General features: G+C 43.6%; 11 protein-coding genes and 1 non-coding gene across 14 annotated transcripts in view; 8 read left to right on the top strand and 4 right to left on the bottom strand.

Moving 5' to 3' along the window:
* Window positions 1-7,063, top strand: part of LOC102721892 (glutamate synthase 1 [NADH], chloroplastic) — an 11,364-nt gene extending 4,301 nt beyond the window's left edge. For both annotated transcript variants that reach the window (XM_006646144.3, XM_015842324.2), the window contains 11 exons: window positions 1-208; window positions 523-1,392; window positions 1,903-2,057; window positions 2,160-2,321; window positions 2,553-4,082; window positions 4,314-4,532; window positions 4,888-5,162; window positions 5,262-5,567; window positions 5,724-5,991; window positions 6,177-6,431; window positions 6,529-7,063. The exon at window positions 1-208 is cut by the window's left edge and continues 262 nt beyond it. In XM_006646144.3, coding sequence (XP_006646207.1) covers window positions 1-208; window positions 523-1,392; window positions 1,903-2,057; window positions 2,160-2,321; window positions 2,553-4,082; window positions 4,314-4,532; window positions 4,888-5,162; window positions 5,262-5,567; window positions 5,724-5,991; window positions 6,177-6,431; window positions 6,529-6,786 — 4,506 coding nt within the window. In that variant the 3' untranslated portion in view covers window positions 6,787-7,063. The remainder of the gene's footprint in view (window positions 209-522; window positions 1,393-1,902; window positions 2,058-2,159; window positions 2,322-2,552; window positions 4,083-4,313; window positions 4,533-4,887; window positions 5,163-5,261; window positions 5,568-5,723; window positions 5,992-6,176; window positions 6,432-6,528) is intronic.
* Window positions 7,064-9,280: 2,217 nt separating this feature from the next.
* LOC102721609 lies at window positions 9,281-10,155 on the top strand. Its single transcript, XM_040519970.1, has one exon. The coding sequence runs from the start codon at window positions 9,428-9,430 to the stop codon at window positions 9,833-9,835; it is 408 nt and encodes a 135-aa protein (XP_040375904.1). The 5' UTR covers window positions 9,281-9,427; the 3' UTR covers window positions 9,836-10,155.
* Window positions 10,156-12,617: 2,462 nt separating this feature from the next.
* On the top strand, window positions 12,618-13,677 carry LOC121055762. Its single transcript, XM_040528886.1, has one exon. The coding sequence runs from the start codon at window positions 12,793-12,795 to the stop codon at window positions 13,177-13,179; it is 387 nt and encodes a 128-aa protein (XP_040384820.1). The 5' UTR covers window positions 12,618-12,792; the 3' UTR covers window positions 13,180-13,677.
* Window positions 13,678-15,353: 1,676 nt separating this feature from the next.
* On the bottom strand, window positions 15,354-18,605 carry LOC102721329 (replication stress response regulator SDE2). The gene is made up of 3 exons (XM_006646142.3): window positions 17,872-18,605; window positions 16,568-17,102; window positions 15,354-15,757 (listed from the first exon to the last, which is right to left on the bottom strand). The coding sequence occupies exons 1-3, from the start codon at window positions 18,498-18,500 to the stop codon at window positions 15,596-15,598; spliced, it is 1,326 nt and encodes a 441-aa protein (XP_006646205.3). The 5' UTR covers window positions 18,501-18,605; the 3' UTR covers window positions 15,354-15,595.
* An 89-nt stretch (window positions 18,606-18,694) lies between these two features.
* Window positions 18,695-24,587, top strand: LOC102709689 (beclin-1-like protein). Of its 2 annotated transcripts, none has more exons than XM_006644464.3 (10): window positions 18,695-19,025; window positions 19,860-20,212; window positions 20,437-20,607; window positions 20,933-21,057; window positions 21,453-21,501; window positions 21,887-22,045; window positions 22,193-22,278; window positions 22,799-22,870; window positions 23,475-23,624; window positions 24,152-24,587. In XM_006644464.3, exons 1-10 carry the CDS (start codon window positions 18,881-18,883, stop codon window positions 24,333-24,335), a joined length of 1,494 nt encoding a protein of 497 aa, XP_006644527.1. In that variant the 5' UTR covers window positions 18,695-18,880; the 3' UTR covers window positions 24,336-24,587. The 2 variants fall into 2 exon arrangements, with proteins under 2 accessions (XP_006644527.1, XP_040379563.1); XM_040523629.1 differs by having other exon boundaries at window positions 18,933-19,364.
* Window positions 24,588-28,076: 3,489 nt separating this feature from the next.
* LOC102709410 (long chain acyl-CoA synthetase 4-like) lies at window positions 28,077-33,916 on the top strand. The gene is made up of 19 exons (XM_006644463.3): window positions 28,077-28,354; window positions 28,542-28,605; window positions 28,745-28,834; window positions 28,924-28,980; window positions 30,095-30,143; window positions 30,305-30,381; window positions 30,698-30,737; window positions 30,823-30,917; window positions 31,179-31,346; window positions 31,424-31,534; window positions 31,662-31,749; window positions 31,863-31,929; window positions 32,019-32,094; window positions 32,193-32,310; window positions 32,416-32,664; window positions 32,826-32,965; window positions 33,077-33,259; window positions 33,347-33,466; window positions 33,573-33,916. The coding sequence occupies exons 1-19, from the start codon at window positions 28,188-28,190 to the stop codon at window positions 33,606-33,608; spliced, it is 1,995 nt and encodes a 664-aa protein (XP_006644526.2). The 5' UTR covers window positions 28,077-28,187; the 3' UTR covers window positions 33,609-33,916.
* Window positions 33,917-38,687: 4,771 nt separating this feature from the next.
* LOC121053341 lies at window positions 38,688-38,826 on the bottom strand. The gene has a single exon (XR_005811024.1). It is a non-coding gene; the product is annotated as a small nucleolar RNA Z247 (small nucleolar RNA).
* A 1,410-nt stretch (window positions 38,827-40,236) lies between these two features.
* LOC102721041 (O-acyltransferase WSD1-like) lies at window positions 40,237-44,867 on the top strand. The gene is made up of 7 exons (XM_040525630.1): window positions 40,237-40,722; window positions 42,912-43,535; window positions 43,651-43,717; window positions 43,843-43,916; window positions 44,003-44,218; window positions 44,337-44,474; window positions 44,564-44,867. Exons 1-7 carry the CDS (start codon window positions 40,450-40,452, stop codon window positions 44,732-44,734), a joined length of 1,563 nt encoding a protein of 520 aa, XP_040381564.1. The 5' UTR covers window positions 40,237-40,449; the 3' UTR covers window positions 44,735-44,867.
* Window positions 44,868-49,746: 4,879 nt separating this feature from the next.
* On the top strand, window positions 49,747-52,545 carry LOC102709121 (cytochrome b561 and DOMON domain-containing protein At3g61750-like). The gene is made up of 4 exons (XM_006644462.3): window positions 49,747-50,301; window positions 50,437-50,833; window positions 51,629-51,912; window positions 52,100-52,545. Exons 1-4 carry the CDS (start codon window positions 50,131-50,133, stop codon window positions 52,355-52,357), a joined length of 1,110 nt encoding a protein of 369 aa, XP_006644525.1. The 5' UTR covers window positions 49,747-50,130; the 3' UTR covers window positions 52,358-52,545.
* A 4,070-nt stretch (window positions 52,546-56,615) lies between these two features.
* LOC102708845 (putative lysozyme-like protein) lies at window positions 56,616-61,857 on the top strand. Its single transcript, XM_015832643.2, has 5 exons — window positions 56,616-56,936; window positions 57,706-58,311; window positions 59,401-59,722; window positions 59,851-59,928; window positions 61,359-61,857. Exons 1-5 carry the CDS (start codon window positions 56,842-56,844, stop codon window positions 61,407-61,409), a joined length of 1,152 nt encoding a protein of 383 aa, XP_015688129.2. The 5' UTR covers window positions 56,616-56,841; the 3' UTR covers window positions 61,410-61,857.
* Window positions 61,858-63,380: 1,523 nt separating this feature from the next.
* On the bottom strand, window positions 63,381-64,886 carry LOC102708567. Its single transcript, XM_006644461.3, has one exon. The coding sequence runs from the start codon at window positions 64,646-64,648 to the stop codon at window positions 63,773-63,775; it is 876 nt and encodes a 291-aa protein (XP_006644524.2). The 5' UTR covers window positions 64,649-64,886; the 3' UTR covers window positions 63,381-63,772.
* Window positions 64,887-66,171: 1,285 nt separating this feature from the next.
* Window positions 66,172-67,688, bottom strand: part of LOC102708287 (transcription initiation factor TFIID subunit 11) — a 2,640-nt gene continuing 1,123 nt past the window's right edge. Inside the window, exons 2-4 of the mRNA XM_006644460.3 lie at window positions 67,548-67,635; window positions 66,816-66,915; window positions 66,172-66,559 (exon numbers count right to left, since the gene is read on the bottom strand). Coding sequence (XP_006644523.3) covers window positions 66,432-66,559; window positions 66,816-66,915; window positions 67,548-67,635 — 316 coding nt within the window. The 3' untranslated portion in view covers window positions 66,172-66,431. The remainder of the gene's footprint in view (window positions 66,560-66,815; window positions 66,916-67,547; window positions 67,636-67,688) is intronic.

Here is a 67,688-nt window from a genome sequence, read left to right as displayed (position 1 = left end):
CTTGCACTTGAGGGTCCGTTGGTGTCTGTTGATGAAATGGAGGCTATCAAGAAGATGAACTACCGTGGTTGGCGAAGCAAGGTGCTCGACATAACTTATCCAAAGAAGTCTGGAAGGAAGGGTTTGGAAGAAACTTTGGAAAGAATTTGCACAGAAGCTCGGGAAGCTATAAAGAAGGGCTACACTATTTTAGTTCTCTCAGATAGAGGTCAGTGATATATTCAATATATAGTACTTGTCACTTCTGCCATGCTGATGTTTCCATGTACTAATTACTCATAATTTTGTAAACTTGCTGGCTTGAGTCAAACACAATATTATTATCATTTAGATTCTGCTGCAAACATATAATTTTGCAATATAATGTATTCAAAATTATCAAAATTAAGTTAGTAGGCACAGTCCTTAACACAGTTATAACTTATAACATGCGATTACCTTATGCATTTCCATGTCTATGTCACGTCAACATTAGGCCTTCTTGACATGAAACTTACTGTTTTGTTTAAATTCTTGATGCAGGATTCTCCTCAGACCGTGTTGCTGTCAGCTCACTCTTAGCTGTTGGTGCGGTACATCATCATCTTGTTGACAATCTTGAGAGGACACGTGTAGGTTTGTTGGTGGAGTCCGCTGAACCTCGTGAAGTGCATCACTTCTGCACCCTTGTTGGGTTTGGTGCTGATGCTGTGTGCCCTTATTTGGCTATCGAAGCAATTTGGTGCTTGCAGAATGATGGAAAGATTCCTCCTAACAGTGATGGGAAACCCTACTCAAAGGAAGAACTTGTCAAGAAATATTTCTATGCTTCCAACTATGGAATGATGAAAGTTCTTGCAAAGATGGGAATATCCACCCTTGCATCTTATAAAGGTGCACAGATTTTTGAAGCTCTTGGCCTGTCTTCTGAAGTCATCCGTAAGTGTTTTAATGGTACACCTAGCCGAATTGAAGGTGCCACTTTTGAAATGCTCGCACGTGATGCTCTACGTCTCCATGAGTTAGCATTTCCATCAAGAACACCTCCACCAGGAAGTGCAGATGCAAAGGCCCTTCCTAATCCAGGGGACTACCACTGGAGGAAAAATGGTGAAGTTCACCTCAATGATCCCCTCGCAATGGCAAAACTACAAGAAGCTGCTAGAGTGAACAGCCGGGCAGCATACAAAGAATATTCTAGGCGAATTCAGGAACTCAACAAAACCTGCAATTTGCGTGGTATGCTTAAATTTAAAGATACTACCGACACGATTTCTTTGGACGAGGTTGAACCTGCAAGTGAGATTGTTAAACGCTTTTGTACTGGTGCAATGAGTTATGGATCTATTTCGTTGGAAGCACATACTGCCCTTGCTATGGCCATGAACAAACTTGGAGGAAAATCTAATACAGGTATATTAGAACACTTTGTTTCATTTCCCCCATAGTTGCTACCATTTGCATATCAGCTCTAAGAACTTTTTATGTAATTACATTTGAAAATATTAAGCATTCTATTTTCAGCCCTTATTTTAGACACAATCATGCCTACAAATGAACTTATTTTGATGCAATGAGACAAAAATGTATTTATAGCATTTCACTCAAGAAACTTATACTGTTCTTTGCTAATCCTTTTTTAATTAATCTATTGATGGTGCTGAGTGTTAGCTTTTGAAAACAAAACATGCCAATCTTTGGTGGGATTGAGTGTTTTTCTTGCTATACAGAAAATTATTTCCTGCAAACCGCATAATTCATAATTTATCTGTCTGCATTTTTTGTATTTTATTCTATATTTAACTGTTCTTTCTTGATTAACATATCTCTAGAACTCAATATTACTTATTCCTTTTACACTTTTGCTATTTTGAATAGAATCTATAATCTTCCATATGCACTAACTCTAATGCATCTCTGAAGGTGAGGGAGGTGAACAGCCTTCTCGTATGGAACCGCTTGCTGATGGTTCAATGAATCCAAAAAGAAGTGCAATCAAGCAAGTTGCCAGTGGAAGATTTGGCGTTTCTAGCTATTATCTGACTAACGCAGATGAATTGCAGATAAAAATGGCTCAGGTGTCAACATTGTGCACGACTTAATTTCAGCAGTCTATTGAAAGCACCTGCGATGTTGCGGATATTTACCTTTTGTTATAATTTCTTTATTTATGTATGTAGGGTGCTAAGCCTGGTGAAGGTGGTGAGCTTCCAGGACACAAGGTTATCGGTGACATTGCAGTTACAAGACATTCTACTGCTGGTGTTGGACTGATTAGCCCACCGCCTCACCACGATATATATTCTATTGAGGATCTTGCACAACTCATCCATGACCTTAAGGTAACTTAATGTGATACTGCATTCCTGTTTCCTGAAGCCAAGCAATTTGTTCCTTTTTTTTTGAATAGTTGTTTGTTCTAGATTGAGTTCTGAGATATGGTACCAACCTCATGAGTTAATGAATCGCTCAATTGCCATGAATCATTTTACAATTGAACTTGGACACATGCATGCAATTGGAAATATTGCTTTCTGGTACATAGTCACGTTCTTGTTTCTTGTACTCTGCAGAATTCAAATCCTAGAGCTCGCATAAGCGTAAAGCTAGTTTCTGAGGCTGGTGTTGGAGTTGTTGCTAGTGGTGTTGTAAAGGGACATGCAGACCATGTTCTTATTTCTGGCCATGATGGAGGCACGGGAGCTTCAAGGTGGACAGGTATTAAAAATGCTGGCCTCCCATGGGAACTTGGGTTGGCTGAGACACATCAAACTCTAGTGGCAAATGGGCTTCGTGGCCGAGCTATTTTGCAAACTGATGGGCAGTTAAAAACTGGAAAAGATGTAGCTGTTGCTTGCCTACTTGGTGCAGAAGAATTTGGTTTCAGTACTGCTCCATTGATCACACTTGGTTGCATCATGATGCGTAAGTGCCATACCAACACTTGCCCTGTTGGTATAGCTACTCAAGACCCAGTGCTACGAGAAAAGTTTGCTGGAGAACCAGAGCATGTTATCAACTTCTTCTTCATGCTTGCTGAGGAGCTAAGAGAAATCATGTCTCAGCTTGGCTTCCGCACGATTAATGAAATGGTTGGGCGCTCTGACATGCTTGAGGTTGATCCAGAAGTGGTGAAGAGCAACGAGAAACTTGAGAACATTGATCTCTCATTAATTTTGAAACCAGCTTCAGAGATTCGTCCTGGGGCTGCTCAGTACTGTGTTGAAAAGCAAGATCATGGTCTTGACATGGCACTAGATAACAAACTCATAGCTTTATCAAAAGCTGCACTAGAGAAGGAGGTCCGTGTTTTCATTGAGACTCCAATTCAGAACACTAATCGAGCAGTAGGCACTATGCTTAGTCATGAGGTCACAAAGCGTTATCACATGAAGGGATTACCCACAGGTACAATTCATGTGAAGCTCGCGGGAAGTGCTGGTCAAAGTCTTGGCGCTTTTCTTTGCCCTGGAATAACCCTTGAGCTTGAAGGAGACAGCAATGATTATGTCGGTAAAGGATTGTCTGGAGGAAAAGTTGTTGTCTACCCACCAAGAGATAGTACATTTATTCCAGAGGACAATATTGTCATTGGTAATGTGGCTCTATATGGTGCTACAAAAGGAGAGGCATATTTCAATGGAATGGCTGCAGAAAGGTTTTGTGTACGCAATTCAGGTGCTCAGGCTGTGGTTGAAGGAATTGGTGACCATGGCTGTGAGTACATGACAGGAGGTACTGTGGTTATCCTTGGTAAAACAGGAAGAAACTTTGCTGCTGGGATGAGTGGAGGCATTGCTTATGTCTATGATATTGATGGGAAATTCAGTGTCCGCTGCAACTGTGAGTTAGTTGACCTCTATCATGTGGAGGAAGATGAAGACATTACCACATTGAAAATGATGATAGAACAGCATCGTCTTAACACCGGGAGTGTTGTGGCCAGAGATATACTCTCTAATTTTGATACTCTTCTTTCAAAATTTGTCAAGGTATTCCCAAGAGACTATAAGAGGGTTTTGGAAAGTATGGAGGCTGAAAAGGCTGCTGCTAAGCTTGCAAAGGAACCAAAGATTTCAAATGGTGTCTCTGTAACAACTAAGGTAAGAGATATTCTGAGGCTATTTCAGTTTTCAACTTATTATTACAAATTTACATTTAACAATGGACCATATCTTCAAGTTGATGAAAATGAAAAACAAAACTTTTGGATTTTACATTGACTATATGAATGCACATATTCCATCTTCAAAATATTATTCTAAAAGTAGCAATGGTTTGTGTTACCATTGTTCTGGAATTTTATTGGCTTAATTAGACACTTCAATTTACAGAAAGTGCAACCTGAGCAATCAACAAACCGACCAACACGTGTTTCCAATGCCAAAAAGTACCGAGGTTTCATATCATATGAGCGAGAGAGTATTTCTTATCGGGATCCAAATGAACGTGTAAAAGATTGGAAGGAAGTTGCAATTGAATCAGTGCCAGGGCCTCTACTGAACACACAGTCTGCTCGCTGCATGGATTGTGGCACTCCTTTCTGTCATCAGGTAATATTCAGCTTTATCCCCATTCATTATTATTGTTTTGTTCTTGGGTTAAGGTTTATTATTTTCAGTTTCTCTTCTGTTGAATTCATTGAAAGAAGTTGCCGAGGCATTGATAATACTTTATGATAACTTGTATGTAGATATTATCTGTCTTAACTTGCTCAAACTGCTGGCTTGTTGCCTTCATATTTATTTCAAAATTTGTTAATGTTAGTAGACTAGCCAAACCTTTTTAATCAAAACTTGTGTTAGTATCTCTACGCAGTGTGTACATATTGAAATTATTGTTTTATACATCGAACATTATTATTATTTTCATGACATTTAGTTATAATTTTCTTCAATATTTTTGCAGGAAAGCTCTGGTGCTGGTTGCCCTCTTGGGAATAAGATCCCAGAGTTCAATGAGCTAGTTCACCAGAACAGATGGCGTGAAGCACTGGATCGTCTACTAGAGACGAACAACTTCCCTGAATTTACTGGAAGAGTATGTCCTGCTCCCTGTGAGGGATCATGTGTTCTTGGCATTATCGAAAATCCAGTATCTATCAAAAGCATAGAATGTGCGATTATAGACAAAGGTTTTGAAGAGGGCTGGATGGTACCACGGCCTCCACTCCAAAGAACAGGGTATTCTTTTTGAGATGGCAACTTCTTTGTCTAATTTCCACTGACCTTTTAGTTGTATTTGCATTAGAAGTAAAATCTGAGACACTCTTTGTTTTGCAGAAAAAAGGTTGCCATCATTGGAAGTGGTCCAGCCGGTTTGGCTGCTGCAGATCAGCTAAACAAAATGGGCCATTTTGTTACTGTGTTTGAACGTGCTGATCGTATTGGTGGTCTGATGATGTATGGAGTGCCAAACATGAAGACAGACAAGATTGAAATTGTGCAACGCCGTGTCAATTTAATGGCTGAAGAGGGCATCACATTTGTCGTGAATGCTCATGTAGGTAGTGATCCTTTGTATTCAATTGAGCGCCTCCGTTCTGAGAATGATGCGGTCATTTTGGCTTGTGGAGCTACTAAACCAAGGTAACAGATCCAAAATGTAGAACCAATTGTTTCTATGTATCTTAGCTTGCTCTACTGGTGATTGTAGACCACCAAGTTCACAGAGCTTACACATTATACCAGCAAGAGTAAATATTATTATGAATTATGACAATTAAGTGGAATTTTGTTCATCAGGGACCTAGGTATTCCTGGGCGTGAGTTATCAGGAGTTCATTTTGCCATGGAGTTCCTCCATGCAAATACGAAAAGTTTACTTGACAGCAACTTGGAGGATGGTAGATACATATCTGCAAAGGGGAAGAAGGTTGTGGTTATCGGTGGTGGTGACACAGGCACAGATTGCATCGGTACATCTATTCGTCATGGTTGCACTAGCATTGTAAATCTTGAACTTCTTACCAAGCCACCAAGCAAGAGAGCAGCTGATAACCCATGGCCACAGGTAAATATATGTCCATAAATGCGATAGTTTAGCTGGCTTGGCTACTACCTTGCAGGAAGCTGTCATACCAAACAAGTCACATTTGTATATAGTTGCTTATCACGTCTTAACCTATATTTGATATTTTTGATTTGCTTCTGTCATTTTGGGAATATGTTCTTATGTTTTCTGTTTTCTACTTGTAGTGGCCTAGAATCTTCCGTGTTGACTATGGGCACCAGGAAGCATCTAGCAAGTTTGGAAACGATCCAAGAACTTACGAAGTCCTGACCAAGCGTTTTATTGGTGATGAAAATGGAAACGTGAAGGCCCTTGAGGTAGTCCGGGTCAAGTGGGAGAAAGTCGATGGGAGATTCCAGTTCAAAGAAATCGAAGGCTCAGCAGAGATCATTGATGCTGATCTTGTCCTCCTAGCTATGGGATTCCTTGGCCCCGAAGCGGTTAGTTTCCCCCAAACAAAGCTAATATTGAGTTATACTGTTGAGTAGTGTTTGTGAGAAATGTTCATTAAACAACTAGCTGTTTCGCTTTCTGCAGACTATCGCTGAGAAACTGGGTTTGGAGAAAGACGACCGGTCTAACTTCAAAGCTCAATTTGGAAACTTTGCAACCAGCGTGGATGGCATTTTTGCTGCTGGGGACTGCAGACGTGGGCAATCACTTGTTGTTTGGGCCATCACCGAGGGGCGGCAAGCTGCTGCAGCTGTAGACAAGTACTTGTCAAGGAATGAACAAGATGCCGCAGAAGACATAACTCCCTCGGGTGCAGGTTTTGTGCAGCCTGTTGCTGCATAAGCGAAACAAACTTTTCAGGACCAGAGCAATCTAAATTAGATCAGAATTTTTATCTTTGATCACACCAAGTTGTCTTTAAAAGTTATAACGGCGGGCTCAATAGGGGAAAGAGGAGAGCCCTCTCTATATATTTTGATAGCTAAACATTTGGAAATTTTGGTGTCTGCTGTTTGTTCGCTTTCAAGTTAAAATGTTTTGCAAGGCGAAATGCCATTTTGTAATCTGAATAATGTACAGTTGTTTTGTTTTAATTAATAGATGTAAATTTCTCAATTAATCTTGCCATATACTCCGATCACAGCGTAAGATTTGCTAACATGATCTGAATTCATATAGCTGTTAATAAATTCATATAGATGCTAATAAATCTGATATACAACTAATATTTGATCAATAGATGAATTAGTTATAGCTAAAAAAATTCTTATTATATGAAATGGAGAGAGAGTAGTTTCTTTTTTTTTAAAACCGGGTTAGCTGAACAATTTAGCTTGTAGAGTAAAAATAGCATCCTGCCAGTACCAAAAAGTAAGAAGGCTAACGGCGTATTCTTTTCTAGTGTGTTTTGGCTAATTAGTACTACCTCTGTTTCACTTTCTAAAATGCATATAATTTATATATATGTTTAGATTTATTAGCATCAATATAAACCTAGACAAGGTTAGAAAGTCTTATATTGTGAAACGGAGAGAGTAGCACACAAAATAAGAATTAATTAACATACGATAAGTTGAGTATCAATTATCAAAACTTAAAATTAGGTCTATTTGATTTTTAAAATATGACAACAGACCAACAAGCCTAAAGACTTAAGTTATTAGGACATTCATAGTGCGAAGACATGCGAGGGGTCTCACCATGCCATGTCCACTAATTCGTCGTGGAGGAGAGAGCGAGGATGGGGCAAGTAGCCTCACTAGGCTACTCGCCTCTTCTATAGGACGTGGGGGTTTTGATAGAGGGTGGTGTAGGGGTATGACGAGAGTTCGCGCTATGAACGTCCTTCGCCTCCTCATGCCCCAGCATGGGTCCCCTGTAACTGAGAATGTAGATAAAGCACCAACTTCTGAGACTGAAGATGGGAGAAAGCAGCAACGACAACAACCAAGAAGGGAGAAGGGCTTGATTTACCTCGTCGAGCTCCCCGCCTCGATGCATCGAGCTCGTTGTCAGCCTAGATCTCGCAGTAGCAACACCTCCGCCATTGTCACTTTCCTCCACTAGGTCGCTCGTTGAGCTCCTTCCACGTCGCCGCCTCGAGCTTGCTGTCGCCTATATTGATCGCTAAACATGGGACGAGAAGTGTTGGTGGGAAGAGAAGGATAATGAGAGAGAAAAGAAGGGTAGTTGGGATATTAGTTTCTGATTCCTATGGTGTTTATTGTAAAGTTTTGAACTGATATATAAATAGAAAAACATGTAAAAATTAAAATAAAAAGTAAGAGCTGAAATATTAAGTAACAACACCAACTAGAGGCATTAGCACAGTGGAAGATATTCTTATTAGATGATTGACTTCTTCATAGTTGGAGCTCGGAGATCCCATGCATGTTGTGAATGTGCTTATGCATCCTTTTCCAACAACGACTTTCAACTTCTATTCACCTCTATGTATTTCGGGTAACTTTAGTTGTATTGAAAACCAAACAAATAGCTTAACTCCGTATTGTGAAATGCGGTAGTCAACTACACCGTACAAACGACGTCCGAAGCACTGGCCAATGCTACAGACTACTCTGCAGTAACATATGTAACATGCGTGTTGGCCGTCAAATCCGAGCAGAACCATAGGAACAAAGCCACGAAACCCCAAGAGGTGCGCCGTTGACAATCAGCTTTGATCGGCAAATGACAACGTGCACTTATCAGGGCAGTCTTAATGGTACATTAATGGTGGTTTTTATTCTTATTAAATAGTTTACCACGTAATCAAAATGATAACATGATAACGTAATTAATGAAGAAAGAGAGGAAAACGCTTAGAAACGATTTCCTCGCGAAGAAACTAAGTCTTCTCTTCACCCAATACACCAAGAAATCATAAATTCACTATTAGAAAAAACCACTAGTTTCTTGGGGGCATGTGTCATGCTCTCCGTTGATAGAATATATAGAGTTAGAAGAGAGAAAAAGATAACCATTATTACTCAAAAGATATCTCTATAGTAAAAAATAGTTTTTATATATAATTTTTTATACTATACCAACCATGTTGGTTTCTTCCATTGAGATTATACTGCGCAACCCGCCAAAACCCAATGAGAATTGAGCCAAAGCCATCGAGTCAGTGTCAGTCACACGTACCAACGAGACCAGCACGCCACGTCTGGCGTCCCTCGCTCCGTCGACCGCGAGAGTGTTGCCCCTGCCCTGGTCTAGACGCTCGGGTGATCTCCGGCTCCACCGCGCGGGCGTTTCCTTTTTGCCCCTTTGAGCCGGTCATCCCCTTCGCCGCGCACGCTACCTATAAAGCGCGGGAAATTAGCCAGGCAGGCAGGGTGGCCGCAGACCGCGAGCAACGCATCGGCATCAGTGCAGTAACCACTGGGCTACACACGGGCTGGTCTCGGCTCAGCTGAAGCTTCACCGCGCGCCGCTGAGCTTGCTACGATTGAGATCGACGCACAGGTGCCGCCACGCCATGGGCAACGCCGCGCCGCGCATGCGCCACATCGAGGCCACGGCGGCCGCGACGATGGGCGGGAGGAGAGGAGCGATGTGCTGCAAGAAAGCGGAGGCCACGAACGCGCCAGCAGCGTCGTCCGCTGTAGCGCGCAAGCGGCCGGACGAGAAGTCGGCGGGGCGGGGCGGCGCCGGCGCGGAGCACTCGGCGGCAGCCGCTACGGGCGTGACGGTGAAGGTGGTGCTGAGGAGGAAGGACGCGGAGAGGCTGATCGCGAGGCTGAACGAGCAGAACGCGATGGGGCGGAAGGCCAGGATGGCGGAGATCAAGAACGAACTCAAGGCGGGGGTCGGCGGCGCTGCCGCGAGCCCCGCTCGGCGCCGGGACGCACGGACACGTAGGCTGGCGCCGATTCAGGAGAACTAGCTAAAGCAGCAGTATGTCCACTAGTTAGCAAACAACCTAAAAGATTCGATTTTGCTAGGTCACCCAGCGGACGCGTAGGAGTGGTATGTGTGTAGCGCCGTAGAGGAAAGAGGAGGCAGCATACGCAGTATTTGTTGCAACCGGTGTAGTATCCGTGAATCGTTAATTGCCAAATCGTTTGCACTGTTGCTTGAAAATTTTCTGGTTACACTGAAAAATGAAAATACGATCATCGCCGTTCCCCAGTTCTCCTTCGTGGCATAGAAAAAAAAGGAGCAGGGTACTGCCCCTACAAACCGGGAAAAAATAACGGAGAAAATGGCAATAGATGTGCACACCCACTGATCCACAGGTGTTTGACTGAGCAGACCAAAACAGAGAGAGAGAGAGAGAGAAAGCAGGGCAAATCAACTACGGTCCTACGGAAACGAAAACCGCACATAATACTTCCCTGAGCAATAAAAAATTTGAGGATTTGCCATCTTTATAATAGTTATACGATTTATCGCTCTATATGAGAAATCTCAACTATTAGTAAGAAATGGATTCTAATCTCTTAAAAGGATGTTTCTAGCTTTTTTTTTTCACGTCATCTTATAAAATATCTGACAAGATATATTAATTTATGATATATTATTTTAGAAACAGGCATATCTAAACAGACATATCTATATTTGAAATCGTATTTATTTATTTTAACTTGTAGAATTCAAATTTATTCTTTCATTTACATCACGTACCTGAAACGAAAGATATCCACTCGCGGTTTAACGGAGTTCATCGTTGGTGAGTGACAAATCCTCCGGTCCCCATCATAGATTTCACATCAGTAGCGGAACCGTATGTATTCGCTCCGGTCGAGCTATCGCGCATCCTTCAGCCGCATACGAGCAGAAAACAAACTCAGCCGCGCGCAGGGCAATGCTGGGGGGTCCTGCCCGTGCCCGGCGCGGCGCCGTTACGCTTTGCCCCGGCCGCTAGCTGAATGAAAACAACGCGACGACGACGGGCACCCACAGGCCACAGTGCCTAGAGGTAACGCGCTCAGCTTCGCGCAGGTCGTGTGGTCACCGGCTCACCGCGCGCACGCACCACGTACGGCGGCACGGCGCCAGCGTCTAACGTGCCATGCTGCAGTCCACTCCTCCCTTTTGCCCACGGCGGCACGGCCGCGGCTTTGGTTGCCTCACGCCTTCCTGCCGTCGTCCGATGAGGTGAGTCCACTCGTCCGAGATGCAGGCGACGACTTTTCATGGGGAGAACTCCTGCGTGCCTCCTTTTAACATAAGTGGTTGTTTTAGCTGAGGAAATGATTTTTTTTTGGTTACATTAGACGTTTTGCTAAATATCAGAAGAGATTTTGGACACGAATAAAAAAACGAATTTCACGGCTCGCCTAGAAACCGCGAGGCAAATCTTTTGAGCCTAATTAATCCTCATTAGGGCATATAGGTTACTGTAGCACTTATGGCTAATCATTGATTAATTATGCTCAAAAGATTCGTCTCGTGATTTCTCACATAAGTGTGCAATTAGTTTTTCGTTTTATCTATGTTTAATGCTCTATTTAGATGTCTAAACATTCAATGTGATGTTTTTGGAAAAAAATTTGGCCTTACAGAAAAACCAATCCAGAGGACCCCTTTTGACGTACCACTTCCGATGGGTGGAACAGACTTTAGTTCCTTTGGGTCGTGGTTCACACCGGTTGTTTCGCTTTTGTTTATGTTTATAAGCTAAAATTTAAAATTTTAATTATAAATTTTGAATAGATTTTAAGTTTTTCATCTTATTTTTAGTGTTAACTTTTAGATGGCTAAAAATATTTATATAAAATTTTTATTTATAATTTTTTATTTGAAAATATGTTGTTTGATTTTTTTTCTTAAAAATCCAACAATCACCTCGTGTTAACTTGACCTGACAAGACATCAGGAGTCAAAGGCCTGTTTAGTTCCAAAAACTTTTCCCAAAAACATCACATCGAATCTTTGGACATCTAAATGAAGTATTAAATATACATGAACACTAAAACTAATTATATAGTTATGGGGGAAATCGTGAGACGAATCTTTTGAGCCTAATTAGGACATGATTAGCCAAAAGTGCTAATAGTAACCAACATGTGCTAATGACGGATTAATTAAACTTAAAAGATTCGTCTCGCGGTTTTCAGGCGGACTCTGAAATTTGTTTTATAATTAGAGTACATTTAATATTTTAAATATGTATCCAAAGATTTGATGTGATGTTTTTGCAAAAAAAATTTGTAAACTAAACGAGGCCAAAGACGAACAGGGAGCACCGTGTGACCGATGAACCCGTCAGAGCGAAAGTACCAGCAAAGCCAAATTTTCCATTTCTTCTAAAATTGGAACGATGCAAACATGAACGATGAGGACTGCAAATTGAAAACAAAACTGGAACACCTGTAGTTTCTTGTGTAATCTTGACGCCTAAGGCGTCCGTGTGGTCAGCTCTTATTAAATCACCAGTTCAACCACATGACGCAACAGCACGCCGAGACGATCGATCGACGATCTGACGGTCGAAACAAACGCATACCACCACCCCATACGTACTGCACCGTTCAAGTTTCCGCCAAGAACCAAAAAGGCCAGCAAAATCGAACCAAAAATATCGTGCTGATCACCAGGCGCACACGACACCACCATGCCCGCCACATCCATCCCCCGTGCTCCGCTCGCGCGCGCGCCTCGTTTGCGCTTTTGAATCGGTCACCCTCCGCTTAACCGCGCACGGTATAAAGCAAGCGAGCGAGCGCGCACGCGCACGCCAAGCAGTCGACGAGCACCATCACACCACCACCAGTTCACTGGTTGATCGCACCAGCGTCACCACAAGTCCGACAATAAACCACACCACTGGGTGGCCGCTGGTCTCAGCTCCACTCCGTCTGCGCGCGCAGCCGCTAGCTACCAACGGCGGTGCCAGGCATGGGGAACGCCGCGCCGCGCGTGCGACTCCGCCACGACGAGCCCGCGCCGCCGGGTGCGGCGAGGAGGTCGTCATCCAGGAGAGCGGAGGCTGCCGGCGCGGCCGCGGGAGCGCTCAAGCCTCGGCAGGACCAGGAAGAGAAGGCCGCCGACGAGCGCGCGGTCGTGACGGTGAAGGTGGTGATGACGAGGAAGGAAGCGGAGAGGCTGGTCGCGCGGCTGAAGGAGCAGAAGGCTAGGGGGCGGAAGGCCAGGATGGCGGAGCTGAAGAACGAGCTCAGGGCGGGGGTTGGCGGCGACGGTGGCGCCGCCGCCGCCGCCATGGCGAGGCCGGTGTGCAGCCGCGGCGAGTGGACGCTGAGCTTGGCGCCGATCCCGGAGAGGTAGCTAGCTCCTGCCATGTGTTTAGCACGCACCTGCTGCAAGCTTGGATCATGGAGGAGATTGGTTAGTACCGTGACGTCGTAATTGTTGTTTTTTGTTTGAAGGCAATCGAAAATACGGTTTTGTCTGGTCACCCGGCCATTATCTGCTGTACATACGTACGTAGTGGAGAAGTGGTGGCGACGTATGTTCGTGACTTCGTGTTACGATCGATGTAATCCTGCTTTCTTAATTCGCAAAAGTTTGCATCACTACTATGGATCGAAGCAAGCTGATTGAATATCTTAATTCCAGTCAGAATGATCGGACATCATCAAGGCCCCACTTCTCCCTTTCTTACAAAAAAAAAAAACAATACGACGCAAGTATCTCACGCTCGAACCGGACTAGAAACAGAAAAATATAACTGTCACATGCATGTATACACCCCCAGAGGCCCAGAGGCTAAACACCAAGGCACACCAAGACAAAAACGGAGCTCATCATCAGAGCCACAGCAGCTACAAGCAACGGAACGTGGCACACAGCGACGCATCGAGCCCGCATCGAGGCTTCACCGCAACGCTAGAAATCGCGACGACATCACGAAATCGCCCCCACGCTTAGCCGTGCAGGGGGCGCGCCCGCCGTTTCCCCCCCGATCCGGGGAGCGGTAAACCGAACCCCGATCGACCACGGGCGCGGCGCCCGGCGTTTCGGCGCGGTCACTCTCGCCCCCTCCAATCCAATCCGTGCCCGGCGAATCGCAGGACGACGACGCGTCGTCATCGGCATCGGCCGGCCGCGGCTCGCGTTGGCCGCAGCCGTGCCACGCCCGCCTTTCACCGGTCGCCTGGCCAGATGAGTCCACCGGCCACGTCGGATTTTCCAACCGGTGTAAAGCGCACGCGGGCACGCACGATCAAACGAAAGCGGCCAAAAGATCATGCGACGGGGTGGCTTGGTCGATTGGATTGGATCGCGCCGTTCTAGGCCTTGGAGACATCCGTTTGCCGTGGAAAAAGAGAGAAAGCTGGGGACAACGAGAGCGACGGCGACTAGTATGTGTGTGTGGTGCTTCGCCCACTTCAAAACGGCAGTTAAACTTTGGCATCCGTAGTTCTTATCTCCCTGAGGAGCGAGGCCGCTATCAGAGCGTCACAATTACAGACCTCTTCAAAGTTATCGTGAGCTAATTAGGAAGGCTACGTGACACTTATCCAGGCTCCAGGACCGTTTCTTCGAGCGTGGTAAAGAGAAAAAAAAAAGTACAACGAGAGAGTGAGACACGGCCACACGACCGGGGAACGTCTCGTTGATGTAATATCCACGTCGCAGCAGGCCAGCAGTGACTCAAGTGTTCAACCAGTTCTACTGCAGGATTCCATTCCATTTGTTTTGTCATTGTAGAAAGTTACTGTTGGTCTTGCAAAGCGGTCTCGTGCAAGTCACTGGAAAGTGAAAACTGAACGACAAATCGGAAGACAAAGTGCAGTGTTGTTTTTCTTTTATTTCGAGAAGTCGACGGTTGATGAGGTCTTCTCGAGTGTTAGCGTGACAGAGCAGGCACGGAGAAGCTGCAACGCATTAGAAGGTAAGATCAACTACAAGCTGAATCTGGAGATGCCACACTACACACCACACAAAAGCTAATGGTGAATGCACTGGAGGTGGAGACAGATGCGATGAACTGATAAAACTCAAATCACCATTGACGAAGTAGTGTTTCGGTCCTTGAGGTTCATCGAATCTGTTTCCACCTCCGATACATTTTCCGTGGCAATGTGTGGGTATCGTGGATCGTCCAGCTCGTTTGCTCGTAATGGACAGAGAAAATGATCCAAAGCAAGGTGTGTGGGTATCGTGGATCGACTAGTTCGTTTGCACACAATGGGCAGTGAAAACGACCAAGATAAAGAGAGTAGATTCCTGCCATGAATCGCCAAATTAGAACTTTCAAAAACGCATGAAACTTTGTTTTTATTGTTTAAACCATAATGAAATACTATATGCCACTATTGTAAAAAGACTATAACTAGAAAATTATAAAGTACGTCAACAAGAACAGACATCTGTATCAACGACTTGCCAGCAAGGTCTCGAGCCTTGCAAGTTGGAAGCCGCAGACTGCTTCAACAGCGCGCTCTCTTTCAATTGAGGTATAACATTGAGGAAGTTATAGTTTCTATAAATCAGCAGGAACACGAATGACAAGAAACCCTTGATCCAAGATAGGTGAAATTACAAGCTAACTGCTGTAAGTGGATGTAATGTCCAGTAACAGCAGGTTACAATAGCCATTAGAACATGCACATGCAGATAAGTCATAGCTCATTTTCAGCTTCATGACAAAAGCTTATCACTGCAACATTTCAAATTATACAAAAAGACAACATTTAGATTTGCATTTAGTCATAGTAGCTCTTATATTCACTAATTCTCACTTCCCCCCACCACTGGGCTTTGCGAAAAGTTTCTTTGGTAGCTTCTCCAGAGGTGTTGTTTTCAGAAGGAAAAGTCTGGCCGAACGCTCTTGTAAGGTTCCACCACATTTTAGTCCACGAGTCTGCAGCTCGAGCTTGAGCTTCTCCATGCCAACCACCTAAGAGACAGCAAAAATGTTATACATGCAGCAGAACTAACAAATTGGCAAAAGTTCATAGAGCAAGATACCAATAAACCAAATTTAAAACCATCATAGGCATACCATTGGCACATGTAAATGTATCGAACAAAAACCTAGAAGGATAGAACCATCTCTCTTGTTATGTATGGCAAGTATGATATGAATAGTTCATACAGAAAAAATGGATTCGCCATCAGCATATCAGGATTAAGGCAAATGAGTTACATAGCAGAATATGTTAAATCTAGTCATACACTATGTGCATGGAAATTAAAATGTAGCAATATGACAATTATAGCGAGGAAATGTGGTTATTCTATACCACAGCAAATTACCGTGCCTAATGTACCTTTACACCTAGTAGTAATTCATTAATGCTTTCATGTGATCACATATGAGGCTTCGTGTCAAAACAAGATGACATTATATAATCTGAGCTATATAGAACTTGTGAACTCAAGAATGATATTTAGACAGGCTGAAGAGTAATTTGTTGTCTGATTCCCTTTCTAATTGCACTTGTATTGTCAGCACGATAGTGTGGGTCATTCATTCTGCACACTAAGTGGGTAAAAACTCTGCTATTACCACCAGCAAGTTCCCAAACTTCTTGACCAAGCACAGGGAAGCTCATAATCTCCAAACCAAATTTGTTATTTGTTTTGGGACAAAACAACAATTCAACCAGCGACATGTTTGGTGCACAATAATTATCTACTATGACGACGACACATGTACTCAAGCAGATACAATGTTTGGTGCACAGTTATAACACATTAAGCTTACCTCCAATTCTGCAGCTGAACTGTAATTTGTCAGGTCCAGCGGTTCCTCTGAAAGAGGTCTACTTCCATTGGAAGGTTCTTCCACTGGAGGAGACTCTAGGCCATTGAGATGCGATGTGGTTGAAGCAGTGTTATCCTCAGCTTCTATATCTGGTTTCAACACTTCTTCTGAAAGAGCAGTAATAACATTCTCAGGTGTGTGCTGATCCATCAATCCAACCTCACGCTCCACTGCACAATCTGATACAAAATCACCACATGCACCTTCTGATCTAATTGTCGGTTCCATCGACTCCTGAACACAGTTTCCATTCTCATCTGAATCAGAGCATGCAGACTTCTCGCCTGAGGTCTCTCTTTCTGAATGTAGCTCAATAACTGAACCCAGATCAACCTTCTCGTCCTCACTTTTGGATCCATGTGAGGAATTCTCATCATCAAGAATTATGGACTTTGTATCTGCGCCCTCATCATCACCCATTTCACTGTCACTATCACTATCACTCTCATCCTCTTCTACTTTCTTCTTGCCCAACCTACAAAAATAAAATGAATCAGGGAGTTTGCAAATCACAATACAAATGGAACAATAGACAGCTGGCCACTCTTCAGTGTAATATGCTTGATAACTTTAGGTCTTAAAAAAAGGTTGAAATCATGCTCGATTAATTTAAGTGCAAGAGTGCAAGAAGGCAGCATAACACAGAAAAAAAAAATCCTTCTAACAAATCACACAACTTACATAAACTAGCTGGAGATCATTATAACTGTGAAGAGCTGCTTTTGGATTACTACCAATTATTTTGTAGGGTTTGGTTTGATGAAATTATTAGCCAAATTTTTGGTATGTTAAGATAGCTTTGGATTGCTACCAACTTGGGTATGGGCACTGCCAAAAGTTTATCCAATCCAAATGCATAACTATTCAAGTGGCGAAATATTGGTAGGGCATGTTTTGTATCAAACCAAAGCTGCCCTAAGTTTCAGCAAAATCAAGCATAAAACACCTCAAGTGAGCATGTATATTTATCCCCAGCATCTGGTGTCCTAGACAAAACTAACTAAATCGACTAAGCCCAGCATCTGGTGCCCTAGACAAAACTAAATCGACTAAGCTACCTGATCAGATCATTGAAGACGATGTAAGGCCCTTATTTGTTCCAACGGACTACTCGAAGTTTCGAACCTAATTTATGTCAATGGATTGCAATTGAAATGACTTGCAACAAATTAACCAAATTTTCACAAAACATACAACAAAACAGAGTAAAGTCGACAACAGATAATTCGTCTTCAGATACTCACCAAATCTTAAGCTTCTTGGCATCTTCCCCACTCCGTGGTTTGGTCACGGTCTTCCTCTTACCAAGAGAGGCACGCACAGACTCCTCGACCGCATTAACGCAACTCTCGGCATCCTTGCGGTACTTCTCAAGGTATTTGTCCACCTCGGCCGCCCGCACACCAGCGCGACCCGTTTCCTTGGCCTTCTTCTTGATGAAGTCCTCTGCAAGCTTCTCTAGCTGGCGATCCGCGGCCTCGGCCTTCCACTCCTCGAGGCGGCGCTCGGCGTTAACATGGCGCAACCGGCGGCCATTGATATCACGGCAGGCGTCAAAGTTGCTGGTCTTCTTCTGGCCGGCCTTGGAGGCGGCGCCACGAAGGAGAGAGCCAAACCCGCCCTTGCCTCCGCGGAGGCGAAGGAGCGCGAAGGCGGAGGGGAATTGGCCGTCGCTGGAGGCGGCGAGGACGGAGGACGGTGAGACGTCGAGGCGGCCGGTGACGAGGCGGAGGGACGCGGCGGGGATGCGGGAGAGCGCGGAGACGGCGTCGAGGATGGCGGCGCCGGAGACGGTGGGCGTCGAGAAGCGGAGGCAGCGGGTGCGGCCGTCGAGGAGCCGCACCAGGATCTGGTACTGGTTGGCCTCGGCCATGGCGGGCGACGCGGTGGCGCTGCAGCCGGTGCTCGAAACCCTAGCCTGCCTCCAACGGGAGAGGAGGGGGATTGGGGAAATACCGGAGAGAGAGAGAGAGAGAGAGAGGTCCCAATCTTTACTAATGACAAAAACTTTATACTACACTATTCCTGACAGGTGGGCCCCACATGTCAGTGACGGTTGCTCTCGCGGTCGCGGCGTGGAGTCCTTGCCGACCGCAGCGCCGCCTCCGCCTCCGCCTCCGCCTCCGGCTCTGCCTCCGATTCGACCTCGTCGCCATGAAATTGAAGCCTGCGAGAGGAGGAAACGTCGAAAAGTAGAGAGAGAGGGAGAGAAGCCAGCGTGCTTGAGCGTAGGCGTCCCTTGATTCTGGCGACATGAAGCCCCCTGTCGCGGCCGGCAACAAGGCTGGTGGGCTGGATCCATCGATTCCGAGGTTCAAATGCCAGGAGTGCCACCGCGCGCTCGTCGTCGTTGGCGTGGATGCCTTCGCCGATAAGCTCCCAACGCAGGCCGCCTCTGGTACCCTTACGCCTCCGCCCGATTCGCTTACCGTCCCTTTTCTGCCTTCCGGGAAAATTGGGCATGATTGAGATGTTAGGAAGTACTGTAGTTCTCTCAAGTAATAAAAACCTAGGTTGTATTAGATTACGTGGGTTCTGAATTTCTGATGAAATGAGTCGTTTATTGTTGGTTCTAGACAACTGTAATGCAATACTGACATCGAAATCTAAGGAATGTTGAGTTGAATGCGTAGTGCAATTTTGTTCGATTTGATACTGCAACAGTGAGAACTTTACAATGCTCAGTGAAATCACGCTGGAACTGTGGATTCCTGTAAAGCTGAAGTTCCTGTTTCTGGTGCGCAATACTTTTCTCCTTTATGGTTTTTCCTGCCATTACTGATTTAAATCGAAACTTGAAACTAATGTAGTGATAGTGACGGCAGCATGCAGCATTTAGTTTATGCGGTATATGCTTGTCAGCACTCTTATCTTCCTCTGGACTAGAGATATTCAAACAATAGAGCTCAAATGGTGCCATTCAGGATAAATTGAACTAGCAAATTCTTGCTAATTTGTAGTAGTCTACTGTTTATATCTACAAGTTTCCATCCTAGATAAATCACAGACCATTTTCATCATATACTCAGGTCACCATATCAAATTTAGGGCTCCATCACTGCTTGCTTCTCTTTCGTATATCCTATATTCCTATTATATGTAAACCAAAAGAAATGCATCATTTGTGTCAGGAATTTGTCTTAAAAGAATTTGCTAGCTTTCCTTTCCTTCAAACTCAAGTTATTTTCTTGAAAATGCAAGTTTCTGGCAGTCATTGTTACTATCTATGCAGGTATGCATGTATCATCTATTCAGGGCAGTATTATGGGGGCTAGCAGGATGGATAATTCTTATGTCGTGCTATCCAAGCAAAACAGATCTCATGGCCATGGAATTCCCCCACGCCCACCAAGTGCAGCAGCCCCACATGTTGAACCTAACCAGCCAACAAGAGCGATAGAGGGGTCATATATAGTGCTTCCACCTGCTGCTGCTTCCATATACAAGACATCTACTTCTGAAGGAGGTGGTGTGCAGTTGCCACCACCAAGTATGAATTCCAATAGCCCTTTACCAGGAAATAGTTTTCACTCTAACGTGACTGTATTAACACGGGCATTTGAGATTGCTACATCCCAAACTCAGGTACACGACTTGCTTAAGATGTCCCTAAATATAATGTCTGGGTGTGCAAATTGTTTGCAATTGCTGCAATCACTGTGTTGGATTTCTTCATTTTCTTCTTTTTTTTTTTGGCTGTTGTGTCATGTGTGTGGGAAGCATTACAGACTACATTTCTTAGCATGGCTTGATGGCTTATTGTTAGTGTTATATGCTGATAATGGTGTAAATCTGGAATATATTTGCAGGTTGAGCAGCCAATGTGTCTGGACTGTATGAGGTTGCTCTCTGATAAGATGGATAAGGAGATTGAAGATGTTAATACTGACATTAAAGCTTATGAAGCTTGTCTTCAACAATTGGAGCAGAAATCCTACAACATCCTCAGCGATGCTAGTTTTCAGAAGGAGAAACAGAAGGTAACAATCTCTTTTACACATATGGCCAGCTGGTGATTAATGAGATTAAAATACAGGACATAATGCTGCTTGAGAAAATATAATAGAAGACAAGATTAGTTTCTTCTGATATACCAATCACGAACACTGTACTTTAAATGAAAATTAATTTCATTTCATCTTCAGTCTAAGATAATTCATGCCCATTCCAAAGAAGTTGTCCAGTGGTTCTGTAAAAGGCATTTCTTATGTGATAAAAGATTAGACTCAGCAACAGGCTCTTTTGAATTGGATGATGATCATTATTTTCTTGGAACTAAACAACTTTATGAGTGTGCCATTTCAGATTGAAGATGAAGAAGAGAAGCTTAAGGCTGCCATTGAAGAAGCTGAAAAACAATATTCAGAAATCAGTTCCGAGATGAAGAATCTTGAGATAAAATCCAAAGAATTTGAAGAATTGGAAGAAAGGTTAGTTTATGTTTCCATTATGTTCTTGTTAATAACCTTTGGAGTTCGTCTACTGGCATCAGGATGCAGAGTCACATAATATTATTAATTCAGTCTTGTGTGTGAGTCCTGATCATGATTTTCCTTTTACTTTCTGATGAGTTGTGGCATCGTTATATACTCATATTGTATGAATACAGCAATGTTATGTTAAAAAACATTAGCATATGTTTCTCTTGAAACTAAACAGCTTGTTTCTATTCAAAAGATATCTCTGCCACAAACACAGTATTGTCATATAGCTCCTACAACAATTATTGCCACAATGCAGTATTGTACAATCTGGAACTACTATGTTAGCTATTTGAAAGTTACAATTACTTATCATAAAAAGCTGATGTTAATTTTTGAAACAGGTATTGGCATGAATTCAATAGCTTTCAGTTTCAGCTGACATCTCACCAGGTATATGCCTTCTGCAAGCTCTAGTTATCAGAATAGCAATTTATTATTTTGTCGATATTTTGATATCTGTTATACTCAAGAGTGTACAAACAACCAGGACGTGCATTCTGTCCCAGATCTTTCATATAGCTCAAGCTATATAAACCCAAGTATATGCCTCTATGGTTAATTTTATGTTCCCATATTTCGTTGGCAAAAGATAAATCGCTTTTACAAAGTTATATTGTTTGTGCCTTGCACATACTGTCTGCATTATCATGCTTTGTACTGTATTTTTTTTGGTTCCTTATCTATCTGTATGTGTTCTTGTTTCTCAACTTTATGCCAACATATATCACTGATACTTTAAAAGTCATTGACTAAATTTTTTTGTTTCACTATTCAGGAAGAAAGAGACACAGTTTTGGCCAAGATAGAAGTTTCAAATGTTCACCTGGAATTGCTAAAGCGAACAAATGTTCTCAATGACGCATTCTATATTTCACATGATGGAGTAATCGGAACAATAAACAACTTCCGCCTCGGTCGCCTTCCTAATGTACAGGTAATTTTGCAAAATGTGCAGATACCACATCGATTCACTATCCTAAGAGCTTCGGTTGAGTTATATTTCACAAAGTGTGCAGATACTGCATGTCATGTTTGATCCTTTGTTAATAATTCCACAATTTCTCTGATACTCATTTCTTAGGTTGAATGGGATGAGATAAATGCTGCTTGGGGTCAGGCTGCTCTTCTTTTGCATACCATGGCTCAGTACTTCGCCCCAAAGTTTCAGTATCCTTGATACATAATGACCATTTATTTTACTACAGTTTATCCACTGGTCATTTGAGAAGAAATTCACAAACACATCCCTTCATTAACCTGCATATTTCAGTGCACTTTAGTAGTTACTCCATGTAGTTAGCATATCCTTTGCCCTTTTTATATGTCTCTCTGTATTCAAAATATGTCAATGCTCATGGAAACTACCCGTATACTTATTCTCTGTTACTAGGAAGTGTGTTTGGAGACTTTGGTTTATGAGGCTGGGCTTGGAAAGATCTAGCACATATGTATAGGACCAAACTAGGAGGAACACAAAATGTTGCATCAATTTGGAAGGACAATGGATGCATACCATAATGCCTCTTTTATTTGGTTGCATGATAGATAGTGCTTAAGTTTTTAGAAGCTCTCATTAGTAGTGTTGAAATTGTTTTATGCATGCATAATGACCATGGAAAATTTAACTTAATTGAAGGTGTGCATAATGATGATGACTTTGCTTTGGAGTTCCTCAACTTTGTACTAGGTACCAGATCAAGATTCACCCTATGGGTAGCTATCCAAGAGTCACAGACATTAACAACAATACATATGAACTGTAAGTTTCCTCCTGGCTAATATACTCTTGTCTTTCTCTCTCCCTTTTTCTCTGAAGAAAACTTCCAGAAGAGTTATGTCATAAAAAAACCTCGCTTTTCTAAGGATCTATATATTTTTCTGAACAGCTATCCTTTCTGCTAACAAGACCATATATCTCTCATTAAATAGGTGAATTATGCTTACTTTGTCGAGTGTTATTACATTTTTGTGGTAAATAAATTTGTTTGAGCATGGTTCGCAGATTTACTGACTTTAAAATCATTATTGATCATCTTTTACAGAGCATGTCCTGTTTGGATAGTGAAACTTTTGGGGATTATAAACACAAAAATTTAGGATATTTCACCCCTTGATAGTGCTGTTATGATTCGGCACCCATGTCTCACTAACATGTGGAACTGGTCCACATTCATAGACACACAAGTGCCAAATCCTAAATTGCAATTTTTGGGGGAGTGGCTCTGGCACTGGGTGTGCATTTTCCATATTTGCTCAGTTTTCTGACTGTTTGCCCTGGGTGTGCATTTTTCATATTTGGTCTCCCTTTGTTGAGCACAGTTATATATCATGCTAACTTAATAGGTTTTACTGTTAATGTTCAGGTTTGGCCCTGTGAATTTATTCTGGAGCACACGATTTGACAAAGCTATGACATGGTTTCTGACCTGCCTGCAAGATTTTGCTGAGTTTGCTATAAGCCTGGATAAAGAGAACAATGTACCACCCGATAAGTCACTGAAGCTCCCATACAAGTAAGATTTTATTTTTAACTTTCACACTCTTTTCAGCTTATTCACTGGATGTATTTGCTCTATGCTTATAAAAATACATCTTCTCAAAAAAAAAAACTTTCTTCTATTGCATTGATTAGACCACCTTTTATAAGCTACGTAGTATTTGTTAAGTTTATTCTCAAAATGTTTAATTGATCCCAATAATCAAGTAATAATCTGCGGCGATATAATCCTATGAATAATCTGCTTCAACTTCAAACACTAGCTTAGAAATTGAGTACATAAATTATACGATGAATTGAACGTTTCATGCTTAGAGCACTTCTTTTATGACACTGTTTTTAAATAAATGTGATCCTCAGTCATCACTAAAGAGAAGGGGAAGAGACTTATGCGATTGCTTTTTTCCTTTTTCCATTTTCCGCTTCATATGATAATCTAACGTTCAAGATGGAGCCTTCCTACGTAGTAATAGACTAACGCAATCTGTATATGTAAGCAATGTCGCATGTGCTACTGCTAATTTGAATTACTCTATTTCGCAGGATTGATGGTGACAAGGTAGGGAGCCACACAATCTTCTTAAGTTTTAATAAACTCGAGAACTGGACGAAGGCATTAAAATACACGTTGTGCAACTTGAAGTGGGTTCTCTTCTGGTTTATCGGCAATACAAGTTTTGCACCACCTTCAGGATCTTTATGTGCAGCGACATCATCCAAGAGATGACGCCACTGACCTTTGAAACTGACCCCAGCCGCGTATATTGGCAGATGGCATTAACGTGACGCGTTCTATGTGCAACAGTGGATACAACTACTCTTGTTTCTTTCAAGTGGTCGACTGGTCGTGTATACTTTATGTAACCATGTCTGCAATCAAATTGTAGTGACCATAGAATAGTAGCGTGGCCTTCTCTTTTCCAGCAAGAAAAGAAAAGAAAAGTGCTTCTGACTTCCTCAGAGCTCTCCAGTTCACAAACTTCTTTGCTGACCATACTTGATACTATTTCTTTATACACTTGAGTGCGTACACTCATACCTAATGGTGCGACATGCTTGCGTCTTATCGAATTTCATGTGCCAACACATGTGCAGTACTGGTTACATCAAGACCATGTATGTGTATTGGTACCCGAACCTCCCGTGCTGCCGGGCGGACCCAAAAAAACAGTGAAGCATAGGACTGAGCTAGTATGATCATATTTATTTTAAAATTTATAAGATAATTTCATATATAATTTAAAGATATTTTGGACGAGGCTCGGGGCTCTAGCCCTAATTGCCTCGGGCCTGGTTCCGCCATGTGCTGCCAATCAGCCAATGCTACAACCAATTCTTTCCCAACCTACTTGGCTATCCCCCCATAATTCGTACTACGACGCACAACGCATCGAACTATTGGAGAATAAATTTGTTCGAAAAAAAATGCATGAACTGGGTTACTTTTGAGATTCGCATAGAGCACCAATCATTCCGCTTATGCTAATACTGGAAAGATTACGCTAATACTTATAAGGTAAATTTAAATTTTAAATCATAATTTAGAGTTGATTTTAAGACCTTTTATCGTAGTTTATTTTTCAATCCTTTTTTAATTGCTAAGAATATGTATATAAAAGTTTTACTTACAAATACTTAATCATTAATATGTTGTTTTGCTTATGCTTGTAAAAAGGAAAAAGTTAAGGCCATAAAAAAGACATCCAAGGGAAATGAACCACCGATGTCACAATAAAAAAGTGAATTCATGCCTTGTTGTCACGCAACCAGAAAATTACTATTGTTCCATTATCAAAAAGCAGGCTTCGCCCAAATACGATATCTAAAATTAGCTCAGATAAAAATGTCATTCTCAAGTGATAGGTAAACGTTAGAATACCATATAACCTCTTAATAGATGAAATTATATATATATATCTCTCTACTTCTCTCAAGTATGCTTTATTCATATTTGGGCGAAGCATACTGTTGAGGGTGACATAATAGCAATTTTCTCAGCACTTATATCAAAATTTAAATTATGGAACTTAATTGTGTTCTTTTACAGTTTTAGATGAAGGATAAAATATTTTTTTTATTTTTTAATAGCTATTAAATAGTGCAAATGATGGAATTAGGTACTCTAAGGTTAAAAATCTATTTTAGAAAGTAAGACGATATATACAAATTATTTTAAAAATACACCATTTAATAGTTCGGAAAACGCGCAAAAACCGAGAAAAAAAATCTGAGAATAATCTAACTCAATGAACCCAATGGTTGCGTTCGTTTGAAGTGGATTTTTCAAATTTTTCCTCGACTTTTGTGCGCACGTTTTCTGATTTATTCAACGGTGTATTTTTTAAAAAAAATCATCATACCATATTTTTAAAATAGATTTTTAACTTTATAGTAATAAAATTTTATCATTTATATCATTAAATAGTTATCAAATGATCTTTCATCTCTTCGTCCCCATATAAAATGAACACAGATAATACAGATACTGAGATACGTAAGTTTTACCTACAATTTTTTATTTGTTCGTTTTTCTATGGCATGTTAACTGTAGCTAAACAAGTGTTACAGCAGCTAGTATAAAGAAAATGTGCTCAAAGTGGAATCTATCTGAATCAGCTACAGAGAAAACGAGCGATGCCTGCACGCCCACACCCTAGGGACTTGGACATCACGCTTGGAGCTGAACTGAACAGATGACCTCTGAAGAACACGTTCGCTTTCATGTGTAGAAACCCCGCAGTTCTTCTTTGCACACCATTCACGATTCAGTTAATCGTCAAATCGTCAATGAATGAACTACCAAAGCGACAAGCTGTACTCTGGTAGGTCAATTTCGGCTCACTCGAATTAAGGGGGTGTTTAGATTGAGAAAAATTTTAGGAGAAATGTCACGTCAAATGTTTAATCAGATGTCGATTTGGGTTTTCGGACATAAATGAAAAAACGAATTTCACGGTTAGTCTAAAAACCGCGAGACGAATCTTTTAAGCCTATTTAATCCATCATTAACATATGTTGGTTACTGTAGCACTTATGGCTAATCATGGACTAATTAGGTTCAAAAGATTCGTCTCAAGATTTCTTTCGTAAATGTGCAATTAGTTTTTTAGTTCATCTATATTTAATCCTTTATTTAGGTGTTTAAAAATTTAATGTGATGTTTTTAGAAAAAAAATTTAGGAACAAGACCTAAAGCCAACTATACGCAATAAATCCGCATTCCTGTGGGCCGTTAATTTCAGAGGAGGAGGAGGAGTTCATGCCCCGGTCTGGTCCCGTCTGGTTGGCTCCTGCTCTCTCGACCGGTCCAGCATTTGCTGCTTTGATCGCTACCCACACCCGCTCGCAGTCGCAGCCCACGACCGTTGAAAATTGAACCCTTCCTTCCTTCTTGCGAGAGGGGAAAAGTTAAACCAGAAAAGGTGACCGTTCTCGGCGAGGCTGCCGGTCCACGTGCCCTGCCTAATATCCACACATTCGGACCCCTCCTCCTAATTAAGAATCATGTTAGGAAAAGATACACCGTATAATTGAATGTATACGCTGCCAGAATATAATCTAATTAAGCACTCCACGTTAGCTCGAAATGCCTCGTATAATCCTACTGGTAATTGAATAGATACGCCGAGATTTTTTTTATCAATGCACCTTTCAATATTTAATTTTTTAAAAACAAATTCTTCCCAAAACTTAATCTCAATATACGTAGTCTAAATACACAACATATTATAATATTCCACCGTTATATTATTAGTCCGGGTTCGTAATTAAATAACACAGTTTTTGATTTTTTTAAAGATTTATATTGAAAAATAAATTTAATACAAATATAAAAGCATGCTGCATATAATAATAAGAGTGAAGTACAACAGCGGTACATAAACTTGTGTGTATGTGTCATCTAGGTCTATGAACTTTCAAAATACATTTTTGGATTCCCGAACTTGTCTGAAGGTGTCATATAGGTCCAATCAGGCTCCAACCCGCTCCATCCGCTGATGTGGCATGCCATGGTAGCGCATACGAGAAGGAAGAGAAAAGAATAAGGAGGAGAGAGATACTGACATGTGGGATCTAAATAGCCCCAACAACACATAGGCGCCACTATGATATGCCACATTAGCGGATGAAATGGGTCAGAGCCTGATTGGATCTATATGACACCCTCGGACAAGTTCGAAAACCCAAAAATATATTTTAAATTTAGGGATACACATATACATAAGTTTAGATTAGAGACCGCTGATGCACTTCGCTCTAATGATAATCAAATGGGTGGTAACCACCCACAGCCAGAAGCGGTGGGCTTTAAAACGCGAGGCCCGTGGGGCAGCGCGAGCGCGCATGCACCGTAGTACTGCGGGACGAGGCCTGGGCATTCCATTCCTCCCATCGTGTCGTGCTGCACCCGTGCCGTGCCGTTGCGTCGCTCGCGCGTGTATAAATTTCCTTCTCTTCTCCTACCGCTCTCGCATCTGCTATCTGCCGCCGCTGCTGCCGCGTTGCGTACGGTCGTGGAGCGGTGGGAGAGAGAGAGAGAGAGAGAGAGAGAGAGAGAGAGAGAGAGAGAGAGAGAGAGATGGTGGGATCGATGAAGCACCTCGTGCAGGTCGGGGAGGCGCGGGAGGCGGCGGCGGAGGACGGAGGGGCGCCCTCGGCCGGGCCGGCGTACCGCTGCGCCGCCGGAGGGGGCGCGGCCTCGCCGCCCGCAGTGCCGGGGCTCGAGTGCTGCTGGGACATATTCCGGTACGTCGTACGTCGTCGTGCTCTCCGGCTTAGATCTGCTGTTTCGTTCAATCTGGGCTGGTGCCAAAAATTGCGGAGGTTTCTCGCCCGAATTTCTGTGTTGATTTCGGCGGGACGAGGAGAAAAATCTGCCCTGTTGATTCCCTCCTGACATGGTTCCGCTGCTGCTTCTGGTGTGGCATTGCAGGATGACGGTGGAGAAGTTCCCGGGCAACCCTATGTTGGGCCGCCGCGAAATCGTCGACGGCAAGGTGCGTACGACGAGCCTCCACACGTTTGTTCACGCCACGCGCACAGAGGCGCGCGCACGCCGCTCTTCTCTGTTTTTTTGTTTTCTGGTGGATTTGATCGGGTGCCGTCTCCGTCGTCTTGTGCTGATCCCGTGTTCAGGCTGGCAAGTACACGTGGATGACTTATAAGGAAGCGTACGACACCGTGATCAAGGTGGGCGCATCCATCCGGAGCCTTGGCGTTGGAAAGGTGCGCAATTCATTCTTGCTGTGTGATCTGGGGATCGTGAATGGCTGAGGAAGTAGTATGTGTTGATCGGTTGCTCGTTTGGTCTGCAGGGTGGACGCTGTGGCATTTACGGAGCCAATTGCCCTGAGTGGGTTATCAGCATGCAGGTACGATGATTTACGGTCGCTGCTATGGTTTGATATTTAGTACACGTCAGACATTGGAAACATTGGATAGTTCTTTACTACCAAACGGTGCACCTCATTCTTAATTGCCCAAGATAACTCTTTTAGAGCAAGTTCAATAGTATAGTCAACTACTGGCTCCAAATCATCGATAGTCAATCTAATAGCCAATTCATACAATAGTTACCTACAAAACATATACTGCACTATTAATACCTGATCTCACCTGTCATACATACATTGCGTCTTGGAGTTCGTGCTGTAGCTGGCTATGTAGCTAGCGCTCTTCCCTCTCCTCTCTTATCTTCTTAAAATATGTTTATAGCTGGCTTATAGTCTACTATTGTACCTGCTCTTAGCTACAAATCCTACACGGTTTTCCCTACACGGTTTTCCCTCTCATAACAGAAGAAACGGTGTAAATTTTCAGTACAAAGGTTTATTAAAAAAATCAATTGCATTGGTCCCCTGAGGAATAAAACTTGAATCTTCTAATTGTAAATCGTTGTACTAAAATTGGCAAAAATTAATAGAGGACATGAAAAGAACATGTAATTAGTTGAGGGACATTGCAAGATTGTGACACAGTTGGAAGACACTCCAAAAACATGTAATTTACTGGAGGACACTTTCACTATTATTATTTTATTATTTCTAGTGCAAATAGAGTGAGACACTTGAAAATGATCCGAATGGCTCGGTCCAATCATGCCAGTCACCACAAGGGATCAAAAGCCACATGGATGAAGGGAAGGACTCATCTACATGAGAAACGAGATAGCAAAAGAATAGGCAATATATGGATGAAGGGAAAAATAGACATTTATCCTCCCAACTCAACAGGGAATACTACTTTATTGGCGAAAGCGGCCTGCAGCAAATTACACATTTTTTAGAGTGTCTGTCAACGTGTCATGATCTTGCAATGTCCCTTAGCTAATTGCACCTTTTTTGGATTTTGGATGGCCTGTAGCATTTGTTGCCACTAAAATTAGTGGCATACTTGCAACTTTTTGTTTAACATGTCACGGTATTGTTCGCAATATTATCACTGCTACCTTTTTACCTATATGTTTCTCTTTGCTTAATACTGCAGGCCTGCAATGCCCATGGCATATACTGTGTTCCGTTGTATGACACACTTGGTAAGTTGTTGGTTTCATTGAGAATCAGAAACACATGATATTGTATCTGGAACTGTTGTTTGGGAAGCAATTATCATTACCTCAACACATTAATCTGCACTTGAATGTTTTCACAATGGGTCCTGACTCCTGACATCTTGCACCATTCTCTGCTGTTGTAGGTGCCGGGGCTGTGGAATTTATACTTTGCCATTCTGAGGTAGAAATTGCTTTTGTAGAGGAAAAGAAGATAGGAGAGGTAAGAATTCCTTCACTGGAACACTTAATAGCTTAACTGCAAAGTTACCCATACTAATGTTTTAATACTATTTGTTATATGTCTACATAGTTCAGAATTGTCTTATAAATCTCTAAGATACTAATCAAAGCAAGACATGACCACGAGCTTTTGACCCTGATTCAATATCCTGTAATTTTATATTTCATTGAATTTCACTGTACTATTCTAAAATAATTATATGCCATTGCTAATGGTGGTTTTCCTACTCGCCGTAGGAGAGACATGAAAAACAAGTGTCATATATTTATGATTTGAAAAGCTTTGATCTTTTCAGGTACTCAAGACATTTCCCAATGCAACGAAATATTTGAAGAGTAAGTTAGATGAGGTTTTTTCTCTTCGATACAGGCCTGCAATGTTTTTTATGCTTTACTGATATGGCGTTGTTATTTTTTTAAGCAATTGTGAGCTTTGGAAAGGTCAATTCTGAACAAAAGGAAAAGGTTGAACAGCATGGTGTGTCCATCTACTCGTGGGAAGAGTTTTTGCAGTTGGTAAGGTTCTCATTTATATTGATCTTATCTCGCAATGGAACTATATGTTTTGATACAACAACACACTAGTCACTTTTGACGAAAAACATTTAGCAGCATACTACTGAGTAAGTGAAAAACCTGCTGTTTTAGTTAAAAAAATGCAATCTGTTGGATGTACTATCTCCTATTCCTGTTTTTACTCTACACAATAATTTTATGGACATTAGAGCAATATGGCTTTCATCTCGTATTAATATAATTAACCTGTTTTACCTGCAGGGGGGTGAAGAAAAGTATGAACTTCCTACAAAGGAAAAGGATGATATCTGTACAATAATGTACACCAGTGGAACAACTGGTGACCCTAAGGGAGTTCTAATCTCCAACAGGAGCATTATTACTATTATTTCAGCAGTAGATGAGTTCCTTGGAAACTCAAATGAGAAGGTAAGGCATTTAACATTGTATTTCAGTTTTGTTATCTCTTGTCCATCAGTATTCTAAATTTTGTTGTGTTGTAACAGCTTAGAGAAGATGATGTTTACATTTCATATCTCCCACTTGCCCATATCTTTGACCGTGTACTTGAGGAAGTGTTCATTCACCATGGTGCATCAATTGGATTTTGGCGTGGAGTAAGAATGAAAAACTCTACTTTGTTACTTTATTATTTGAGGATTCCTTGTTGCTAGTTTTCTGAGAATTACTCGTCACTTTATTTCTGAAAGTAGCATGTTTTGACAAGCATATGTCCCGCCTCAGGATGTCAAACTCTTGGTAGAAGACATTGGAGAACTCAAGCCAACAATTTTCTGCGCTGTTCCACGTGTACTAGACAGAATTTACGGAGGTGCTGCCTTTGAAATAATAACCCCGCAGCCAAACATATAACACTGATAGTGTACGTTAATTCAATTCAGCCATTCAGGTAGATATTAATGCTCAGTTACTTCTATGGTTCAGGATTGCAAGAAAAAGTTTCGACTGGTGGTTTCCTGAAGAAGACACTGTTTGGTGTTGCTTACAAATAGTAATGCTTTTGAAGTTTCCCTGATCCATCACGTCATGCTTATTTGCTAACATGGTGACCAAACTCTAATGTGTTACTCCATTATGCAGCAAACAAGGGAATATGGTGAAAGGAAGCAGGCATGAAGAAGCTGCTGCCATTTTCGATAAACTAGTATTTACCAAGGTAAACTAAATGATGAATCTTCAACTGTTAGCCAATTACCTAAACTTTTTAGACGTCTTCACTGACATCATTATTCATTTGTAATCTTCTCAATGTAGGTTAAACGAGGATTGGGTGGCAGAGTACGACTTATTTTATCTGGCGCAGCTCCCCTGTCCAATCATGTTGAAGAGTTCCTGCGAGTGGTAACATGCTCCCTTGTTCTTCAGGGCTATGGTATGCTTGTGACACCATATCAATGATCTTATAATTAAAAAAAGGATATATGGAATTTCCAAAGATACCTAATGTTTCAATTGCGTTTGTTTTCTTTCATTGCAGGTCTCACAGAGACCTGTGCTGGGTCCTTCGTTTCCCTGCCAAACAACATGTCGATGCTGGGAACTGTAGGCCCTCCAGTCCCCTATGTCGAAGTACGCCTCGAGTCTGTTCCTGAGATGGGATATGATGCATTGTCAAAAGAATCACCACGTGGGGAGATTTGTATAAGAGGGGACACCTTGTTCTCAGGATACTATAAGCGAGATGACCTGACAAAGGAGGTTTTGGTAGATGGATGGTTCCACACAGGTATGTCAGGTGTAGCATTTGAACTAATGTGTTTGTGTAGTCAAGAAAGGCAAGAGAAGACCAGAGATTTCATGGACCTATTTTGTCAACAAGTGCTTTCCAATTTTCATAACAAGAGATGTTTCTTCCGTCATTGGTTCACTTTTGATATATTACTGTAGGAGACATTGGTGAGTGGCAGCCTGATGGAAGCATGAAGATCATTGATCGAAAGAAGAACATCTTCAAGCTCTCCCAGGGAGAATACGTCGCTGTGGAGAATTTGGAGAACATATTCGGTCAAGCTCCTGGTGTTGACTCGGTACAATCCAGCAACCTTCCATTTGCTCAAGATTTTTGTATTATAACCAAATAACCGATCTTTCTTTTTCATATGCTGCTGACTGACTGCTTGTGCTAACAATTTATCCAGATTTGGGTGTACGGGAATAGCTTCGAATCTTGCTTGGTTGCAGTGGTTAACCCGAACAAGCAAGCTCTAGAACGCTGGGCAGAGTCAAATGGCGTAACTGGAGACATCACTTCGATATGTGAAAATCCTAAAGCAAAAGAGTTTATTTTGGGAGAATTAACCAAGACTGGCAAAGAAAAGAAAGTAAGTGAATTTGACAAGTGACAGTGCCTACGCGATCGTGCCGCAAATTAGGATTGACTAATCGTTCTCTTGATTTTGTTACAACAGCTCAAAGGCTTTGAGCTCATCAGGGCCGTTCATCTGGAGCCAGTGCCGTTCGATATGGACCGCGACCTAATTACTCCGACATACAAGAAGAAACGTCCACAGCTGCTCAAATATTATCAGGTGAAAACACTCCTACTTAAAAGTAGGAGTACATTTGCCGTTTAAGGTACAGTACTTGGATTATCCATCTAAGTTAGCTGACTGGGCACCGCCATTTTTTTTTCAGAGCGTCATCGACAACATGTACAAGAACATGAAGTAGGCTGGACACATGGCGTTACGGTTAGCGGAACTTCATCAAACTAGAAATTTGATTTGGACAAAGAAATAGCTGGTGATAGCTAGGATTATTTTGTTTTCAATTTCTCCTAAATTCGGACATGTAATACCCGTACATAGATACACATGCCAGCGGTCGGCTTATATGTTGCCGTGTGAATCCTTTCATTTTCTTTGCATTGATAGAAAAGAGTGATAAGATATTCTTACAACTGCCACAAATGTAAGTTTCTATTTTAAATTGCAGTCCTTTTTCAAACCAAAATTGCAGTTCTTTTTTTTTATATAGCAACAAGGCACTGCTTTACTTAATTACTACATCCATCTTAAAATATAACTATCTTTAGCATTCAAAATTTATCATAAAATATATAAAAGCCTTATTCATAAATTATTTTTTGTTTGCAAATATATTATTTGGCTTTGATCACCCCCTATAAGGCAGAACCTTACTACCGTGCACGCAGCAAGTGCATCCTAGTTTATCTATGAACTACCTACCTGGAGCTTTCCTAGCCCAAGCAACCGCATCGATTTCTGTCTGGGCGCTCCGATATAATTCCAATCTCTTAACGAGGTTAACTCTACGTTACATCACCGCGGGATCTTCATCCAGAAGCTTAGAAAGCTTTTTGATCTGCACAACGAACGGCAGGAGGTTAGCCTTTTCGTTTCGCTTCTGCTTACAATTATAAACTAAAATTTAAATTTTCAATTTTAAATTTAGAGTTAAGTTTGAGTTTCTTTATTACAATTTATTTTTTAAGTCTTTGCTCTCAGATTATTAAGAACATATATATAAAAGTTTTATCCATAAATTATTTTTTAATTATTAATAAGCGGTTATACTTATTAATTATTACAAGCGTACTGGCGAGGCTGTCAGTTACTGTTTAGTATGATGAATAAGTTCGGTAACAAGCCAGTAACTGTTTATTAGATAATTCAAAATTCAGTCAGTAACCTGTTTCGATAGTATGATGACAGTCTATATGATAGTTTCGTGGATAATAATACACACGTAATTGCTCGGTCACAGACTCACAAGTCACAATGGAGTAAAGAGATGCAGACAAGCCATGAGGCGGCACTTCTAGTTCGAAGGCAGCTAGTTTTCTAGGCTAGCATGATAATGGCGTGTATATATGTGCTACTACCTTCCAATTGGATGCTAATCACAACAATTTCTAAATATTTGACCGCTAGGGGCTAAAGGTTCACTGAGATAGAAAAATAACTACAGAATATTGTTGAAGGGATTATGGCGCAATCTCATCTCCCCTGGACACCAAACAATTTTCCAATCAAACAAACCTACATATTCATCCGAAGAAACCTGCCTTAATGGCAATGTGCTGAAATAACCTCACCTCAAGTTTTTTTTTAATCTTACCAAAAAAAGGTATTTTTTTAAGGACGGAAAAAAAGCTCTACCTCTCTTGCTCCCACTTTCATAAAGAAGTGGTCAAGCAGTGTGCCCTTTGCCTCACGGACATGGCAGTAAACAATAGATTTAGGGATCGAGTTTCTCAAGCTTGAACATATGCCAGCACATTAGTACATGGAAGATAAAAATTGCAATTGCAATTGCAAATTATGCCTTAAATAATTATTAAGCAACAAGCCAATAATGCTACAAATACTACAGCTTCATTGGATATGGTCAGACAATCTTTTGTGTAGGGATATCATTAACCAGTAACTGTGTCGGAAAATACACATATAGCTGAGAACTTAGGGGTTGTTTAGATGGGGCTAATATCACATCGGATATTTGGACACTGATTTAAAGTATTAAACATAGACTAATAAAAAAAACTAATTTTATAAATGAGTGGTAATTCACGAGACGAATTTTTTAAGCCTAATTAATCCATAATCAGAGCATGTTTACTGTAGCATCACATAGGCTCATCATGGATTAATTAGGCTCAATAGATTCGTCTCGTGAATTAGTCCAAGATTATAGATGGGTTTTGTTAATAGTCTACGTTTACTATTTATAATAAATGTCCAAACATTCGATGGGACAAGGGACTAAAAATAAGTCTCTTGTCCCAAACACCACCTTACTAATTTGTCTGAGGTATGAATCATTGTATCCGTCAAAGATAGAGTGTGTTGGATTTCCACCCTTCTCGACACCCTGAGGAAGCTTCCTAAAGAAATCAACGGTTTAATAGCTGCACTCCATATCAACCAGCTTTGGAGTATTTTTCTTGCGAAAACGCTGTAGACGAAATTCGTACGAGCTGTGTACGATTTTGCCATGATTTTGCTGCTGCGTGCTATCTCCGTGCCGCTACGAGCGTAGCTGGCACCGCTGTACGCCGTTGTACGCCCGTTAATCATACGTACGAACCATCGTATAGCATTGCTCTTTTTCTTGCTATCATTACTCATTCGGTCCAATGATTTAGAAGCTGCATTGCTTACTTCCATCTAAGAGAATGTCATATAGGAGTTTTTATTATGAGAAAGAAATGGAAAAGGAAGTGAGAATGATGTATGATATATGTTGACTAACAAATGGTCTAATAAAAGGATTAAATAGCATACATATATAATGTCAAAAAATTATTAAGAGTGAGCTGCATTTTGGACAATGTTTTGTTGCCTAACTTTCACAGTGGACTAGGTTTTGAATAACTGCTTTACTTTGGACTAGTTATTGCTACCATTTTTTTTACTTTTCACAAGAGATCCACATGGTAATGGCGTGTATATATGTGCTACTACCTTCCAATTGGATGCTAATCACAACAATTTCTAAATATTTGACCGCTAGGGGCTAAAGGTTCACTGAGATAGAAAAATAACTACAGAATATTGTTGAAGGGATTTATGGCGCAATCTCATCTCCCCTGGACACCAAACAATTTTCCAATCAAACAAACCTACATATTCATCCGAAGAAACCTGCCTTAATGGCAATGTGTTGAAATAACCTCACCTCAAGGTTTTTTTTTTAAAGAATGTTAAAAAAGCTCCACATCTCTTGCTCCCAATTTCATAAAGTGGTCAAGCAATATGCACTTTGCCTCCCGGACATGGCAGTAAACAATAGATTTAGGGATCGAGTTTCTCAAGCTTGAACATATGCCAGCACATTAGTACCTGGAAGATGAAAATTGCAATTGCAATTGCAAATTATGCCTTAAATAATTATTAAGCAACAAGCCAATAATGCTACAAATACTACAGCTTCATTGGATATGGTCAGACAATCTTTTGTGTAAGGATATCATTAACCAGTAACTGTGTGGGAAAATACACAAATAGTTGAGAACTTACTAATTCGTCTAAGGTATGAATCACTGCATCTGTCAAAGACAGAGTGTGTTGGGTTTCCACCCTTCTCGACATCCTGAGGAAGCTTCCTAAAGAAATCAACGGTTTAATCGCTGCGCTCCATATCAACCAGCTTCAGAGTATTTTTCTTGCTATCATTCCTCATTCGGTCCAATGATTTAGAAGCTGCATTGCCTACTTCCATCTAAGAGAATATGTCATATATGAGGTTTTATTATGAGAAAGAAATGGAAAAGGAAGTGACAAGGATGTATGATATATGTTGACTAACAAATGGTCTAATAAAAGGATTAAATAGCATACATATATAATGTCAAATTACTAAGAGTGAGTTGCATTTTGGACAATGTTTTGTTGCCTAACTTTCACAATGGACTAGGTTTTGAATAACTGTTTCACTTTGGGCTAGTTATTGCTACTATTTTTTTTTTACTTTTGACTAGATATCCACATGTCAGGCTCTCCTTCTCTCCCCAATTCCTTCCCCACATCGGTCATGAGTTCGCAAAAAAACAATAAAGGTGAGAACCAATCACATGCTGAAAATCTGTGTCATTTTGGAACGAAGTAAATGCCATGTGGTGGAGCATAGCGAAAGTGCTAGGTCTACTTCATCTACCCTCTCTCCTCATGTGAATCTTGTGGTAGAATCGGTCGCACTCGTGTTGTGCGTCGTGTACGTGTTAATTGGAATAGGAAACGCCCTATCGTGGCAGTACAATTTTTCGATCAAATTATCGTTCTACCATGGCTTGGAACTCCTGGAATTTTTCAAACACTTGGGACTTGTATTGCAAGAGATATATCCAGGTAAATTTACTAAAATCATAAATAAAACTAACATAGTATTTCTTTCTCCCAACAGATTCTGGGGCAGGGCCCCACACATTAGAGAAAATAGGTTCTAAGGGATGTTGAGAAACACTTGTGGAGATAGAAAAAGGTAATTGATGACTCTTTGCTTGTTGACAAGCATTACAAACTGACTCACTTGAAGCATCTAAGCAAGGAAGGCTAAATTTATTGACAACTTGTTTAACTAATAGGAATAGATGGATGACACAAACGACTATGCCACCGGTCTATAGCAAAAGTTTGATGGTATTGTAGGCTTCCTTCAAGGATGGTTGCACCAAAGGATAGAGCCTGTGCCAAGACTTCCCACTAAGTAGAGTTCTCCTGTGATTCGATCCTTGAGAAAGAAATAATCATGATGTAATTCAAGAAAAGCAGAGTTATCATCAACTAAGCGGTGTACAGAGATAAGACTTTTTTTAGTTTGAGCAACATATAAGACATTCTTTAGATGAATATTACGGCTAGGGGCATGAACAATAGTGTGACCAATGTGACTTATATCCATACATGCTCTACTAGCGGTGTGAATTTGTTCTCCTCCATTGTACTTTTCCTTCACGGTAAGCTTGTCCAACTCGCCGATGATATGATCTGTCGTGCCCGTGTCAATATACCAGTTGGTATCTGTGCCGTAGGAGTTGGTAGCAGCAGCTGCAATATGTTTAGCTTCAGATACATAATCTTCATCATACCTGTACCAACCTGCAACCGTGTGCCCTCGTTTGAAGCACACACTTGACAAATTGGGCGCTTGTCATGCCTCCTGGTGAGCATCCGCATCCACGGCCGCCATTGCCATTGCCGCGGCCACCTTGACCTCCTTGATTGAAGTTCCCGCGATTAGCAAGATTGACCGCAGTTTCTTGCACTCCTCGGTAGAAAGCTTGACAAGCCTCATAATTCAGGATTTGCGAATAAAGTTTCCCCACCGTGAGAGGCTCAGATCGCACGCACATAGCGGAGATAACTTCACTATATCCCTCGCCAAGGCCGGTGATGATGTACTAGATCAGCTCTTCGTCATCTAGTGGACGGTCTCCTGCCATCACCATCTCATCCCCAAGAGCTTTCATCTTGGCGAAGTACTCCGGGGTCGTCATGGATCCCTTCTTTGTACTGGCAAGCGCGAAGCGGGTGCTGATGTATCTTGCGCGGGTGTGTGTGGAGTACATCTCCTCAATTCCCCGCCATGCTTCGGTTGTTTTTGTGAACGTCGCAACCTGCATGAGAATATCCCTGGACAAAGAAGAAAGAAGATAACCAACAACTTGCTGGTCTGAAGCCTCCCAATCTTCATATGTCGGTTTAGGTTTCTTCTCGGCCTTGCCGTCTATAGTGACATCGATATCGGCGGCTGGCTTTTGCGTGGCACCAGTGAGGTGCCCTTAAAGGTGAACACCTATGATTACAGCACTGATTTGCGCCTTCCATAGTGTGTGATTTGTATTCCCTAGCTTCTCCGAAATTGGGTGACCGAGCTTCGGAATGCCGCTTCCAGAACCTGATGAAGACGCCATGAGGATGATCACGAAAAACGGATCACAGCTTTGATACCATGTGAATCTTCTGGTAGAATCGGTCATACTCGTGATGTGCGCCGTGTACGTGTTAATCAAAATAGGAAACGCCCCTATCGTGGTAGTGCTATTACAAATTACTAAGCAGAAATAAGTTTTCTATATATTAACTATGTATGTTATATGGAAAAAAAATCAAGTCCAAGTTCAAAGGTATGCTAATAATTAATTTTAGTTCAGATGGGATGGTTGAATATAGTGATAGTTGAATCTTGACTCTTTGAGTTTTGAAAGATTAAAATATATCCTTAGGAACCGCTGGACTAGTTCATCTCTCATTAGTGACATACATACCCTTGTAGTTCTAGAAACAATATGCTCTATCTTTTCGTTTATGTTTATACTTATAAGCCAAAGTTTAAATTTTTAATTTTAAATATGGAATAGATTCTGAGCTTTTTTTTCATCGTAGTTTATTTTCCATCCTTCGACTTTAAAATGCTAAGAATACATATATAAAAAATTTTATTCATAAATTAATTTTATTTATAAATATACCGTTTGGCCTTTCCTGTGGAATAAACCAAGCAACTACCCCCAATAATATTAGCAAATATGATATGACTAGGATCTAGGAGTGTGGTAATGAGCTAAGGTCCTTTGGTTCCTTCGTAACTCTACTTAACTTTTTTTAAAAAAATAGTTTAAAACTCTATAAAATTATATTTTTAATTTATTTTAAACGTAACAATTAAATTTTATAGATAAGAAGATTATATCATCACTGCTGCGAGTGAACCTATTGGGTATCAGGCACCTACCGCCGGTCAGGCGCGCCGCGCGCGCGTGCTGCAACTTGCACGGCACCTGTGATACACACCACATAACAAGGCAGTGGCTGTACGTATCCCCGGTCAGACACACTAGACTCTTCCCTCTGTGGCCCGAGGCAGACTCGTACAATTCCTACAGTGAATTTTGGCCGCCAACTATCGCGCTCCAATCCCCCTGCCAAGACCGGCACCGGCGGTCCGGCACGCGCCGACGCGCGCTCGCGCCCCACGGCTACAAAGAGGAAGCTAGTATTAGCTACAAAGAGGGGGGAAGCACGGCACGTATAGCTGAAGCCTGAAAGGGATGATGGATCGCCTCGGACTCGGAGGCATCAGGCTGCGGAAGCCGGTGCTGCTGTCGATCGACAACACGGCGCCGGCGCCCGCGGGGGAGGAGACGGTGGAGAAGGCGGGGGAGGAGGAGCCGGTGAGCCCAGCGGGGCGGCTGTTCCGGGAGCCGCACTTCAGCTGCTACGTCGTGTGCTCGTTCGGCGTCGCCGAGCCGGTCGACCTGCCCGCCGTCCGCGCCGGGATCGAGGCCACCCTCGCGCGCCACCCGCGCTTCTGCAGCATCCAGGTGCGTGCGTACGTCAGCCGCAGCGCGCCGCTCGGTCTCCTGCTCGCTCCCGGTTTTTCATTCTCAATTCATCGGCCTGTGCAGTACTGCAGTGCGCACGCGTTCCGTCGGTTTTGTTATTAAAGAGGCTTTGTTTTAAAAGTTAATTCGAGCTATTATATCTTTTATATAAAAATTTAACATCTTAAGGTAAAATGTTTTAAAGTGCTAAAATAATTATATCTCAAAATACTAGAATATTACACTAAAATTTTTGAAACATCAAGATACTGATTAAGTACGAAGAATGGTAAATAAACCTTCCTTCAAAGGCAGTGATTGCGTGCAACTATGGTAGCTTGAGGTCGAAAAGTAATCTTCGCTTACCATTCGTGTAGGCATTGATCTGCTGCTGTTCATTAGCCAATAAAATGACATACGTTAGTAGACCTTGCGCCGTGGGTCGTTTCGGGAAGGGAACCTGGAGGTAGACGGGTAACACTCGTGTTTTTCCTTACATACTAGTATAGTCCAAGGTCCAAGATTCCATTAATTAATTATCACTGTTCAGGTTAATCAGCCTGTACGCCAGATGTTAGTTCAGCTTGTTTTTCTAAGGAACGTTGGCTAAGCTTGTAGGGAACAAATTAATTGTGAATAGCTTCAGTAGTGAACAATAATGCAGAATTGTTCGTACACTTTTACCCTGTGGAAGCAGAATATCTTACGCTATCAGGAATTTAGGATAGGAAAGGGATCGGGCAGACGAGTGGGTTTTGCACCTGAATTGAAGCTTATCACGAGGAAACTTTCCATGTTCCAATTCGTCCGTGTCGTTTTCAATCAGAATCAAACGAAATGAGAGCATGTCATAGTCTCCCTTTACTACACATATTGCTAACCAAAATCTCTTCGAGTCTAGACTATAAACCGCTCTCTCCGTTTCACAACGAAAAACTTTCATCATTGTCTAGATTTATATGGATGCTAATGAATCTAAATACTACATTTATCAATGAATGAATTTAGGTAAAGCTAAAAAGTCTTACGATATGAAACAAAAGTAATAATATTTATTGAAAAAATGTTTTATCTTTTCTTTTTTTTCATGGAACTGACGATTTGTACTTGTATTTAGAAGTTGTAATAGGCTAAGACCCTTGTTTCTTTCATGGCCCCCAATTTCATTCTTAAAAATCTTTAGTTCAAAATTCTAAAAAGTTTTAGCTCTAAGAAATTTTAAACTTACCCCTTAAATTTTATAAATAAAAAGGCTAGGATATTTACCGCCCTGCTTGGATTGTTCCGATCGGGATGGAAAACAGCGAATTGGCATGGACGGCTCAGAATACCGGACAGCACACAGCCTGGTACCAGTTGCTGTCTGAAAGGATATGACCATATTTCAAAGATTTCAATGCAGAACTTTCAGGGGGTGTTTGGTTACTGATAGAAAAACTTAAACGGCAGACGATAAATTTTTTAGGAGTATCTGATTACCGAGGGTCTGAGTCTCTGAGAGCAAAGGTTTAGGCTGAGATTGAGATAGAATGAAAGGAGTAGAAAATAGTCAAACGAGGTTATTAATTATTTTAAATTTCCAACAAATAGAAACATAAAAAATAAAGTATTAAATATGCTAGAGACAGCCAAATAAGCAACCTATTATACAAGTTATCTATTTAGCTGTCTTTATGTATCAAATAGAATAACAATTTATACTGTTATACATGCCCTAACAAGGTGGTTTATCGATCGACAAAACAAATACGATGCCTCTTTTTCACTCCCTCCTATGATGAAAAATAAGGGGTGTTTAGGTGGTGAAATAAAAATTTTTGCACGTTACATCAGACGTTTGACCGGATGTCGGAAGGAGTTTTCAGACACACGAATGAAAAAAACGAATTTCACGGCTGGCGTGTAAACCGCGAGACGAATCTTTTGAGCATAATTAATCCGTCATTAGCGTATGTTGTTTACTGTAACCCTTATGGCTAATCATGTACTAATTAGGCTTAAAAGATTCGTCTTAGGATTTCTCACATAACTGTGTAATTAGTTTTTCGTTTTGTCCATATTTAATACTATATTTAGATGTCTAAAGATTTAACGTGATGTTTTGGGGGGAAAATTTTTGGGACTAAGCAGCCCCTAAGCAGGAGATAGATTCGATGAAAAGTAAATTTTGCCTACAAATATGCATCCAGGTGTTGGACGAGTTGGAGAAAGGCGCGAAGCCAAAGTGGGTCCGGACCAAGGTGAACCTGGACGACCACATCATCGTCCCGGATCTGGGCCCCACCGACACGTCGGCCGACCCCGAGAAGGCCGTGGAGGACTACGTGTCGTCCCTGTCAACGGCGTCCATGGCCATGGACCACTCCCGCCCGCTCTGGGAGCTCCACGTCCTCGACTTCCCCACCGCCGAGGCCGCCGCCACCGTCGCGCTCCGCGTGCACCACTCCCTCGGCGACGGCGTCTCGCTGCTCTCCCTCCTCATCGCCTGCACCCGCCGCGCCGACGACCCGGGCGCGCTCCCGGCGCTCCCGTCCGCCGGCCGCCGCGCCCGCGACGGCCCGCTGTACGCGCTGCCCCGCCCGCCGCTCGCCGCGGGCGCCCTCGCGCTGGCCGCCTGGGCCTTCTCGTACCTCCTGCTCGTGTGGCACACGGTGGTGGACGTGGTCTGCTTCGCGCTGACGGCGGCGTCGCTCACGGGCGACGCGCGCACGGTGCTCAAGGGCGAGGAGGGCGCCGAGTTCCGGCCCAGGCGCTTCGTGAACCGCACGCTCAGCCTCGACGACGTCAAGGCCGTCAAGAACGCCATGGGATGCGTACGCACCAAAGCCCCATCATTTCTTGGCTTCACGTTTTTCACTACCTAGTCCAATCCAGTTCTGAATTTCTGAAAGATAAACACATCGCCTGAGAGTGATTTTTCGCATGCAGACTGTAAATGATGTGCTGGTTGGAGTGAGCTCTGCAGCATTGTCCCGGTATTATTTCAGGAGAACAGGTGAGGCTGTGACAACCGAGCAAGTGACCAGTACTATTTGATAGATAGCCATATGAGTGGGGGAAGCAATTTGCATGAGATTTGTTAGGTAGTAACGGACATTTTTTTGCAACTTCAATAATCAGGTGAAAGTGAGGGAAAGAGCATCAAGGTGCGAACCGCTCTAATGGTCAACTTGAGGCCGACGCCTGGGCTACATGTGAGCCACAAACTCGTGTCATCTTTGATAATCTCAAGCTAATAAATAAATAAATAAAAGTAATTCAGAGTTTTGTTTATGAACAGGAACTGGCCAAAATGATGGAGTCTGGCAAGAACAACGGCGTGAAATGGGGCAATCAGTTTGGCTACATGATCTTGCCGTTCCACCTAGCCAAGCACGATGACCCTCTGGAGTACGTCCGTAAAGCGACCAAGGTGACCCGCAGGAAGAAGAGCTCCATGGAGGCGATCTTCACCTACTGGAGCGCCGACATGGTTGTCAAAATTTTCGGTATCAAGGTACAGAAATCATTAGTGATCGCCATCTGGTGACAGAAATCTCTGGTGTTGTCGTGTTGAGCAGATTATTCATGATTCAGCATTGGATGTTCTCTGACTGTTGTTGCTTGTACTGCAGGCGGCAGCTTCGCTGTGCTACGGCATGTTCTCGAACACCACTCTGTCGTTCTCCAACCTGGCCGGGCCGAGAGAGCAGATAGTGTTCTGCGGCAATCCGATCGTTTACATCTCCCCAACCAGCTACGGCCACCAGCATGTAAGCATTATCCTTGCCAAGTATGAAACTGCACCACCTCCTGAGTAAGCAATTCTCAAGTCTGACCAACTTGATTTGGGTCCGCACAGGCCTTGACATTGCATTGGCAGAGTTACATGAACATTGTCAAGCTAGCTCTCGCAGTGGATGAAACCCAGTTTCCAGATGCTCATGAGCTACTGGATGACTTCACCGAGTCTCTGAGGCTCATTCGGTACGCAGCTTCAAGAGAGGCAGAGAAGACACAAGATGGCTCTTAGAGTAGACTGTGGACAGAAAAAAAATTGCTGAAGATGCTGACTGTTCTGTACTGTAATTGAGTTCATTCTTTCCAAAGGATTTACAGTATAGAAGGAAGAAGGAGAGTAGATATCAGGGGGGGGGGGGGGGGGAGGAACAACAGAACAAGAGTATACAGAAATTGGCATTCGCGTACTAATTAAACAGAAATTACATCTCTACTTTCTACAAGATCCCTCCCATAGACCTCGTATTTAAGAGCATTCCAACGGCAAATTTGAGCATTTATATTGGTATTTGGATGACCATCCAAAATAGATTATCTATTCATATAAGTAATCACTCGAGGAGAACGTTCGTAATACATCATCCATATATATTTTATAAGAGCAATTTTACAGTCCAACAAAAAGTACCTCGAGGTACTAGTACCTAGCGGTACCAAATCGTTTCTGATCGTTGGATCTAACAACGCACATCCTACTCAGTTAGATCCAATGGTGAAAAATGATTTGGTACCTCGAGGTACTAGTACTTCGAGATATTTTTTGTTGTGAAAGAGTATATCAAGGCCTAGAGAGGGGGTGAATAGGCGATTTAAAAATTAAATCTAAAAAGCGGAAGCTGAGACTTTCGGAAGTTCCGATCAGTGGCTTCAGAACTTCCGTCCTTCGGAAGTTCCGTTGATCTTCGAAACTTCCGACAGCACCAGATCTAGAACGAGAAAGGAGTAGACCTAGCCAACCAAACCTCAAATAAGCGAACCACTTCCAAGCTTTGCACAAACAGCGACTAGAGTACACGCGGCAACCAAAAGCAAAGCTTAAATAACAAGTTAGAGAGATTTCACCACAAGTGTAAACGGAGACTTTTTACCAAAGTTCTAATCCTTGAGAGGATTGTACTCTCCGTTGAGGAGCTTAAACTTAAGCCGGTTTCCACAACCCTTTCCTCGGGGTTGCACTCGTGCACTCCCCCTCACTCGAGGTATCTCTTCCCTTTCGGAGGTGAGATCCAACCATCACAAACCTTTTCCCGGCGCAACACAAGAGCTTCGGTGGCTCGAGGAACGACGCCTAGCCGTCTAGGTGCCCTCAACCACCAAGAGTAACAAGTTAGCAAAGAGATCTTGGGATGAATCTAGTGCTCACGAAATTTTTCACGAAGTCAACACCAAGCACTCAAACTAACTCAAACCAACCAACTCTCACACACACAAAATCCAAATCACTTAGATCCGTGAAGAGGAGGAAGTGAGAAAGCAAGGCTCAAAGTGAATCTCAAGAAAAGCAAGCCAAGGGCATAGAGATGAACAAGTGAAGCAGCAACCAAGGGGTGGGGGGTATTTATACCCCCTCTCAATTTCTGTCCGTTGGGGGCAAAAGATTCATTCTTCGGAACTTCCGGAGGTCTCATTCGGAACTTCCGGTCAGTTCAAAATAGCAGCCCCAACACTTAGAAAATTCAAAGTCAACTGCGAAAAGTCAAGTCAACAGAAGTTCCGGTCAAGAACTTCGGAACTTCTGTGAATCTTACAGAACCGATTCTGGCTCCTTCAGAACTTCCGTCAAACATACAGAACCGATTCTGGCTCCTTTGGAAGTTCCGACAATACCTTCAGAACTTCCGTAAATTCCAGCACAACTTCAAAAAGATAGCAAAAGATACACTTCAAAAATATTTCCGAGCACCGGATTCATTCCTAGATTTTATTTGCACACCCCTCTTTATAGTACGGCATTCCCAGTTAACTCAAATTCAAAGTAAATACACACGCCAACTCGAATATACCGACTTTACTTCTCTTTTCACGTGGGCAGCGCAACAACTTTTTCATGAAGACTATTTATACCTTCACATTTTCACACACGTCATTAGTCCTTATCATTTGATTGTTATTAATCACCAAAACAAATCAGGGGTCTAGATGCACTTTCATGTTGGACTGGAGTAAATCTTATTTTATAATATTTTGCAACTAACTTTTCTCATGTTGTTATTGGTTTTGGTTTGTTCTCCTGTGATTGGATGTAGATACAAAGTGAGAAGAGAGAATATTCATATTTGGAGTTTCTCTTTACAATATGGATGATACTCTATTTTTAAAGGATTGGATGGAGTATCTATTGGATAATATTTTTTTTTCTTCACATACTCTATTTTTAGGATAAATGATGTGATGTATTATCTGCTGAGAATGCTCTATGTATGCAAAGAATGATCCATATAATAAAGCAAAACTATTAACAACAGAAGCATGGGCGAAGCATGAGGGGAACGGAAATACTTTGGAGATGTGCCGGTGACGATCGACGGAGATGTGCTCAACACTTGGGTTGGGTGGAGAGAGCCTCCTCAACTTTTTTTTTATGGGCTATATCGGTGGAGGAGTGGGTGATCTTACCACCTTGTTTTCTGTTGATGGGTAAAGATACCTTTGGTTGGTGGAATAAATATAGCCATCCATAGTTTCAGGGATAATGTGATCTAGTTTTATGTTTAGTTAGATGGATAAGATGATCTAATTTTTTGTTTGGTTGGATGGATGAGTACGGATGAGGAGCAGATCGAATTACTAATAAATAATAATATACATTAATCATCATAGCTTTTATTGTAATTAGTACAGATAAACAACAAAATATATCTATTACCACTAATTAACTCTAAATTAAACTAGTAAATCACTAATTAATCACAAAATCTACTAATTATCACTAAATAATCGCTAATGATCAATGTTAGTAAAGGTGGATGAGCTCGTCCAGATAATTTGGCTAGATACACCTATCCAACATCTTCGTGAAATATTTCTTTCCTAATTCGTCCTATCCATCTCTACTCACGAACCAAACATATCAAAAGCTAAGCGGTCATCTCCCATTTAGAAATGTCTAGTCAACCAACACACCTAAGTAGTTTTTCCCGACTGGCTGCAAGACTGTTTCTGGCTCAGTCGACGGTGGAGTTGCCCCTTGGCTCGTTGGCCGTTGGGTATCATTGGCCGTAGTCTGCCCCCATCTAGGGCTTGACAACGGTAACAACATTAGTTTGGCCCCCTGCGGGGGTTGTCTTGGTCGGGGGCTTAGTTTTGCAGGCATCATTAGTTGTCGATTATATAGGATCGTGTTACTCGATTTCCTGCAAAAACGCATTCAACAAATCTTCAAGATGATATCTCTGCAATACAAGAATCTACATCCAAGATTGACGATATAAGTATGCTTGAGATGCAAAATTACAAAGTTTGTGGTAAATATTAAGCGAAACACATGGAGTATAGTTTAGGATAAATATTAAGAGATAGAAATATCTTAATTTTGAAATGGATGTACCTGCCTGGTTTCAAGCGTCAAGAAGCCCTTGAATGTACTACTGCTGCTAGTTTATGACAACTCTCATGTCAACTTGGATGGTGCAACCGTGCAACACATGGGTGAAATGGCATCAAGATTTCAAAGGAAATGGACTTGTATATGACGTTTGCTTTCGTCCTCTCTCTACCAACCTTTATGTACGGTTCATGCACGTGCGCTACATGGCCACTTGCAGTTAGGAGTACTGTCGAAATACTACTACCACAATTCACAGGCTTCACAGCGTTGCACCGACAAAACTAGGCACCCTGGCATCCTCGTCCTCTGAACTCAAGAAAATGAAGAAATGGAGCCCAAAAAAAAAAATTGATCCGGTTTACCGACACATGTTATTAGTTCCAACCAAGGGTTGTTAGATGGTATCCAGCCGAATTAGCTTTATTAGGATCTTAGTTCCTTTTTTTTTTTTTGGAAAGATAAGGCTCAAGAAAGTGATTGATGGCTTATTGTGTATGGCATGGACAGTCTGATATATTTTCTGCCCCCTTACACTAGGAAGTGTTCAGAACCATCTCCGATGAATGATGCTTAACACCTAATTAACGTGCTTATATAAAAATTCAATACATAATCACCAGTGAGTTTCAGTTTGCTGGATAGTGTCGGTAATTGAGATGAGGCAGAACATGCTTGCATGTGCAGGCGTATATATGACTATTTTGGAAGACCCATGTTGAGCATAGTAAGCCACAGGGCCTTACTACTCTCCTCTGCAAATGATTTGTGGTGTGGTCTTCTGATATCAATCTTCCAGCATTTCCCAGGTTTTATGTAACAACAGTCTAAAATTGAAAAAAAAAATAATTTTACGGGTCCTTCTTAAGGTACCAAGAGGTAAAAAATATTTAGTGTAAAATTTAGTACCTCTTGGTACCTACTCAATAACTGTAAAATTGCTCAACAAAAAACTATATGTTTAGTATCTTTATAATTCCAGAGCTCGCTCCAGAACCTAGACACACGCATTAACATGTTTCTTAAGGGTAAACTTGCTAGCAAACAGAAAAGAACAGGACATTGGAGCCACACAATGCACTTTCTGTAGGGGTGGTCATACGGTTAGTATGGTTGTAGGGGAAATTTGGTTATCAGAAAGTCAACAACGAAATTAGTTTAGAAAAAGCCAGAACCGAGTAATTTGGTTTCACTCATAACCGAAATTTAACAAACTGAGATCGCAAAAAAATGATAGGAATTGAAAAAAATTGACAACACATATTGTTTATCTTTTTTTAGTGTAATAACCAAATATGACGCCAAATCACAAATATTTTAGCATTATATTTGCATAATTTGACGGACTTTGCAGGTTATGAAGCTTTGATATATTGTTGTTTACGTTAGTTCGGTTATTCGGGTTAACTGATAATTATAACCGAATTAATCGAAATATTTCGGTGAGTTCCTATTGGGACGGCCGAACTAGTACCAAAAACTTCAGTTTCGTTTAGTTCGGTTCAGTTTTTTATGGGCGCACCCTAACTTTTGCACCACCTAACTTTCTGGATTTGGCCTGAACCACATGATACTATACAGCTGACGTATGGTGGAGTAGTATGGTACTAGATGTTTGCCAGTCATGGCTCAGCATCGGATGTGCTATGCTAGCCAAGAGGGCTCGAGGGCTCAAGGTAAAGCTCAGGCCTGGAGGACGGAGCAGGAGGACACACACATGGAGATGGACCGGATAGCATTTTTGCCACCCTTCTTTGCCTCTCTTTCTAGCCCATGTGTGTGTTGGTTGGTTCCAGATCTAACGTGCGTGCTCACCACTCGCAGGACCAGCTCACCAACGACAATATCATAAGCAGAAGAATCACGAGCTGCATCCATCAAGTTGCACTTGCCACTCCATCAGCCTCTGCCTCCCTCCCAACCCAAATCATCGAGAAAAGAGGACAAAAAAAGGAAAAGGTCGGCACTCGGCACTTCGGCTTCAGCAATTGCGATCTTAAGTGCTTAGCTCCGCCAGACAGCGACGTACTAGCAAGTACCACTAGTTCGTTCACGTCGCCGGCCGGCGGGCTTCCCGGCAATTGATGGCGCGCGCCGGTGCGGTGCTCGCGGTGCTTGCCGCTGCGTCTGTCTTGTTGGCGCCGAGGGCGGCGACGGCGCAGACCTCCGGCTGCGACGACGCGCTGCCGCCGGTGCTCGCCGGCAACTACTCGGGGCTGGCCTGCCGCCCCGTCTGGAACAGCTTCGTGCTCCGGGTAAGTACCCCCACCGCCACGCCCCTCCCAATGCTCCGGCGGGTCTCGCCGCCGCGAGCCAAGATCTGCGGCCGCGCGCTCCGTGCTCACTGCCAACTTCTCTCTCTCTCTCTCTCTCTCTCCGCCGCATCGCAGTACGCGCAGGGGAAGGACAACGTGCTGCGGGTGGTGCTGTCGGCGATGTACAGCACGGGGTGGGTGGGGATGGGGTTCTCCAAGGACGGGATGATGGTGGGATCGAGCGCCATGGTGGGGTGGATCGGCAAGACGGGGAGATCCCACGTCAAGCAGTTCGCCCTCGACGGCAAGACCCCCTCGCAGGTGGTCGCCGACAAGGGGTTCTTGCAGTCCAAGGACCACAACCACGTCGTCGTCGTGCAGCAGGCCAAGATCTACATCGCCTTCCAGCTCAGGTTCCCGTCGGCGCTCAAGCGGCAGCAGGTGCTCCTCGCCTTCGGCACCGGCATCCCCGCCAACGACCGCCTCATGCTGCACGCGGACAAGACGTCCTTCACCTTCGATTTCACCACTGGTTCGTTCGTTAATTTCCTCTGTCCGTCGGCTAGAAACGTCGCTTTTTTAAAATTAGACGAAAGATACGGATGCACACGGCACACCATACTCACACACCACCCGTGAATGCACCATCTAACATACGCTTACAGAAACCAAGGCAAATATTGCATTGAGCCATTGATCCAAATATATATTCTGTTAGTCCTTCGGATACGAGCGCCCACAACTTTTTGCTTATGTTTACGTTTATATGCTAAAATTTAAATTTTTAATTTTAAATTTAGAGTTGATTTTGGTGTTTTTCCACCAAAGTTTATTTTACAGTCTCATTTTTTATATCGCTAAGAATACGTATATAAAATTTTTATTTATAAATTATTTTTCGTTTATAAATATGTTTTTGATTTTCCACGGAACACCCCCACAATCACCCCCCAAGGCTTTATCAACTGAGAAGTTAGAACCATCCCAAAATAAATGTCAGTATATGTACGCGAGTTGGTCTGGATGTCGCTGAATTCAGTAGGTTCAGTTCCTTTTTTATTCATTGCCTCAAGGATAAAATAAATTGGTTAACATAAATTGGTTGTGAAAACTATGTGTGATCTGAGTTATTCTTGTTAATTGAATGACCACATGCCTTCAAAAAATTATCATAAAAAATGCAAAAATGAGATAAGCATTAATTTGCTACAAGTCATGTGATGAATTCACCAAATCATTCTTTTCTTTGAAACTTCTGATATCACTTCAGTTGCAAAATGTGAAAGTTCTAACATCATCGAACAACTTGGCACTGGACCATTTGCAGGCAGTTCTTTTGGTTCGTCCTACCCAGATGGTCTGAAGAGGGCTCATGGGGCGCTCAACCTGTTTGCCTGGGGCGTTCTCCTGCCTATCGGTGCTATTGTCGCGCGGTACTGCAGGAGATGGGACCCTCTGTGGTTCTACCTTCATGGCGGCATCCAGTTTGTGGGCTTCATCCTCGGTCTGGCTGGCATTGTGGCCGGAGTAGCATTGTACAATAAGATCCAAGCAGATGTCCCTGCACACAGGGGCCTTGGCATATTTGTGCTTGTGCTAGGTATCCTGCAGGTATGCCCCTTCTGCTCCCTTCTTGCAAACTCATGTTTGTTATAGCGATACTATAGTACTGTACTAAGTCTCTCTGTGCTGACTAGGAACTAATTACATAGAAAGTATGTAATATGAATAGTCTGATTTTAGTCTTGTTCGAGCAAAAAAAGGGATACATGGATCTGAGTATGTCTTATTTGTACAGATTCTAGCATTCTTCCTAAGGCCTCACAAGGACTCAAAACATCGGAAATACTGGAACTGGTACCACCATTGGGTAGGCAGGCTTGCGCTCTTCTTTGCAGCAATCAACATTGTCCTTGGAATCAAGGTCGGAGCCGCTGACTCATGGAAGATCGGCTATGGCTTCAACCTGGCCATCCTCCTGATCACCATCATCACCCTGGAGGTCCTGCTATGGACAAGGTGGAAAAACAACAGCAGTTCGATGCCAACATATTAAGTGTAATCAATTAGGTTCTTGTCGTTGTAACTTGAATTATAACAGAAGAACGTATTCTCCCATTACTTTTCTGGTTATGTTGTATCATTGTGTGATGCTATTGCTTTGAGTCTTTGATGTTTCTGCAAGATCTTTTAGCAGAAACCAAAGATCTAGTAGAAAATTAGTCACTCGATGATGAGACGTGATTGTGAAAATTGACTGGATAACACATAGAGGCAGTAGTATTACGGTAGCAGAAGTGTACACATACCATTGTGTTTATTCTGTAAGATCGAGAAGTGATCTACAAGTTTCTGAGATAAATAATTGGTGGGCTGTGATACAAAGTATTTTGTGATAAATTGATCGGACGGTCAGCCCGTAGGTATATGGACGGTCAGACCAGCAGATTAGACTTAGCAATTTTGGATTTGGATAATCATTTTGGTTTTGAATTTGTTCTTCGTGGATTTGACTTCTAGATTGTTTCTATACGTATGGGTACTGTTGTTTTGCTAACAATGAGTCAAGTTGAAGATAGCTTGGTCTCGGAATATGGTTTCTTTGTTTTATTCATGTGTAGGTGATTTGATGCTTTGGGAAAGTATTACTGGTGATGGATCGGGAGTCAACTTGAAGATAAGTTGACTTCCGGATGGTCAAATTTCATGCAGGATACTTAGACTAAAGATCAACGCACGTGGTTGGTGAAGATTTCATATGACATATGATGGAGATATTGTGGCGTATGGGATATGACGTTGAATTCTAATAGAAGTCTGAATATGAGAAGATTAGTTGCATTAGAGATAAAGATATGTTGGTTATGGATAAGGAAAGGTTTTCCATGAGATTAGGAGTCTTAATTCGTGCTAGATATGTGGGCTTTACATAGCCATGTTGAGGTTATAAATATTTCCGAGAGGTATGTCCTCGGTGAGTTTTTTAGTGCCTTTTGTGAGAAAAATTAGGGTTTTGACTCGATTTCTATATTAGATCGAAAGTTTTTGTTCGGAATGTTATTTGTGCACTTTGTAAGCACTGGTTGATCAATAAAAATCGAGAGATTCGATCTACATCTTAAAGTGTTGTCAATGATGTTTTTCCAGGATCCTGACGGTCCAATCGCAGGCAAGCGGCCGGTCTGACCGGTGACATACCTATGGTCTAACCATGGTCTAACCGGAGGTATGCGAGAAAGCCTTTGATACTAAAATTTATCAACTAAAATTTCACCCTACTTTAGAAAATACTTCAGATACTAAAATTTATGCTCAAAAGTTTGATACATCAAGACACAAAGTAACCAGCGGTATTAAATTTTACACTAAAAGATATAATTTCTTTCAGTATTTTCTGAAAGATGACGAAGTTGCTATAATAAAATACATATCCTATTGAGCTATTTGTACCTAAAGTTATTTGGAGAATGCCTATAACGGGTCGCTCCACCGGGTCCCACCTTGCTATTCTCCTCCATCGTTTTCCCTCACCGGTAAATCCAATCCCATCTCCATCGCAAACTTGAAGCTTTCCTCTTCTTCTCTCTCCCTTGTCTGCTGCGGCTTGAAAGGGCCAGAAGCATACACCGACAGGGACGGTGAGTATTATGTGATGCATCTCACAATGGAACTTGGCGCAGTGGATCCGACGGCGCTGGTATGGTCGAGTCGAGGGTCGACGTTGAACTGGTGCAACCACATCGGCAGGAAGCAGCACCATGGCGGAGCTCGTCGCGGGACAGCACGCCATCGCCATTGGCGTTGACGCTAGCTCTGGGCGACGGCGCCACTGTCCTCCGCTACCGCTAAGGTGAGCTCCATCGGGCCATCTCAGGATCAGCATGCTTATGGTTTCATTAATTTGTGTTGTTGTTGGCTTCCTACTAGTGATGCCGTGGTGGTTTGGGTGGTTGACTACAGAGTTGGGGGCAGTGCTTTCAGCCATTTAGGAGATTTGTTATTTGAATGTTTTGATGTAATTTTTTTTTAGCATTTCACCGGTTCATATGCAACATTGCACGTAATATCTAGAGATGTTTCAACAAGTACTTTTGTGATGTTTCAATGTTTAGAAATAGAAGTTTCACATGTGATGTAAAAATGTTCAACTAAGAGGCAGTGCTTCAAATCCCTTAATTAGTTTTTAAAGTTGTACTCTGCCCGTAAAACGGGCCCGAGGATACCCCTACGAGTGTGGCGCATGGTAGCTATGGACCCAAGAATCCCTAAGAAGGGGGTCGGGCCCCAAGAGACATGTGCCTCGCAACATACCCCTGAGGATGCCGCCGGGACAAGGGGTCGGGGTCGGATGGACCGCCGTAAAAAACCCGCATGAAAGGTAGTGGAGTGCGTCCCTGGGATTTGACCTTCGCATTCAATGCGATGGGAGAGGACCTGGAGCATGCGTCACCCGCGTGGCAGAAAAAGTCGTGTGTCTTCCCCGCACTCAATGAAGGCAGGCACGCGGGCGTCCCTGGTGGCGTCTTCCGCAGAAAAAGAGGCGCAGAGTGGCACGTCAGAGAGGGCAGTCGTGCCACGCCCTTGCCAGGGTACCAGCCCTCGCTCCATCATGGTTGTATTTAATGCGACTATCAACCAGCATGAGGAATGAGGGCGCCTGCCCCGTTGCTTAAAACGGTCACCCACCTCTAAGATGGGACACTGACCGATGGGACCTAGCAGAGGAGGCATGGCTGCCTCCTCCAGCAACCATCTAACAGATGGGACCAAGCAAGGACAGTACGATTGACACCAACCTACCCTCTAACGGATCAAGACCAACACGACGGCCACAGATCTTCGCATCGCCAAGTAGTAGCGTGATGATGGTCTTCTCTTTAGTAGTTGGTAGGACTGTGGCAATTGTGGTAACCTTTTACTATTATACAAGGAGGCCTTGTTCCGGCCAGAAGAGAGATCCGATTCCGATTGATACACAAGCCGTACCTTTCCAAAGAAGGTTTGTACTCACATTTTCTTAGTGACCAAGCGACAGGAGTAAAGTATTACGCCTTGCGGTGACCAGAATTTGTATAACTCTTCGTGTTTCATTTTTCACAGGAACCCCTAACCCCACACCCCTGACCGAACCAAAAAAAGGTTCTTCGAATCCCTGCTCGAGGAGCTTGCACTCTGACATACTCTATATCAACAATAATGTTTTAGTACCCTAATTTTTTTCTAGTGTTCTACTGAAACAAATTGCCTGCTCAATTTTTTACGGTTTATGCCACCCGACACTTAGTCTTATCTAATTTATTTTTTTATTATCATAGACGATCTAGGTATACCGTGTGACAGCGTGGTAGGTTTGTTAATCTCTGTTGGCTAGTTGCTTAAGTATGTAGACCTCATGAGTCGGTCTAAAATGTCAATATTTTTACCAAAATTAATTTATAATTTTTATGATATTTTTTCATAGTTTTTATACGTTGATATATAAGTTGCCAAGAACATAAGTATAAAGTTAAAACCATATTTTTTTCACGCTAATGTACAGTTTGATGTATTTTCGTATTTCCACAATCGATTGGGTCTGTATTGTTGTGGGGCATGGGACGCTTCTGCCTTTAGCCGATCATGTCGCCGGTCGCTAAACCGGTCACAAACTCGCAACCCAAGTTTTACACATCCAATAGGCAGCCGCCTCCTCACGTGCCTACCGCCCAAGACCCAATTTCCGTCGCGATCGAAGGACTGGAGTGATATCCACCGTACACGCAACGATCGGCACGATCTCGTCCGTTGGATTATAGATCTTATCTCGTCCAGGGTACGTACGTCTCTGACAACCGGGGACACGCACATGTGGGACCAAGAGGTCAGAGAGGCAGGACGCATCCTCCTCCAGCTCGTCAGCGTGGGGCGCGCGAGTCGCGGGCCGCTCCGTGGCAGACTGGCATGTTTACCGTCCACGTGGCGCATGATCGCACGGGATGCTCCTACATGTGGGCCATATGCATTTTAGCTGGCCCACCTGTCAGGCCCTTCTCCGTTCGAATGGAAATCTCTCACTGGCTTGCAGTGCAAGGGAGGGATGATGAGATCAGGCTCGCTCGGATCTCCTCCACCTCCTCTCCGTAGTACTACGAAAGAGCCCGGCAACTTGGCCACTAATCACCAGTTTGCCACGGCCCGCGCGGGGGCAGTTTGGGCAGACCAGAAGCGGTGGCAGAACGGTGAATAGCCACCGGTGGCGGAGGGCAAAACGGGAAGAACGGGAAAGATAAAGCCTCTATTTGGACCTCGACTCTGCTCCGCATCGCCATTGCTGCTCTCCTCTCCCGTCTTCCCCCCTCCTCCTCCCCCTCATCGTCGCCTCGTGTGCCGCCTGTTCTTCTTCTTCTTCGCACGATTCTCCCTGTAAATTTCCCGGCCGTTTCTCGCACCTCGTGCATCGTCGTCTGTTGGAGGCCTTGGACGGCAGGGAAAGGAGACCGATTGGCGGACCGGTAAGGGACGGACGCGGGCCGGAGCGGTGGCCGACGGCCATTTTTTTTCATGCGTGGCTCCCTGGAGGTCCACGCGATTGGCAGAGACGCCGCGTCGCCGTGCGCCCTGAGACTGAAAGCTCTCCCGGCATTGGACATGATGAGGTAGACGGCAGATCTTCGAGCCCTTCGCCTCTCGTCCTTGTTCCTGTGGCTCCTCGTTTCCCCCCTCTGTCTCAGATCGAAGTGTGCTATGTTGTTCCTACGGTTTGCGTTGGATTTTGTTTCCACCCCCGTTTTGCTTCGACCGGTGAAGCGGTTTGGTTGAATCGCCGGTCTGCCGGAGTTGCGCCGGCCTCGTTGTCAAATTTTTGGCTTTTCGGTTTTTACTTGTTCATATGTCTTGTGGTTTTGTTCTCTGTTTGATTTTTTGTATTTTACGCTGTACGCTGTTGCTGTTGCTGTTGTTGCGGTTCGATTGATCTCTGTTTTGCTGTTCTATGCCGGTTTCGTTTATTCTTGCCAAATTCAGGCCTTTCCGTTTTGACCCGATTTCAATCTCTCTATTTCGTAGTCTTGTGTTCATAATATCAGTACCATCGTCTTCTTCCCCTGCCTCTTTCGGTTTCTCTCTAGCAGTTTCAGAGACCTCTATGTTGGAGATGTTAGTCCATATGTGGTTCATGTCAGTATGTTCATGTTCTTTGTGGCCGTCTTCCCTTGGAAGAGCTGGTGGTTATCAAATTTGCGGTCATTCTGGTGTATCTCCTGTTTCCCCGGTTTTGTTGCATATATGCAGAGTTCGGTCTATTTATCTTGCTTCCATTCCATCAGATACTCCGGGAGGAAGACGGATTTTGTAACTTGCATTTTGTAGCAGATCTCTATCCCTGATCAAATCGCTAATCGGCGTCTTTTTTTTGATTCATGGCAGGTACCAAAGGCTTAGCCCGGACTGCCTCCCGCTGGCCAACGGCGGCGGCGGAGGAAGCGGCAGCGTGACCCGGAAGCCGGCGTCGAGATCCTGCAAGGACGACGATGGCGGCTCAGCCGACGGCTCCCGCCTCGCGCCGTACCTCCCGTCGCCGCAGCTCGATTCCAAGCCGCTGCGCGCTCGAGCGCCGCAGCTGCCGTCCTCGTCGGCTACCTGGAGCCCGGCGCGCGACCGCGACCGAGACCACGCGCACTACAACCACCACCCGTCGGACTCCTCCGACACGGCCTCGCCGAGCTCGAACGGCGGCGGCGGCGGCGCGGGCACCGGGGGCGACGTGCTGCTGCAGTGGGGGCACAACAAGCGCTCCCGCTGCCGGCGCGACTCCTCCGCGGTCTCCTCAGCCAACGCGGCCCCCTCTTCGCAGCGCCGGCAGACCGCCGCCTCCGCTGTCAAGATCCAGCGCCGCTCGTCGGCGCCAGCGGAGAAGCTCATGCCGCTGCCGCCCCCCTCCACTACCGGGTCGTACACGCGCGGCTCCAACCTGAGGTCCGCGTCCTCTTTCTCGACGCGGTCCGCCGCCGCCGGAGAGGCCCATCCTCACAGGTAACACACGCCTCCTACCTTCTCATCTCGTGGGGAAGATGACGTTCCTCTTTTTCCTTTCGCTGTATTTTCCGCTCGGAGACTTTTTTTTTTCTCCGTTTCCGCTTTTGCCCCCCGCGGAAAAACTACCGGGCCTCGTTGGAGTCGTGGATAGGGGGGTTCGTGGGTTCGTGCCTTCGCGGCGTTATTTATTCGCATCAGTTTTTTGCGATCTTCGGGTTTGGGTCTCTTTTGGTTTGGTTTCTGTGAGCTGTACCGCTCCATCTTTTTCTATAGCACCGTAGGGGCGAGGTGGATTTGAGTTTGATGAAAGATTCCTTTCTCTTCTTTACTTCACGCACTTTACTTTTTTTTTGCATAAAAAAATCGGAGCAGGTTTTCACCTGATCTGGATCGCTTCGTCTCTCTCCCTGAATTTTCGTGGTATTTACTACTTTTTATATTTTTTTTAATTTTTTCTGGGAGGAATTCCTGTGTCCGGATCCGGTGTGTGTGGTACATTGGGGGTGGTAACTTCACCTTCCTCTTCCTTGCCTTCCTGTAAGCCAGACAATAAGGTCATAGGCAGCAAGTAGCCGTATTTGTCACACGTTGCATGATGCATGGGGACCCCCTGCGAGATCTCCATATCTCGCTAAAATTCGTTGATGGTCACGGTGGTGCTACTCGTGCTAGAGCAGCTTTTAATTTGGGGGGAATTGTTTGGTTGATCCGGTGAATTTGGGGTGCGTTTGGGTGATGATGATGACGATCGTATGAATTTGCAGCATCAAGAGGAGAGGAGAGGACAGAAGAGCTTTGTACTACCGCTTGTAAGGTAGATGGTTATAAATATATCCACATCGCAACTGCAGCTCCCCCTCTTCTTTGGGCATCCATGTTGTTGTGGTAGGAGTCAGTCTCTGGTAGACTAGTTGTGCTACCAGTTGAGGAGTAACCCAATCCACCCTACCCACCTCCTCCTCCCCTTTGCCCTTTGTCACAACCTCCCAACCACCTCCTCCAACAAGGCCATCATCACCACCACTACCACCGCAGCAATCCCATGATTAACAACATCTTGTTTCTTTTCCCTGGTGGTATGATCAGGTCCGCGGCGGAGGAGCGATCGGGTGGCGGCGGGCACAGGCGGTCGCCGGACAAGGCGCACAAGTCCGCCCTGGACGCTGTGCTGCAAATGGATTCCAAGAACAACCACCATCACCACCACCACCACCACGACTCTTTGCTGGCCGCAAACGGCGGCACCGGCGCGGCCGAGAAGCTCGGCGGCGTCGAGCGGTTTGAGCTGCCTCGGATCTACATCTCGCTGTCGCGCAAGGAGAAGGAGGACGACTTCTTGGCCATGAAGGGCACCAAGCTGCCGCAGAGGCCCAAGAAGAGGGCCAAGAACGTGGACAAGACCCTCCAAGTATGCCATGCCAATCTTTTGCTCCGCCGAAACGACCTCTGATCTTATCTGTTCCGATCCATTCTTGCATCTGTTCTGATCACAGGGCTAACCATGTGTCCCGTGTTGTCTACCGATGTGATGTGCAGTATGTCTTCCCTGGGATGTGGCTTTCGGACTTGACAAAAGGCCGGTATGAGGTGCGAGAGAAGAAATGTGTGAAGAAGGTATACTCGAGTACTCCACTCGCATCTGGCATTTTCAGTTCATGCATTCCGTTTTTTCTTTATTACGTCGTGCTATGAATCAAACAGGAAGAGGAAAATTACCTTAGATTTAGGGGCATCAGTGTCGCAGACTGATTAGGGCCCTGTTTAGATCCTTGGAAATAGCAAAAGTTTTGATATTTTGGAGCACTCTTTTATAAAATGGATCTAAAAATTAGGGTAAGAAAATGACAACTTGGCATTTGGTAGTCTAGAGTAGCAAATTTTGTCAAAAAGTGCACAAGGATGCGGACCATCTCTCACTTTTACTTAAAAAATGACAACTTTTGCATACCTCTAAACATCAAGTTGTAAAAATGCAATGTCAAAATTTTTCTCACCAAAACTTTTATCATTTGTCATTTGGTATTTCAAATGGATCTAAACAGCCCCGGTGTAATGCAAAGATAAAGCCGGAGAGTAGTAGGTGAATTAGTTGCCCCTTTTGTTTTGGGTTGGCCCCCTTCTCATTCACGTGGGGCCCATGACTCGTGATGCTCCGTGTCCTCATTGATGACGGCACGGCACTGATATATTTTGGCTCGGCTTTATTGCTGTGGACGTGGAGATGCAAGCGAACGATCATTCTACTGCCCTCACCACAAGGAGCCTTCCAGTTCTAGGTTTACTTGGATCCGTTCATTCGTTTTTTCATCTTTTGTCACATGCTTTCCCAGGCAAAACCCATTCAAGAACACTAGTCACAAAATACTAGAGCGCCCGATGTGCCGCCACATGTCAGCACAAAGAACAAAAATTAATCCTGACCTGTTTCAGTATGGGGCCCAGTTATCAGCCTCTTATCTCGCCCTTGAGAAACATGAGAAGAACTGTTAGTTCAGTGCTTAGCCGTGCGTGCGGGATTGTTGACAACCTGATATACAGGACCTTGAATGCAAGTCGTTATCGCTGACAAGTAGGGAAGGGGCCAACGTGGAGACATGTATCTGTGTCTTTTGTTAGGACCACATGATGATGTCGGGATAGAGCTTGGAACCATAACCATCGAAAAAGAAGAGAAAAAAAAAGGTACAAAGGGTTGAAAAAGAAATTGTGGTGCTCTCTTTTGATCAAGTCGTCTGGACAGGGCCTTCAACTCACATCTGCGTTGTTATTATGAGCGTACAAGCATGTTTTGTTATTAGTGAGCTCCTGCAACATGCATGTTTTTCAATAGTAGCAACTAGGAGCCGGCTGGAATCTTGTAACATGAAACTCTTTAATTTATTTAGCTGACTGACAGCTATTAATACTCCTGATAGTTAGGTCGTGCTCGGAGGATGCTAGATTCTCCACAAGCATTAGACATGCACATCCACCTAACCACATCACATAGCATCAGTTTGTGCTTAATCTCGGCACTAACCGAATACTCTTTTCTGGTGACGCAGAGGCGTAGAGGGCTGAAAGGGATGGAGAGCATGGACAGCGACTCGGAGTGACGGCAGAGCGCAAGGTCAAGCGAGGCAATAAGATTGGACAGATGGAGATTGGGCAAAGCCACAGAAGGAAGGAAGGAAGGCGAGTGTGTTTTTTGTGTACATGGAGATGAACAAGATGAGATTAGCGAAGAGGAGGAGCCGAGGGGCAGGAGGTGCGCGCTCGCTCTGCCTATCTCTCTCCTCGAGGCGCCCGGCCCAGCGCGGAAGTGGCTCCCTCGAGACGACGACGATGGCCCCGGCGGATTTTTATTTCGTTTGGGTTTTGTCAGAGCAGGTCACTTGCTTGCACGTCGTCCCAGCGGCGCACAACTACGGCGCCGCGTTTTTTTTTTCTCCCCGCGAGGCCATTTTGTGGTGTAATTCTTTGGGTGGGGGGCTCCGGCGGCCGGCCTCGCCTTTCCTGTGAGCTGCCGTTTGGTTGGAATGGTTACCTGGTGACTCTTGTGCATAGTTGTCTAGCCTTTCTTCTTCTTTCTTTTTTTTTTTTGGGAAATTTTGGTTCTTTTCTAATCTTCCCTCGTTCCTTGTTTCCTTTCATTCACGTTAGACCGTCTTCAGCACTCAAAAAATGTTCTGAAAAAAAATATCGGAGATTACAGTTGGTAGTCCTTGCGAGTTGTGACGAACTGACGCAAAAGTTCGGCGTGCCGGACGGGGCGGAGATCTCAAGGATCTTCTACGTCGTTTATGACGGAAGAGTCCGTTACAGAAGATTGGCATGGCTCGTCCAACCGGCCGTGCGATAATACACAAATCTTGGGTGGGGATTGGCGGGACACGTGTAGGGATCTCGCGTAATCAACTGCCAACTGGGCCGCTGTTTTCTTTGGTTTCCTTCCTTCCTCCACTCCACGCCACCCGTAGCGTAATACTGTTGCGGAATACGCTGATTGGGTTATTGGTTAGCTGTCCCGAGTCGTATCATGTGCTGGTGGTGCGTACGCACGCTACGCTACATGTGGCCAGTGGGCGGGTTTGGGAGGGGGCCGCCCGTGAGGCGAGGAAACGAGCGGTTGGAAGACGGCAGCGACCACGAATTGGCCCTACGACGCAACGCCGGCGATAGCTAGCCGGTGAAGCAGATTCTTGTGCGAAGTGCGGTGTGTTGCCTTGCCCTTGGCCTTGGGCTCTTGTGTTGAGAGGCAGATTCTTGACGCGCGCGCACGCACGCAGGCAGCAAGCAAGCAGCGCGCTTGAGTATATATTTGCACGCGACCGACGCCGATCGGAGGCGTCGGGATATCTGTCGCGTAGGCAGGGGCGATCGAGTCGTGTGCTTGCTCTCCCGGTGTTCTTTGCTTGCGTTGGTTGCCCCGGCGCTCTCCGGTTGCCGTACACTAGCCGCTTTGCTTGAGCCACGAGGCATGCTGTCGCACACAAGCTGATAGCCTGCTACAAGTAAGCATGTAAAATTTGCAAAGCAATACGGCATCGGCTGCCGGGCGCACCGAGATTTCTGGTGGATAATAACTTGATGCTTGTGTTTTCAGGGCTCGGTCGGTCGGATCGGCCGCACCGCCCCTTCCGTCCGTCGATAAAGCGGGAGCGGTGTGCCGGTGCGAGACGGGTAGTACCTAAACTTGCCGCTTTCACGCGCTGCCTGCCTGTGCTCCTAATTTCGGATGCTTGTCGTCCGTCACGATTTATCCCGCCATGCGGTCTCGTCCTTCCTTGGTATCCGTCTCTGTCGGTCTCTGCTCACGGCAGCGAAGGGCGAACATGCCACGGCTCTCTTGCTCTCCAGCTGATTCTTCACACGAAATTGTCCCCTAAGCGCTGCTCGCTGTGCTGCATAGCAGAGAATTTAATTATCAGGACGAGTAAAGTAATCGGCGGATCTTCTTCCTCGAATTCCGCCGAGTTGCTGGCTTGCTGCTGCCTAGAAATTCATCAAATCATTGGTGCTGACAGCGTAGGAGAAATCACGAGAGCTGCCTGATTGGTTGCTTCCTGCGTTGTACGGTGGAAATATGTGAGACTTTCTTACGCAAATTTATGCCTTTTTTTCTTCTCCTATCAGTTTGACGAGCGCGCATGGTCCATTGGTCCGCATGTACGATGTAGAGTAGGCAAACAACAGCACCAGGACGGCGAATGAATGAGAAGGCCAGGCCTGTTCCAATGTTCGTCAGAAACTTTCTTGTTCTGATCTGAGTCGACCACAAGGTCAGAAATTTCATCTCAATTTCACGTCAGACGGTTCGATTCTCGAACAAACAGGGGGGGAAAATTCTTAATTTATGTTTTTTATTTTGCAGGAATGACCAAAACAATGAGGCACGGAAACTGTGAGCATGTGATGATGAATCAAACCAGAAAGCTGCTTCCTCTCTGTTCTCGTTCTCTCTCGGTTTGTCCTCGAACTAGAGTATCCTGAACCATGAGCCGAGGAAGGGGAACAATGCCACGAGAAGGCGCGTCAACAGTGGCGCTTGGTTATACCTCCTGCTGCCGCCGCTTCTTCCTCGGGACATGCCGCCATTGCTGCGTCGTGGACCTCTCCTCGACCGCAATCCAATTCCCAGATCGGCAGTGGCAGCAGCCGTGTCGGGCTCAGGTGGCGTCGTCCTCTTGCCTGTGCTCTCCTGCTGTCTCTGGTCCTCGTCGTAGAGGAGGTCATCCCATCCTCCAAAACTGGAGCCTGATTTGTTAGGTTGCTGGTAGCTTCTGCTCTGCCATTGCCGGGCTCCGCCCTCATAGTAGTCGTCGTAGTCTACCTCTCGGCGTTCGAAGGGAGGATCGCCGTCGTATTGGTATTCGTACGACTCCTCCTGCTGCTCCCTCCCACGGGTGGTGAAGAAGGAGACGACCCAGGAGATGGCGGACTGAGCGAGCGGCAGCGCCATGGCCATGAGGAAAGCTTTGGGCCCCGTGGCGACCAGCATGGACGCCAGCAGCAGCGGCAGCACATAGCCGTACGCCCGGAAGAGCTTGGAAAACCATGGCTCGCCGAACAGCTGCTGGGCTGAGCCGCCCGGCAAGCCGTCCTCGTATTCGTACTCCTCGTCTTCCTCTTCTTCCTCCAGATCCTCGTCGGACCACCACCGCCTCCTCCCCTTCGTCGACGTCGACGTCCTCCACGGTCCCTCCGAGCGTTGACAGCGGCAGCGAAGCAGCCGCAGGGATGCGGGGGGCATCGGGCGCTGGGTTTGGGAGGTTGCTGGTGAAGGTGGTCCTACTCCGACGAGCCGTCCCCGTACAAGAGGAGGACGAGGCGGCGGCGGCAGCGGCATAGCCATTGCCCAGCTCGCGACAAAGCAGAGCAAGACGGACAAGGAGGGATAAGGGGGGACGATCGAGTGGCTGTGTGGACAAGACGATCCGTGATCCAAAATGGGTTGCTATACGGCAAAATTGCAAAAACCAATCAAAATAGTTCAAACATTCTACCCTCTCAAGTTTAAAATTCTCTGTTGTAAACATCTAGTTTCTAATTTGATTTGATGTATAACTTATAAACTTAGGGTGACATTTATGGTGTGGTTTGGATTACTTACTGTGACATTTAGTGGGTTGTTTGACTTTTCTTGGAAAAAAGATCAAATGATATATTTGTAAATAAAAAATAATTTATTAATATTATTTTTATAACTATATTTTTAGCAATCTAAAATCCAACCTGAAAAATAAGCTTTAGAAAAAACCTTAAAATCAACTCTAAATTTAAGGTTAAAAAATTAAATTTTAGTTTATAAACATAAATGGAAGCGAAAAGATATGGTGTTTACTGTGTGCTTTTTGATATATTATCAAACCACACTGCCTCTAGTCAAGCTGGCACCCAAAGAAACATAATCTCACAGTCTCGAGTCGAACTATAACCCTAGGGAACATGATCTCACACCGCCTCTACCTCTAGTTGAACTGGAACTCTGGGGAACGTTATCTGATAGGATCATGGCATAGCTGCTACACTAATTCAAAACTGAGATAAGTATATGTTAGGTTATGACTCAAATATCCTAATTCTAGCCCTAGTCCTAATCCTAATCATATTACTAGTCCTAGTCCTATTCAATGTGTATAAATATAAGCCACCCTTGTATCTGTAATCCCATACCATTTTTTTTAAGCTAAGAAGGTAGAGGAGACTCTACCTTATATCCATTTCATTGATAAAAATGGGTTGGCGTTACAGGATTATAGAGGTTACAGGGATAAAAAGCGGAAGAAGAAGAAAAACTGTACAAGACGGGAAGTTTGAAACTTCTCAGGGTAACCAAAGCCAAAAGAGAGAATAAAAAAGATTAGTCTAGCCTATAGGTGCTGATTGTTCCATTGATTCATTTTTCTTCTGGTCGTCTGTTTGGCGCGATGGCTCCATAAGTTGATGAGCTATTTTGCTTGAGTCATGATTTTTGGCAATATTTGTACGTGGTTTTTTCTCCCGCACCGTTATTAGTGAATTTATCTCCCATGATTTTTTCTCTCTATTTTAGAAGGATTTTTTCACGTTAAATCATGTGGCATTGCCCGTGGGGCGCTTGCATTTCGCTTATGCTCGCTAGGAGCGAACGTTCACAGAATAATCGACAGTTCGTACACTCCAACGCTGAAGGGACCAACGACGTCACCCATCGAAGCAAACCACCAAGCTGTTCATACGACATGTAAAGATTGATGAGTAGTGACAACAACGGCAGGAGTTCCCTGTATAAACATAGCAGAATATAAGCACTTATGGAGCTTCATTTGGATTAAAACTAGGGACGATAAAGTGCACACAATCACTAATCAGATTCAGCGAATACTCCAAACATCATAGTACCATAGTTCAACTATTCATAAGCTTGAAAATTACAGCCTACGGTCAATATTTTATACATAGAATTTTACACGGTTAGGAGTACCGTAGTACTTCATCTTGCACATACTGTTTACTCCGTTTCCCTTGCTGCAAGGGAAACCACAGAACAATTTCACAAAGCTGACGACATACATCTCATTTAGTTCTTTCTTTCCAGTCTGACAGCATAAAGGGCCATCACAGTGTCGACTGGGATCAATAGACATGCTTCAGTTCTAACGGAAGAGCCTGGGAACAGTCCGCCGTGGGATCTTCCCTTCAAGTTTCAATCTTCTGTAGGCTTCTCTGATATGGCAAGGCCTTACGGGTCCAGAATCCTTCCTCTCAGTCATGACTATTCTAGCTGTAACAAGCACAATTGAATTGTCAAAAAAAGAAGTCTACAAAGGTATCCCTCATTTTTTCTTCTGCAGAGAAGAAGTGTTTCATACTATATCATCATGAGATGGAAAGCAGAAAAGGACTTTTGGACAGGGACGATTACGAAAGACCAACCATAGAGATTACTCAAGAAACGAACATACATCCAAAATCATAGGTGCTTTGGTGGTAGAGTGCTGTAAGAAACAAAGTAAACAAGATAATCACTCTAGACTTGCCTGTTTCAATGAGCTCGCCAACAAACATCTTTGCAATTCCTGATACTACAATTGTTGTTGGTAGAGAAATCTTTTGACTGCCAGTGATGCTCGCCAATAGCTGCATGGAACAAAATATCAAATCAACTTGGAAGAAACTATCTAAGAATGCACTGGTCTCATATTTCAACCATTGGTGAGCAAATACATGGAAGCACTTCTCCCCCTGACTAGAATATAATTTCATAGCACTTATAACTCCAGACACATGTTCAGCAGCCATAAGTAACATATTTTACCAAGCAAAATGCCAACCTTTGGATTGACATTACAAAATGTCCTTAGCCTGCCTATAAGCTGATATGAAAAGAATATTGACCAAGTTTTTTCGTTTGGAGATGTATATCACATACAATCAGTAAAAACAATGACAGACAAAAAGGTATCATATATAACCTAAGAGTGAATCAGTGAAATCAACTGTCCTGTACATGAAGTGAAATCAATAATTTGGACAAGACACACATGATATGTTGAACAACTCACAAAATGCATCCAGAAAGGAAACATGAACCAAAAGATAACAGGTGCTATTCAACAGACAATAAGGGTAACTAACTTAAGAAAGCAGAACATGTTACAAATGAAAATGCTGAAGCCAATTCAGTTGGAGACGTGACACACATCATACAAAATTGATATTGTTCAGTTTATAATCTATACAACTAATAGCAACTGAAGCTGGGAGTGTACCTTTTTCATGTTAGATTTCTGGAATCCCGATCTGCGGAATGACTCATACCGGTTCATCTGGTCTACTGAAAACTGGGATAGTATCGCACTGGACAAGCAATACACACAATCATTTAAACATACATATTATCTATTCAGATG

This window comes from Oryza brachyantha, chromosome 1 (assembly GCF_000231095.2).
Source record: "Oryza brachyantha chromosome 1, ObraRS2, whole genome shotgun sequence".
Taxonomy (NCBI): Eukaryota; Viridiplantae; Streptophyta; class Magnoliopsida; order Poales; family Poaceae; genus Oryza; species Oryza brachyantha.
Note: the sequence above shows the minus strand (reverse complement) of the source record. Positions and strands in the feature narration are given on the sequence as shown.

Coding starts and splice junctions, on each gene's coding strand:
- LOC102721329 (XM_006646142.3), bottom strand. CDS start 18,500: ATGGCCGAGGCCAACCAGTACCAGATCCTGGTGCGGCTCCTCGACGGC. Junction 17,103..17,871: donor GCCAAGAAGCTTAAGATTTG/GTGAGTATCTGA, acceptor TTATTTTTGTAG/GTTGGGCAAGAAGAAAGTAG. Junction 15,758..16,567: donor GTTCAGCTGCAGAATTGGAG/GTAAGCTTAATG, acceptor GCTGTCTCTTAG/GTGGTTGGCATGGAGAAGCT.
- LOC102709410 (XM_006644463.3), top strand. CDS start 28,188: ATGGTGGGATCGATGAAGCACCTCGTGCAGGTCGGGGAGGCGCGGGAG. Junction 28,981..30,094: donor AGTGGGTTATCAGCATGCAG/GTACGATGATTT, acceptor TTAATACTGCAG/GCCTGCAATGCCCATGGCAT. Junction 31,535..31,661: donor CAATTGGATTTTGGCGTGGA/GTAAGAATGAAA, acceptor GTCCCGCCTCAG/GATGTCAAACTCTTGGTAGA.
- LOC102709689 (XM_006644464.3), top strand. CDS start 18,881: ATGAAGCCCCCTGTCGCGGCCGGCAACAAGGCTGGTGGGCTGGATCCA. Junction 20,213..20,436: donor TTGCTACATCCCAAACTCAG/GTACACGACTTG, acceptor ATATATTTGCAG/GTTGAGCAGCCAATGTGTCT. Junction 23,625..24,151: donor TCACTGAAGCTCCCATACAA/GTAAGATTTTAT, acceptor TCTATTTCGCAG/GATTGATGGTGACAAGGTAG.
- LOC102708845 (XM_015832643.2), top strand. CDS start 56,842: ATGCGTGGCTCCCTGGAGGTCCACGCGATTGGCAGAGACGCCGCGTCG. Junction 56,937..57,705: donor CCGGCATTGGACATGATGAG/GTAGACGGCAGA, acceptor GATTCATGGCAG/GTACCAAAGGCTTAGCCCGG. Junction 59,929..61,358: donor AGAAGAAATGTGTGAAGAAG/GTATACTCGAGT, acceptor CTGGTGACGCAG/AGGCGTAGAGGGCTGAAAGG.
- LOC102721041 (XM_040525630.1), top strand. CDS start 40,450: ATGATGGATCGCCTCGGACTCGGAGGCATCAGGCTGCGGAAGCCGGTG. Junction 43,718..43,842: donor GTATTATTTCAGGAGAACAG/GTGAGGCTGTGA, acceptor TTCAATAATCAG/GTGAAAGTGAGGGAAAGAGC. Junction 43,917..44,002: donor GGCCGACGCCTGGGCTACAT/GTGAGCCACAAA, acceptor GTTTATGAACAG/GAACTGGCCAAAATGATGGA.
- LOC121055762 (XM_040528886.1), top strand. CDS start 12,793: ATGGGGAACGCCGCGCCGCGCGTGCGACTCCGCCACGACGAGCCCGCG.
- LOC102708567 (XM_006644461.3), bottom strand. CDS start 64,648: ATGGCTATGCCGCTGCCGCCGCCGCCTCGTCCTCCTCTTGTACGGGGA.
- LOC102721609 (XM_040519970.1), top strand. CDS start 9,428: ATGGGCAACGCCGCGCCGCGCATGCGCCACATCGAGGCCACGGCGGCC.
- LOC102709121 (XM_006644462.3), top strand. CDS start 50,131: ATGGCGCGCGCCGGTGCGGTGCTCGCGGTGCTTGCCGCTGCGTCTGTC. Junction 50,302..50,436: donor GGAACAGCTTCGTGCTCCGG/GTAAGTACCCCC, acceptor GCCGCATCGCAG/TACGCGCAGGGGAAGGACAA. Junction 51,913..52,099: donor TTGTGCTAGGTATCCTGCAG/GTATGCCCCTTC, acceptor TTATTTGTACAG/ATTCTAGCATTCTTCCTAAG.